The sequence below is a fragment of the Oryx dammah genome, unplaced genomic scaffold, assembly GCF_014754425.2.
Source record: "Oryx dammah isolate SB20612 unplaced genomic scaffold, SCBI_Odam_1.1 HiC_scaffold_17, whole genome shotgun sequence".
Lineage (NCBI taxonomy): Eukaryota > Metazoa > Chordata > Mammalia > Artiodactyla > Bovidae > Oryx > Oryx dammah.
In genome coordinates this window covers 77620765-77690339 of record NW_024070201.1, presented here as the reverse complement: position 1 = coordinate 77690339, position 69575 = coordinate 77620765, and the positions used below count along the sequence as shown (strand labels likewise).

Below are 69575 nucleotides of genomic sequence, written 5' to 3'. Positions count from 1 at the left end.
CTGGGGTCTCCCCCGCCCCCCGCCCCTCCCAGACAGCGCCCTGCCCTCACCCCCATCCCCCTGGCGACTGGAAAGTGCGGAGGCACCGGGAGCCAGAAGTTGCTGAGTCGGCGCTGCCCGGCCGCCTGGAGTCCTCAGCATCGCCCGGAGCACGTAGGGCCGGGACGGCGGGACTGGAGCGGCCCCCCCCCCACCCGCCCCCGGCCCGGGCGCCCCCTCGCTCAGGAGCCTCCCGCCCAGCCCGGCGGGCTCCGGGGGCGGGGCCCGGGGCTGCGTGCTGCCCCCACCCCGCCAGGCCGCCCCCCACCCGCACGGCGGCCCCACCCGCGCGCCCTGGGGGCCGGGGCGCCCGGCTCCCCTCCGCTCGCGTGGGTCCCTACCTGGCAGCAGGCTCCCGAGCCCGGGCAGCATCTTGTCGCGACGCTCGGAGGAGAGGGCGGCGGGGGTAGGGCGCCTCCACGGGCTCCCCGAGCCCGCCGGACGGACGGCGGGGGACCCCGCGGGGCTCCGGGAGGGCCCCGCGCGGCGTGGCCGGGCCGCGGCGGTCTACCCCGCGCCCCCCGGGCTGCGAGCCTCGGGAGCAGCCATCGGCCCCGACGGGGCGCGGCGGGGCGCGGCGGGGCGCGGAGGGCTAAGGCTGGCCGTCGACGCCCGGGGCCCGCGCCCCCAGGAGCGCAGGCTGCGCGCGGGCCCGTCCGTCAGTTCGTCGGTCCGCGCGCCCCGGCCACTCGCCGAGCGAGAGTGCGGACGGCGAGGCAGCTCTTCCCACCGCCTCCTCCCCGCGCTCACTGGCTCCGCCCTCGCCTCCCAGCTCGCCGGCTTAACCCTTGCCTGCCCGCCAAAGGCGGAGCGGCTCCCGGGCCCCGGCAGTTCGGCCCCCTCCCTTGTCTGGGGGGCCCGGAGGGCTGTGTTCGATCACCCCGCTGGTGGAGGAATCCCCGCCTGAGGGGGTGCGGTCGTGTTCGGGAAACCCGTGAACTCGCCCAGTTCCCCCCCGCACCCCAACTCCCCCGAAGGGCTCCTGAGTCAGCTCTCCCCGCCTTGCGCAGCCCGGGGTCCCTAAGCGCAGGCCTCGGACGCTCCTCCCTCTGGAAGAACTCCGAGATTCCCCCTTCGCTTCTGTTCCCAGACCCCTAGCCCTGTGTGTAAGAACAGTGTCAGCAAGAATTTGTGGGTGCAAGCTCCGGGCCACGTGAGCGCGCGCGAGCCAGGACGCTTGTGCAGGTGTGACAGGGCTGGCACGTGATCTTTCTTACGGGCCGGGGGGGGGGGGGGGGCCCGGGCACCTGAGTGGGCGAACCGATGAGCCGCCGGGTGTTCCCCCGCTCGCGGGTCCGCGCGAATGGGGAACCTGGGGCCGGCGAGCTTGCGGCCGGGGTGTGTGTGCCCTGGCGTGTGTACGCCCCTTGATGCCCTCGCAAGCGGGGGCAAATTTGGGTGCGCGCGGTCTCCTCCACGAGGGCGGTGGAACCCTCGCGCGGACTTCCTTCTCCAGAGGGGTGCATTCCGGCCTCTTCTGGACCCCTTCGCGCCCCTCATGGCCTCGTTCGGGGCGACCCCTGCGGGGCCGGCACCGAAGCGTTTTCTCATATAGCCGGCGGTGGGATTCACCCCGGCCTTCACCTGCTCCAGGGCGAAGGGCACCCGGAGCTCGGGAGCGCCCCGGCACGGGACGGGTGGGGGGCCCTCGGGGTCGCCGTTTCGGGGCCGCAGGTCGGGCTGGGGATGTGAGCGCGGCGCGTTCGACGACCGGGGCGGGCGGCGCAGGACCCGCAGGCGTCCCGGATGGCACCGCCCGCGAGCAAAGCGGCAGAGGCCCTCGGCGCTCCGTCGGGCTCCTCCTCTCCCTCCCGGGCCAGAACAAAGGCTTAGCGCCTGGCATGCAGTCGGCGCTCTATAAATGCTGATCTCATCTTTCCATTCACTGTCGGTCTGTCCGTGGTCTCACGCGTCCCTCGTTCGCGTCCGATTCCTCCCCTTTCTCCCCCGTCTCTTACTCACATTTCACGCCCCGGTCTCCGTCCCCTCCCACCCTCCCCGTCTCCTCTCCCTCTGGCTCCCTTTCCACGTCCGCCTTTTTGTCCGTGTATCTGTCGCTCGCCGCCGGTCCTCGTGACCCCCTGTCTCTCCATCTCTGGGTCTCGTGCCTCTCAGCTCCCTTTCCCCCCGGTTTCATCGCGGGCTCCCAGCCCTCTTGCCCCTCGGCGCTCGGGCCCCCCCCCCCCCCCCGTCGGCTTCATTGTCTGCCCTTCCCCGGCTCCCAGCATCTAAATGCGCTCTCCCCGCGACTCAGCCTTCGGGTGGGATGGGAATGCAGAGGGTCGGCCCCGGGGCCCCTGTCCCCCCTCCTCCATCTCTAGAAAGCAGGGTCCCTGCGCTTCCCGGGGCCCACTCCGCGGAGCGCCCGCTCCCGGGAGGGGGGCCCGCAGGGGGCGGCGGGGAGGGAGTGTTGGGGGAAGCAGGGTGGGATTTGGCGGCCTTCCCCGGAATGAGCCGCGGCACAATCTGTCGCTGGGTTTGTTTGCCGGGCTGCCTCCGGAGCGCAGTGGGGCTGGCTCCCGGGAGCGAAATATCACACGAGGCGGAGACAGACGCAGAGGGGCGGGTGGGCGGCGGGCTGACTCAGGTGTGCGCTGTCATCGGTCCCGGGGCTGGCGCTCTTGGAGAGGGGGTGGTTGGGGGGGGGAACCCCCGACACTGGTAGGTCCCAGAGCTGGGACGGGAGCTCCCATCCCAGGATGACTTGCAGGAAGGGGGGCGCCCCTGCCAATGATCCCGGCCTGGGAGCCCAAAGAGACACCTCGAGCTTGGGTGTGTCCCAGTCGGCGAACATTCCCTGTGCTCGCGTATCCCACTGCCCAGGCGTCGGTTGCCTATAATCATCTGCTGACTCACTACTTTCCCCCACTAGACCGCCAGCTATTTGAGGGCAGGAAGTTCGCCTCGTCTATCTCTGCGTCCCCAGCAGGCGCTCAATGAACAGGCCGGGCGGATGAATGGCGCGTGGGTGGGCGATGGGGTCTCAACTTACAGGAAATACCATCTTCCCGGGAGAGCTTTCCCACCTCTTGTTCCTCCGCTCCCTTGGGCCGTCCCCCCAACCCCCAGCCTGTCCTACAGACAGGCAGAAAATTGGAAACAGCTCTTCCGGAAGACCAGAGTCCTCTAGGTGACCCAAAGAGAATGCCTTCGTTTTTCTGGGGCCTCAGTTTCCTCATCTGTACAATGGGATTATACCACTCACAGTTATGCTTCAGCTTACCAATAAGTCTCCAGCAAGTCAAGGTATGAGAAAGGGCTTAGTGAAACGAGGTTCTGTGAGTGTCGGCGGTGGCAGCTGTTGTCATTACTGTTTGGGTGGTGATCCTTAAGTCTTTATCTCGGTAGAATCAGACACCCTGTCGGATGGAACTGAACTTCTGCAGTTAGAGGTTTGGGGATCTAAGGGATGGAAGCTGATGTGGGTACGCTTGCTTAGTTGCTCAGTGGTGTCTACCTCTTTGCGACCTTTTGGATGAGTAGCCCACCAGGATCCTCTGTCCATGGGATTTTTCAGGGAAGAATACTGGAGTGCGTTGCCATTTTCCTCCTCCAGGGGGTCTTCCCCACCCTGGGATGAGACCCGGGTCTCCCGCCTTGCAGGTGGACTCTTTGCTCACTGAGCCACTGGGGAAGCCAGGCTGATGGCCCTCGGGGCAAAGTGAAAGGGGTCATCTAATTCCTGCCTGGACACCTGGCAGGGCTCTGCGGGGTGCTGTGTCGCCGGGACTTGGCGCAGAGCTGGCCCGCCCTCTGGTGGCCGTAGGTGGATCTGCAGACCCAAGGGACACCGAGGAGCTCAAGCAAATTGGCTGATGGATGGATCCCCACTCCTACCGCCCGGCCCCAGAAGGAGGGTTCCCTGGGTGGAGACCTGGGAGGTCACGTGGAAGAAGCAGCAGGACACGGACACAGACTAGATGAGTCTTGACTTCATCAATCGGTGCCCTCCTTTCAACATCACCCCTACTCTGTGTGACCCCCGGGGCCCCATCCTCCTTCTGGGCAACTCCATCTGGTGAGTTCACAGAACCTTCCTGGTTCTTTTTCTCCACCTATATGGCAACAAGGTGGGGTGGCTCAGTGGTCCACAGCAGAGCTTTGCCGGGTGCTGTCCTGGCTCTGCTGCAGTCACAGCTAGATGACCTTGGGCTAGCAGTTAACATTTCCCAAGCTTCCGTTTCCTCCTCCGAACAATGAGGGTGGATGGAGAAGGACAGCAAGCAATAGTGGTTCCGGGAACTTCCCAGGTGGTCCAGTGGTTTGGAATCTGCCTGCCGGTGCCGGGGACACACAGGTTGAATCCTTGGTCAGGAGACATGTCACATGCCTCGTGGCAACTAAACCTGTGAGCCCGTGCTCTGCATCACGATCAGAAGCCCGCACACTGCAGCTAGAGGGTAGACTCCCGCTCACTGCGACTGGAGAAAGCTCAGGAGCAACAACAAATACCCAGCACGGCCAAAAATTTAAAAAAAGAAATTAATAAATTAACAGAATAAAAAATCAGGGAAACTTGGTGTGCTTCAATCTATGGGATCACCAAGAGTCAGACGTGACTTAGCACCTGAACAACAAGGAAAACAATAGCAGTTCCCAGCTCATCGGGTTGTTTAAGGATTAAATGAGACAAGGCATGAAAGAACCTAACAGAGAGCCTGATCCTATGCTCAGTAAATTCTAATAACATTTGTGTTAATTTTCTTGCTTGGCCTAACATCAACTGGAAGACATAGGGGCTGCATTTTAGGGGCAGACAGTAAAGTTATGACCTGAAATCTCAGAGGTCCCAAGTGGCAGAGCCGGGTCTGAGAGTCAGTTCTTAGTTCGAACGTCCCACCCCACGTGTCTGACCTCCGCCTCTCCACCTGCTCCAGCCACAGACCAGGGCTGTTTGCCCAGTGTGATGAGGGCAAACGGGACCCGCGTTAGAAGTCTTGGGTTCTAGCCCGGACCCTGCCTCTGAATGGCTGTGTAATGTGGGACAGACCGCTATTGTCCCTGGGCTCCCAGCTCCTTCTTTCAAAAGGTGCATCTTGGACTCAGAACTCTTGAGAAGTCTCCCAAAACCACGACTGGGTGACACCCCACCTCTGGGACCCTGAAAATGAAGCCTCTCAGCTAGATTCCGTGCTGCCCCGTCTTTCCCAGCCCTGGGGATGTGATGGAGGCCCCAGAGGAAGCTTAGCATTTCTAGGGGTCCCTCAGACCCCACTCCCCCCAGGCACCCCCACTGGCTGCCAGGCCTGTCGGTGACCGGCGGTTGGTGAGCGCGTACTCTGGAGGGAGGGAGAAACTGCTGCCCCTGCCCTTTGCACCCAGAACCCTTGCCAATGAGTCCCACGTCCTCCTCTGCCTGGCGTGCTGGGGACTGGGATCCTTTCTGAAACAGGAGACAAGGAGATTGCCCTGGTGGTCCGGAGGTTAAGAATCTGCTTTCAATGCAGGAGGTGTGGGCTCCATCCCTAATCCGGGAACCAAGTTCCCCCACGTTGATGCGCCTGTACTCGCTAGAGTCCGCACACCGAAACTGGGGAAGCCCTCACCCTCAGCGAAGACGCAGTGCCGCTAAATACATAAGACAAACAGGGGAGAACGCCTAGACTAGACGTGTTCAAGGGCGAGGGTGTCGGAGCGCCTTCTCGCCTGCTTGGCTTTTAGGTCTCTGCTCATCTACATCATTCGTGCAGATAACTGGCCTTTACAACTACTTGCTTCGTGTCGTGAATTCACGTGCGCTGGCTCATGTAAGACTCAGAGCAGCTCAGTGGAACGGGCGTCTACTGATATCCGCTTTATACAGATGGAGATGCAAACTCGGAGAGGTGCTGCTACTTTTACATCTGAGCGCGAGGGGTCTTGCCCTGGGTCTTGCGCATTAAAGGGTTTTGCTGTGGTCCTCCTCCAGCCAGCATCCTTCCATGGGGGAAAAAGGTCCAGAAACTAAGCGGCTGTGTCCTCAGAGAGTCTGCGTTCCCCTTTCACTTTTTAATTTATTTAGCTGTGCCGTGTGACTTACGGGATCTGAGTTCACTGACCAGGGGTGGAAGCCAGGCCATCGCAGTGAAAGCCTGGAATCCTGTCTGCGGAGCCACAAGAGAACCCCCTGGATTCCCCTTTGAGACCATGCTTTGGGAATCCAGAGCCCTGGCATCTCCTGATCAAATAACCCTAGCCTCCTTCCAGGACCTCTGTGGGCAGCTTCTCCCATCTACCTTTGCACCCCGTGTGTGTCCCTAGATTGGCTAGGAGGCAGCTGTTTGGAGGGGCTGTGGGTGGAGCTTGGACATGTAAGAGGAATATTCCGATACATCTGTGTGAGACCCCTGGCTTGGGATGGAGCTGTGTGTGGGAAGAAGAGGAGTTGTATTTCTGTAGAGAGCTCCGAGAAGTCAGTCATTCTAAACTTGAACTTAGCCGTCCGATGCCAGGTTCTTTTGAAGAACACGACAGAGTGAGACCGGTATGGTAGAAGGCTGGGGGTACCTCGTGGGCAGGGACTGCCTGGCGCGGACCCTGCCAGTCTATGGTACCAGAGCCTCTGTTTACAAAGATGAAGGGCTGCTGGACCAAAAGGTCATGTGGCTTCATCAGAGGTGTCATGACAAAGAAGCCTGGAGCCAGGCTCTGAATCCAGGTCTGTGTGAGTCTTTCTTTCCTTCATGACGCTCCATGCCAGTCCCGAGCAACAGTCAGGGTGTTGGCTCCCGGGGTTCTCTCGGTTAGAAAGCTGAGTCCCGGGCGTTCCTGCTGGCTCAGTGGAAAAGAATCTGCCTGCCAAGGCAAAAGACACGGGTTTGATCCCCGGTATGGGAAGATCGCACAGGCCTCAGAGCATCTAAGCCTGTGAACTACAACCACTGAGCCTGTGTTCCAGAGTCCGGGAGCCGTAACCACTGAGCCCACGTGCAGAAGCTGCTGGAACCCACGCGCCTGTTCTCCACAACAAGAGAAGCCGCCACGGTGAGATGCCCCTGTCCACCGCAGCGAGAGGAGACAGCGGGGCCCAGCACGGCCAAAAAGAAACAAAGTCATTTAAAGAAGAAGCAGGCTGTCCCACTGTCTGCCGGAGTGCCCTTCTCAGTGAAGAGCACCTCCCTTTCTCGCGAGACTGTGAGCTCCGTGTCATCTCTGACTTTGTCTGTTCCATGCACCTGGCCAGCTTGGCCCGGAGGAGGCCCTTGCCAAATGTGGCTGACCTGCTGGACCATCGACCAATGAGGAGGATGGTAGTAAGCCCTCGTGGCGCGCGGTGCTGCTGGGCTGGTAGTGAGCACTCGGGGTTGGAGGGTGGCTGTGGGGAAGGACAAGGAAGCCTTGCCTGGGGGGTGGCTATGGCCCAGCTGCCTTTGACCCCATCAGCCTGGGCACCGCACTGTAGACAGAAGAATCCCCCGACTCCGTTTACCGGTTGCCCTAACTCTGCAACTGCACCGCCCCCGCCTTGGGGACCCCAGGTGAGGGAGGTGCTCGTGTCATCCCCTCACCGTGTGTTCCCCTGCGGACCACACACTTCACTTACCTGCACAGCAAAAACAGTCCCTTTCCCCGGCAATTCTGTGGGCCGAAGCCACTAAGTATGCGAGGAAGCACGAAGGGCATCGTGGGGGACGATGCAGGGACCCACGAGCTCCAGGACGGGGCACACAGACCCTCGTGCCGTTCCCAGCCCCGTGGTGGCGTTCAGACCCCTACTCTGGGATCAAGCCCCGGCAGCCCACCTGTGGACAGCTTTCTCGGTCTCCCAGCCCACTTTCCTCAACTCATCTCAGAATGAATCTTCCCAAGGTGTTGTGTGATCACGCACCCCTGCTCAGAAGGCTCCAGTAGCTGAGTCTGGCTGGCAAATGATTACATTTATCGACTCTGAAATGCTCATTCAAATGGATAAGAAAAGCCTCCAACAGATAAGCAGGTGAAGGATATGGACCAGTACTCCACCCAAGAGGATAAGCAGAGAGTAAACAAATACTTGGAAAATAGTTCAGCTGGTTAGTGATCAAAGAGATGCAAATGAGAACAGTATGGAGATTGCATTTCATACTTATTAAATTAGCAGAATTTACAACCCGCATCCCCCGGTGCTGCCAGAGTTGGATGAAGTCTGTCTTCCTCCATTTCTGGAAGCAGCTTGCAAAACTCTGGCAAACCATCTAGTACAATGTAACAAGAGCGTTGAAAACATGATTACCTTTTGACCTGTTAATCTCACCCCTGGGAATTGATTTTAAGAGCACAATTCAACAGAAGAAAAAAACTCCAGGCATGCCATAGGCATTATTCTCCTGTATTTCTCCAGGCAGTGAGATGGTTAAGAAAACCGTGCCTAATGTAGCCAACGCAACATTATGCTGCCACAAAAATGATAATTATAAAGAATATGCCGAAGCATGGAAACCGCTCATAGCATCATGTTTGTTGAGAAAAAGGATACACAATTTGCATGAACACTGTGATTGCAACCACGAATAGTAAGTATTCATGTTGAGAAGGCTGGAGGAGAATATGCAAAAGGTTGGGGAAATGATGAGTGGTTTTCCTTTCTGTTTAAGAATCATTCTTTGTTAATGTTGTTGAAATGTTTTCACAACAGAATGAACACTATAAAAACAAAACCGTCTTTATTGCTTATAGAATAAAGCCAGAACTCTTTAGCCTTCACTCACTATAATGATTGCTTAAATATTAATAATGGATGTAAAAATGTTAATTAATAATGAAATAATTTTAAAAACAGTGATCACGGTTGTTAGTTGTCTACTACATCCCAGGCAGTGAAGTGAGTCATCCATGTGATTTCATTGGAGCTTCATGACAACCCTGTGAACAAAAGCTAGTATTCTTGTTTTACAGATTAGGGACCTGAGATCCTGGGACGTTAGGCCACCTGCATCGCTCCACAGCCAGGGCTGTGTGAGTCCACAGCTTGTGCTCAATCCCGTTGATTGGCTTTGTATGTCGCATCTTGAGGGACTTCAATCAGTAGTATTTCACCATCTTGATCTGGGAATAACTGTGGCTCATAGGGCTTTCCAGGTGCCACTAGCGGTAAAGAACTGTCCTGCTTAAGAGCAGGTTCGATCCCTGAGTTGGGAAGATCCCCTGGAGGAGGGCATGGCAACCCGCTCCAGGACTCTTAGCTGGAAAATCCCATGGACAGAGGAGCCTGGCGGGCTACAGCCCATGGGGTCTCACAAAGTCAGACACGCCTGGATTGACTTAGCACACACACACGTGGCTCCTGTACTGTGATGTACTTAATTTTAAAACTTAGGGGACTTTCCTGGCGGTCCAGCGGTTAAGACTCCATGTTCCCAGTGCAGGGGCTGCTGGTTCAATCCCTGGCTGAGGAGTGAAGATCCCACATGCCCTGCTGAGTGGCCAAAAAAACTAAAATGTAAATCAACTCAATTTTTAAACATTTGAATGCCTACTCTGGTATTCTCCTAAAGAAGAATCCCCTTGGAATCATCTGTTAGATGTATTGGTTGTATTTTCCAATGTGCAATAATACAAAAAAGTGCTAATAACATTAAAAAAAAAAAAATCACCTGAGATCATCTTGTAAACCTCTCTTGGGGGAAAAACATGAGCTGCCTTCTGCCACAGTCGGCCCCCGTCTCCCGGTCCAGTCTTACTCCCCCCACAGCTCCCGCTGTTTCCGCTTCGGCCATTCCTGAGGCCGGAGCCCCTCCTAGGGCTCTGCCAAGCTCCCCAGCTCCTCCCAGCCCTGCCGCGCATCCCCTCCCTGCTCCCAGCCTCAGGGCATCCTCAGGGCCTGCCTGAGCCAGATGCAGACGGAGCCCTTAGTGGGCAGAGAGGACACAGACCAGAAGGCTGCCCGTCACAATAATCGATTCCTGTTCCAGCCTCCCTGGTGGCTCCGACCGTAAAGAGTCTGCCTGCGACACAGGAGGCCGGGGTTCGATCCCTGGGTCTGGAAATCCCCTGGAGGAGGGCATGGCAACCCGCTCCAGGACTCTTGTCTGGGGAATCCCATGGACAGAGGAGCCTGGCGGGCTACAGTCCACGGGGTTGCAGAGTCGGACCCAACTGAGCGACTAACACTTTATTAAACTCCCACTGTGTGCCAGGCATTATACTAGAAACTGTATACTAGAAACATGGTCTAATCGGCTCTCTTCTTCTCCTTTACTTTCTTCCCTTTTCTGGGTCAGAGTTCTTTTTATTGTGTTGTGTTAAGGACACTTAACATGAGATCTGCCTTCTTAACAGATTTTTTAAGGGAACAATGCAAACTTATTATCCATAGGCATAGTGTTGCAAAGCACATCTCTAGAATTTACTCATCTTGACTAATTGAAACTTTACTGTTGGCTCCTAATAATGACCTTATAAAATGGATATAACTTTCAATTTCTGTTTTGTTAGGAAACCGAAGCCTGTAGGGTTTAAGGCGTTTGCTCAGGTCACACAATGGATGAGTAACAGCCCAGATCCGAGTCAAATACTGTTTGACCCCTGAGCCCCTTTCACCATTCGAGTCCTAGGTCTTATTAGTGATGAGGGTTATACAACAAACAGGCCAACAGCTCCCCCTTCTCTGCTCTCCAGAGTGGGTGCATTCATTATGGATGGGGTTCTTAATGAGCACAGCCACTTTGGAAGAGAATTTGACAACAGCTATTAAATGTAAAATGCTCATGGACTCCAAAATTCATTCAATTCAGGCTTAGGAAATCATCCTGCAGTTATTCGTGAAATGGACATGGAGATATCTGTAGCTTAATAGTCAAAGTAGCATTGTGTGTGGTAGTGCGTGATGCAGGAAACACAACCTAAGTATCATCAATAGGGAATTGTTCACATAAATTTTAGCACATCCGTCAAAAAGAATGAACAAAGTCTGTGAGTTCTTAGGCGCTTCCCTGGTGGCTCAGCAGCTCTATGGTGAAGAATCTCCCGGCCAAGGCAGGAGACGAGGATTTGATTCTTGCATTGGGAAGAGTTCCCTAGAGAAGTTCTTGTATTCTTGCCTGGGAAATCCCATGGACAGGGGAGTCTGGTAGGCTGCAGTCTGTGGGGTTGCAAAAGAGTCAGATGCTACTGAGCACGAGACGTGGCAACTACACAACAACAAATATGTTCTGGGACTTCCTTGGTGGTCCAGAGGTTAAGAATCTGGCTGTCAGTGCAGAAGACTTGGGTTCGATTCCAGGTCCTGGAAGATCACACTTGTCTTGGGGCAACTCAGCCTCTTCAGCACCACTACTGAGCCCGCAGGCAGCAATAAGACCCAGCACAGTAAAAAAAAAAAAAATATATATATATATATACACACACCCATATGTTCTTATACGGAACAATATCAAAGATACTAGCAAAGCAAAGTGCAGAACAGTATAATAGTATGTTACGATTTGTATCAAACTCCTGTGAGATGAAATATATAGAGAGTGATACACACATATACTGACACACACACAGACTCCCTCCGGAAGAACGGAAATAAAACAGGTAGGGGTGGCTGCCCAGAATTTGGTATTGGAAGGACTCTGGTTGAGCGGGAGTGAAGGGTCTGGCTGCAGGGTCTGTCTGGCCTGCAAACTGTGTGGAGTCTCAGAGTAATTTGAGGGGCTTGTGGATTAGAGTTCTAGAGATGGTCCCACCTCAGCTACCTCTCAGCCCTGCCCCGGGTCCCCCCCCCCCCCGCCCCCGCCCGGGAGACTTAGGTGTTACCATGTAACCTTTTGTGCTGCTTGTGTTTTAAAACCCTGTGTATGTATTACCTGTTTAATAATTTAAAATTTATAATTAAAAAAAGAAGAATGTCGGGCCTGAGGCAAGACCCACCTAAGCAGTGGTGCCTTTCCAGGCTGCAGGACGTAACTCTCACAGCACAGGCAGGACCCAGGCACCCTGTCTCTGTTATTTTTCCAGTTGACAGCCTTCGCCTGTCCCTTCTTTGGCCAGCAGCTGGGAGGCTTCAGAGGTGGATTTTTGGTCAAGACACAGTCCAGTGGCTTCTCTAAGTCTAAGGGCTTTATTCTAAGGTGGGGATCATGTATTCTTCACAGGATGGTTTGAGGGGACGGCAGCTGGTCCTGGGTGGTACCTGCCCTGGTCCGGGCATGAGTTGGAAAAGGATTTCCAGACATGAGACAGAATGAGAGGGAAGTAAAGTTAATTAGAGTGGGAGATGCTGTTAGAACAGCAGCCCAGCTCAAAGGAGAATGGACACTGAACAGGGTCCTTAATCCACTTTTATGCCCAGGGTCTTGTGGGCATTTGCTGATTGGATGAGACGTGTGCTGGGCGGGCAGAAAGTCAGGCAAATGCCTTCTCCCTACGGAGTAGGAGGGGAGACAGGTTATACTGCTCAGGAGGGCCTGATATCCACGGATAGTCACAACACGGGGAGGGAAGGACCATAAGGGCCTGGTTTTCCTTTCCTGTATGCCAGGACCTTCCTTGGTTTCATCTGCTCTTTCTCCTCGGTTAACCACGGTGCCCAGAGAGGAGACAGGCCAGTGGGGAGACCGCTTTCTGTACAACCTTGGGGAACTGTTTATGTTGAGTTGTGAGAGGGTCAAACCAGAACACAGTGCAAATGGGAAGCACGCCCCTCATCCGACAGGGTACTTTACAGAAAATCCAACCCAAACTGGCTTAACCGGGCCTCCTAGTCCTTTGGGAGGAGAAAGCAGGCTGTACCCCGCCACGCGATAAATGTCTTTCCCTTCTCTCTGGGATATTTTAGGTCAAAACCCCCTCGAGACAGCTGTCACCTGAAAGGTATTATACACTGATTGACTTGGGTTGGGGTTCCTGAATCAGTCCCTGGCAGGAGGCTGATACCACTGTGATTATCCTGGACGCATCAGGACGGACTTGCAGGTGGGATGAAACCCAGAGCCGTACCATTGCTGGACAATGCGCTGCACTCTTTTCTTTTTTGCCATCAATTCCAACATGCTACATAAATTGTTTATTTACTCGGTTTATTGTTCATTGTCTGTCTCTTCCTGAAAGGTGAAAGTGTTAGTCGCTCAGTCGTGTCTGACTCTGCGACCGCACAGACCATAGCTGCCAGGCTCCTCTGTCCATGGGATTCTCCAGGCAAGAATACTGGAGTGGGCTGCCATGCCCTCCTCCAGGTCGCAGATGAAAGTGGTGGGGCTCCGTGGCTGGCTGATCATCTCGTGGCAGGGAGAAAGGGCACAGAGAGAACACTTAGCGATGTTGGCTCTTCCGGAAGCCTTGGGCTTCCAATTGCAAAATGCAGGCTGGGTATTGCCACTCGACCCCTGCCTCTCTCATCTTCCTCAGGCAGGAGCTGGGGTCTGAGCCTAAACTTAATTTGTCAGTGGCACCTCTTGGTGTCACTTCTGCTGAGCCCAGATAGCCATTAGGTGAGGGCTGATGAGCAGCAGATAACATCTCTGTGTTATCTCTGGGAGGTAGCTGCTTCTCACTGGGGACTCTGAGCCCAAGGACCATGTGGATGGCGTCAGTCTCTCAGTTGTGTCCGACTCTTTGCGACCCCACAGACTGTAGCACGCCAGGCTTCTCTGTCCATGGGATTCTCCAGGGAAGAGTACTGGAGTGGGTTGCATGCCCTTCTCCAGGGGGTCTTCCCGACCCAGGGATTGAACCCTGGTCTCCTGCATCGCAGGCAGATTCTTTACCGTTTGAGCTTCAGGGAAGTCTAAATGCATCCGCAAACACTCTGCTGCGTCTCTTCTCACTGGTTGGGCAGATGCTTGGGAGTGAGGGTTGGTAGGGGGGCCTCTGATGAATTGTGGAGCACTGTGCAAATCTGAGTGACTGTTCTGTCTCTTCCCTTTCCGCCGGCGGAAAGTTCTGAAGAATGGAAGCTCAGGCTCGGGGAGGGGGTGCAGGGAGGACTGGGCAGGGACTCTCTGGAGCACTGGAGCACCTCCTCCACAGGAGGAGGCCCTAAATGTCGGGAAGAAGGGCTGTGTTCACTTTTGAATTTTACTGTATTATTTATTATTACTTGGCCATGCCATACAGCACGCGGGATCTTAGTTCCACAGTCGGGGGTCGAACCCTAGCCCCCTTCCCTTCCAGTGGAAGTGCCGAGTCTTAACCACTGGACCGCCAGGAAGTCTCAGATGATGCTCGTTTTGAACTGTGTGGATGCCTCCAGGACTGAGGGTTTTCTAGAGCTTTCCCCAGGGAGGATGTCCCTCCCCTCGGGGAATGAGACCTCTGGTCCCTAAAGCATGCAGCTTCTAGAGACAAAGGCAGCCATCCTGGGTCTGTTCACCCTGGGAGAGGGCGGCTGAGTTTGGGACGTGGGCAAGTGTAATAAGCACAGAGAGGCTCCGGTTCCCAGCAGTTCCCAAAGGAACGGTCTCTGAAAGTGGGGAACTATTAAGCTTCTTGGCATCTTAAAACCAAGAGCAGTTCAATTTCAGAGATTGTTCACACGCCTTCCGAGGCCGTTACCAGGAAGCTTTGTCTGCTTAAGTCCCACTCTCGGGGTGTTTTCTTGAACAGAAATTTGCTTTTTTTCAAATCCCAGAGATGTAGGATTAAAATTGGATATTCTCTCTCTTTGAAGAAGTTGGGTTTAGGATGAATTCAAGGATGACTGACTCTACAGAAAGGGGAGCACATTCAAGAGGAAATGAGGTACAGGGCAGAGATCTCCCCAGGGTGGTCCTTCAACTGCTCAGGAATCTGCGGGGAGGGGGAGGGCAGGACTCTGCATTCCATTCTAAATGACAGTTTATCATGAATGGGATAAAGAGCACAAACCCAAGTTCATAGCCCAGAAGCGTTTTATCTGTGAACAGAGCTCTGGGACACCTCTCAGATCCAGGCGCGGAGCCCTCAGTCACCTCAAGGTGCTCCCTCCCGGCTGCAAGCACTGAGCCCGCCTTCACCTGCGGCCGAACCAACCTCCACTCTGACCTTTCTCACCAGGAGTTCATTTTGACTGTTCTTGAATGTCACACAAATAGACTTATACATCATAAGCTCTTTTTTTAAGCTTTTTTTTTTTTAATGTATACCATTTTTAAAACCTTTATTGAAATCATACTTTGCCAACAAAGGTCCCTCTAGTCAAAGCCACGGTTTTCCCAGTGGTCATGTATGGATGTGAGAGTTGGACTATAAAGAAAGCTGAGCACCAAAGAATTGATGCTTTTGAACTGTGGTGTTGGAGAAGACTCTAGAGAGTCCGTTGGACTGCAAGGAGATCCAACCAGTCCATCCTAAAGGAGACCAGTCCTGGGTGTTAATTGGAGGGATTGATGCTGAAGCTGAAATTCCAATACTTTGGCCACCTCATGCGAAGAACTGACTCATATGAAAAGACCTTGTTGCTGGGAAAGATTGAAGGCAGGAGGAGAAGGGGATGACAGAGGATGAGATAGTTGGGTGGCATCACCGACTCAATGGACATGGGTTTGGGTGAACTCCGGGAGTTGGTGATGGACAGGGAGGCCTGGCGTGCTGCAGTCCTTGGGGTCACAGAGTCGGACATGACTGAGCGACTGAACTGAACTGAGCAGCCTTGCTTCTGTTTTATGTTTTGGCTTTTTGGCCTTGAGGCATGTGGGATCTTAGCTGCCCACCCCCTCCCAGGGATCAAGCCCACCCCCTGCATTGGCAGGCGAAGTCTTAGCCACTGGGCGGCCAGGGAGCCCCCATCATGCACCCTTCTGGGTCTGGTTCTCTGCTCACGCCATGTCTGTGAAGTTAATCTGAGTCCTGTGCACCCACGGTTTGCTCTGTATTGAAAAGCAGTGCTCCCCTGTATGACTATAGGACTGTTGCTCATTCATCTTCTTCCCAGTGGGCATTTGAGCTGTTTCCAGGCTATTTTGAAGAAGACTCCTAGAAGCACTCTTGTACATGCCTTTCGTGAACATATGCGCTGGCTGGATGGCATCACCGACTCGATGGACATGAGTTTGAGTAAGCTCCTGGAATTGGTGATGGACAGGGAGGCCTGGCGTGCTGCAGTCCATGGGGTTGCAAAGAGTCAGACACAACTGAGTGACTGAACTGAACTGAGCTGCGCTCATTTCTGTTGGGCAGATATCGAGGGATAGACGTGATGATTTTCTGACGTGAGGGCTTGGCTGAAGGTTACCTCCAGTGGGGAAGGATGTTGGCTCCTGCAAAATGCCCACAGCATCAGGGCCAGAGGCAGCAAAAACAGACATGAGTCTCAGGGACTTGGGCTGTCCTTCTGTGATTCTCTCACGAGCCCCAGCCTGCTTTTGTGATAATTCCATTTCTCTGTTTGGCGGTGCTGGGTCTTTCATTGCTATGAGAGCTTTTCTCTAGCCGAGGTGGTCAGAGGCTGCTCTAGTCGCTGTGCACGGGCTTCTCACTGAAGCAGCTTGCCTTGCTGCAGACCACAGTCTCCAGAGCGACAGGGCTCAGAAGTTGCGGCTCCCGGGCCCCAGAGCCCAAGCTCCGTGGCGGTGGCACGCGAGCTTCATCGTCCTGCCACATGCGAGATCTTCCTGGATCAGGGACTGAACCCTTATCTCCCGCATTGGTAGGTGGATTCCTTACCTCTGATTCACCAGTGAAGCCCCAGGTCCAGCCTGTTTTTGATCTTCACCACTTTCTATCTACCTCCTGTACCCAACTTTCTTACCTATGGAATTCCACCTCCGATGTGAGATGCGAAAACTACAGTCTTGCAAAACTCCTTAACCAGCTGCCACACTGGGTAAGTCGAAATCCCCAAGACAAATCCATAGACACAGGACGCCTGCTTCCCTGATTAAACCTGGCTGACAGTGTGGGTGTGTGTTTGTCTCGATTAGAAACTGCCAGACAGTTTTCAGAGTGGCCCTGCCTATTTCCACTTGTGCAGCAGACTCATCCTTCTGTGATCTTTTCACCCTTTCAAACTTCCCCCACCCTGGTAGGTGGCTATCTGCATTTTTAAAGCAGGCCTTCCTTGGGATTCTCATGGAGGATCAAGGATAAGAAACTGGTTTGGGGAGACTTTGGCAGCTGAAGGAAGCCAGTTAGATCTGGAATTCTGTCTTCACCACTTACTGACTGTATGATATTGGTTGACTTTTTATCTCTCTGGGCTCCAGTGTTTTCATCTATTGGATTAATTATTAATCATTGCTAACAAGTATTGAGTGCTTACCAGATGCCAGACACGGTTCGAAGCACTGGATGTGTATTAACTCATTCAACTCTCTCAACAAATGATGAGGAGGGTGTTGTTATTATTTTCAACCTAGAGATGGGGAAGCCGACACCAGGATCCACCCAGGCGGCCTGGCTCCGTGTTTTGTCCTCCACTGCAAGGCCACGTGGAAATGAGATGACAACAGGTAAGTGAAGGCTCTGCCGAGGACGACGCTGCCGGCACATATCGACGACTCTTCAGCGGGTCTCAACGGGAGACTGCCGAGCAGTTCTATCAGATATGCAGAATTTAATACAAGCAAACAAGCGAACAAAAAAGCCAGCCACGATCATGATACATGAAGCGGCCGTACAGGTAGGATTTTCGCAGAAGCCAGAAAAATCCAGCACTGCCCAGAGAAAAGGACACCCCTGTGGCCCCCTGCCTTGGATATTCTCGTCCCTTGGCAGGTAGGAGGCTCTAGAGGGGTGCGTCAGCCTTCTCCTAAGTGTCAACCCATCAGTTCCCTTCACTCTGACTTTGGATTGAACAAAGTATTGATTTCCTTTCCCAAAAGTCTGTCCTTCCTGAAGAGATTGTGCTGACCAGCCAACCTCAGGATTCCCGTCTCCTAGATGGTTTCATTTCTCAGTGTGAATTAATAAATTGCATTTCAGGTTTAAAAGTCAGCCTCCTGTGAGTTGGTTTAGTTTAGGTCATTCCCTGCTCCTTTACCCACCGACCCCCACCCCGACCCCATGACAACAATTAAGTTCCCAGGGAGAGGCTGGAGGGGAGACATCAACAAGGTAGTATAAGAAAGGTGTCCAAAGAATGGCATGAATATGTGCCCTTTGAGAGTGTAGAGGACGGAGAGGGGGCTCCTGGGGGCGGGGGCAGGGGGAAGGAGCTTCAAGGAAGACTTCCTGAAGGAGGAGGACATTGGCATAGGAAGAGGGATAATGCTTAGAGGCTGAAGCACAGGCTCTGGAGTCTGCTTGTACTGGCTGCTCGTACTGGCTGCATGACTCGGTATCTAGGCCTCAGGTTCTTCACCTTTAAAGTGGGCATAACAATAGTACCAACATTATGGGGTAGCTGTAAGGATAAAATGATTGTACATCACACGTGAGTAGCTCTTAGCGCAGTGCTGGGCCCACAGGCGGCACTCACAATGGCTGTCAAGGGTGTTCCTTTGTTAACATCCAAAATGATGCTTTCATTGAGGAGAATTCTATGAGAAGAAGGTGAAGACCTGCCGCGTCCCGAGAGGCAATTTTGTCTCAAAGGGCTGAGCTGAGTCTGTGTTTCCTTTAAGACCCACAGGGCAGAAGGCTCTTCGCAGTGCACAGCTCCTTCCGGGAGCGTGGGCACAGCCTGTCCTGCGGTTTCACAGAGCTGTCTGTGCGATCGGTAAGAACCCACTGGCCTTGAGAACTTCCGTGGTTTCTGAGTCACTGTCAGGCCGTTCCAACTTCCAAGCAGAAAGCCCCAGGGCGACTCACCGCCGAGGCCTTGTCTGGCCTCCAGCATGGGGGTGAAGGGTGCTTCCTGCTGCCCCCCAACAGATCCCCGAGCCCGTTCAGCCTCCGCACAGAATCCCAGCATCACCGCGGGTGGGGCTGAGCCAGGTTCAGCACAGGCCCCTAGGAGAAGACACTCCGATGAGCCAGCTTGGTTCCCAGGGCCGGGCCTGGCCCCAAGGCCTCCTGCTTCTCTGTCTCCTGTTCTGCCTGCAGATCCTGGGGGGCCTTCCCTGATCTCCCCACCAGCATGATTCTGGTGGGGCCCGGAGGAGAGACAGAGGAGAACAGGTTGGGGGGCGCCAGGGTTTCCTCGTGTTCTCCTGGGCAGCGGAAACCGCCCCCTCCAGGGTACTTCCTCACCCCCACCCCTCCAGCACCGTGGAAACTGCTCTGCTTCTGAGAGCTGACAGAGAACGATGTCCGATTCGTGATCTCTGAAGAAGAGGACTTAACTTCGTGACCAGGGACCAGGCTGGACCACTCAAGAGCTTTGGTGTAGCAGAGTTTTATCAAAGTGAATAAGGGACAGAGAGAGCTTCTGGCACAGACATCGGACGGGGGAAGGAGACTGCCCCCTCGCTAGTCCAAGCAAGGCCTTCTATATTTTCACCAGAGCCTCTCTCCCAAAGGACAGCTCAAATTAACAAGATTAGAATTTACAATAGAAAGGTCTTACAGTATACAAGTTTTAAGAGCTCGAGATTAGTCAGAAGGTTCCTGTTAAGGAGAAACATGTCCTCGAGCAAGATACATTGTTAGACACATTGATAAAGATAAATTGACTAAATTAAAGATACACTGACCAAGACAAAGCAATGTAGAAAAAAGTGATTGTCCCTTTCTGCTTCTCGAGAACCCCAGACCCCTATCTCCTCCTTGGGGAGACTCCTCCCAGACATCTTACTAACCTACCTAAGAACTGACTCTGCGTTTACTTCCCACTTCCCGTTGCCTTTCCACAAGTGTTTTCATCGGCCCCAGCTCTTCCCGGTTCTTTTTCTCCTGGTGGAGCTGGGCATCTGAAAAACCCTGCCGTTTTCGTCTGGGAATCCCGTCTCTCCCCTTGGGTTCATCTCCTCTTTTCAGCAGAATCCACGATGGTGGGTGCGGGTTGCCAGGTGAGTGAGGCTGGGAGACACAGATCTGCGGGTGAATGGAGAGACAACACTCTGCTCTCCTTTTAATCAAGGCTGCCTTCCGAAGCGGGTACCCACTCCCCTCCCTATTACTAATAATTGCTACCCACCCACCTCATTCCAGCGCATGCTCTGTCCAGCACTTGTGGGAGCCCCGGCAGAGGGGATGGGTGGGATACAGGATAAGGACGCCTGTCGCGGCTGGAGCAGCAGGGTGTACGGTCCAGTCCTGCCACGTACTGCAGGGGTGATTCCGGGGGACTTGCTTGGCCCCTGTGGGCCTCAGCTGGCCCAGATAATGGATGCTAATAACACCACCGATCCCCACAGGATTGTCGTGAGGTTCAGAGGGAACAAGCTCAGAGCAGTTAGAAGAATGCCCTACAGACGGTCAGCGCTCAGAGGGAACAAGCTCAGAGCAGTTAGAAGAATGTCCTACAGACGGTCAGCGCTCAGTGAAGAAACCTCCTGCCGCTTGTCATTCTTTCTCTCAGGGGTGGGGAGGCCTTGGTGTTGACAGCATCTCCCAGCCTGGTCCTTAGCTCTGGAGATTCAGGAGTCAACAGGGCACCCAGGGCCCTCTGTTCCAGCAGAGTCTGTGCAGGAGATCGAGTTACCAACAACCGGTGGCTTGATGAGCATCAGATGAGAGCTGAGTGGAGGCGGGTGGGTGGAGGTGGGGGTCTCCGGAGGCTGAGTGTGGTGGGGGCGTGACTCCCTTCTCTATCGCTGGCACCGGCTGAGCTGGTTTTAACATCTGTGGCCTCTAGCCTCCACGCCTCTTTGGGGGAGGGGTCCTCCCACATTCACTCTAGGATAAAGAGAAAGGTCTTCCCAGTGGGGCAGGGGGCCTCACCTTCACGCAGGGTTCTGGGGTGCCTGCCCACCCGCCTCAGACCGCTTTGAACACACCAGGGGACCTGCTCAAGGATCCAGCGGTGAGACTCGGCCCCTCCCCATCCTTTCAACAGACTTCCCCCACAGACTTCCTTCTGCAGCTCAGAGTTCAGTCCACTCGGCCCCTGCTTTGGACCAGTCCAGTCGGTGCTGTGAACCAGCCACCCTGGGTCACAGGCCTGTACAGCTGGAAGCAGCTAGAGCTCAGATCTCGGGGGCAGAGGTTCTGGAACAGAGCTCAGCCTTTAGACTGTTAGGAGCACTTTGCCACCCTTCTCAAATATGACTCTGTGATTTCCTTCCCGTTTTTTGGTAACTAAGTAAGTTTTCTTAACAACAACAGCTGCTGTTTATTAATTAGCTAGTGTACTAATTGACAGTTTCCTTACATCTTTATATAGCAACCTGATTCCAACTTTATATAAAAGGACACTGAAACCCAGAGGGGTCAGCAAGAGCAGTAATTGGCCCAAAAACAGTGTCTTTTTTTTTTCATCACCTCAAGATGATTAGTATTTTTCTCCCTGATTGAAATGAAACAGGAAATATGCGCGTTTACATTTTGCCTTCTGAAGGAGGGCCTCCAAACCTCATTCACGGCCATAGCCAGGGGAATCAGTTTGGTTTGCAGCAAGCCCAGATTACGAACAGACCAAAAGCTTCTGTTTTGTTCTGCTTGCGTTCAGCATGTCAGAAATCAGAGCCCTTTATAGGAATGGTTCACGCTTTATCCACACAAAAATATTTGGAGATTGTCTTTTCAAAAAACTTTTTGGCTGCACCCAGAGTGTGTGGACCTTAGTTCTCTGACCAGGGACTGAACCTGCGCCCCCTGCACGGGGAAGGTGGAGTCTCAACCACTGGACCCCACGGGAAGTCCCCACACATAAATATCTGGAAGGGAGGGAAAGGCAGGAGAAAGCATGTGGACGCTTTCCCAAGGTGGGGGTGGGGGTCGGTCCTGGCCAAGAGTACCCGGAGGAGGAGAGAGGTCGGCTGCACTGGGAGCTGATGCTGCTGAGGGCCAGTCACAGCTCGTGCCAGGGGATGACTGGGTGCAACTCATTCCCATCGCCTTGTTTGGCAAACCGTTCTTCCTTGACCTAAAGAAACATACTCGCCTCCCCACCCCTTTGTCATAACATCCATCCGGGTGGAGCCTGCGTATCCAGACACGCTCATAATGGGAAAGAAACCTGCCCCCCAGCACTAGTACTTGGGTGGGAAGCAAGAGGCCCAGTGCTTCTCCTCTGGGGGGGTTTGAACAGGTAAAGTGAAGTCGCTCAGTTGTGTCCGACTCTTTGTGACCCCATGGACTGTAGCCCACCAGGCTCCTCCATCCATGGGATTTTCCAGGCAAGAGTACTGGAGTGGGGTGCCATTTCCTTCTCCAGGGCTTCTTCCCGACCCAGGGATTGAACCCGGCTCTCCCGCATTGCAGGCAGACGCTGTACTGGCTGAGCCACCAGGGAAGGCCTTGAACAGGTAAGCAGGGTCATCAAATGGGAACCACGACCGTAACTCTTGCAGCAGAAGGGCGACGGTTTGGAAACAGGAAAAGTCCAGATCAGGGACGATGAGTGTCTGTAGGGGACAGTGCCTGAGGATGCAGAGGAGAGATATTACGGGGCACAGTCGATAGGACCTGATTGATTGATGCGGGCTGACATCCAAAGGCCGCACTTAGGCAGCCACTCCAGCCTCAAGCGTGCCGCCGCCTTGCTCTAGCTGGTTGCTGAGCGCTCTCGTTCTGCCCAGGCTCCATGCCGGCCTCGGCCTGCAAGACCGTCTGGGGGCCCCTCTGTCTGGCTCCCCAGCTAGAGCGTGAGCTCCTGGAGGGAAGGTGGTGAGTCTCTTGTCTCTGAATCCCAGAACTGGGCACAAAGCCTAGAGTGCCCCATGGATGTTTGTGGAGCGAATCAATCCATTAAAAAAAGAGGCAGCGTGAAGGGGAAGGAAGTGAAGAGGGAAGGAAGGAAGATCTCCGGGCGCACCACTGGATCTTACTGTAAGCATCCCACTCTCTGATGTTACGGGCTGATCCTCATCGGAGTCAGGCTCGAGAGTCATCTCAGTAGCATCTGCCTCTCCTGGCTTCTGAAACTCAAACTACAGAAAACAGGAAAGGGTCAAAGAATATCCTATTATTGCATCCCAGCGGGGTCAGTAAGAGGGACACGTGACCAGAAGGGTGCCTTTGGCAGACCGGGCTGGGGGGCGGGGGGGGGGGGGCCACTGAGAGCGGAGAGAGCGCCGGGCAAGTGGACAGAGCCTCGTCGGCCTGTCCGGTCCTAGCTCCAGGCCTGGATTTACATTCGAGAATCTCTCCTCTCTGCTTTGACTGTGTTCCCTCCCTTGCTGCTTCCACACTTGCTGATCCCTCAGGTCCCCCGGAGACCCACATGTAAGCCAGAGCAGGAGAAAGGGCTTGAATTAATTTCAGTGTCTTTGTATCTTGCCATCAAATGGAAAATCTTGCCTCTTAGCTCCTGGTTGTCCTGAGCTGCTATATTTTCTTTCTTTGTTTTCCTCCCATCGATCAATTTTTTTCTTTTTCTTTTTTTTTTTTTTTAGAAAAGACTTGTTTTCTTCAATGTCCCCGTCCCCAACTGTTTCCGGGGGTTTGCTTGAACTCCTGTCCGCCGAGTCAGTGAGGCAAGTGACTGACGTCCCATGTGCCAGTGTGAAGCCTGGGAGTGTTAAGAGTGACAAGTCAAAGCAAGTTCCTCTGAAGTCCCCTCCCAAGGCTGCTTCTGCAGGCCCTGGAAACCCCAGTACTATGGTGGACAGTCCGGCTACCGCCTGGCTGTACACCTTCATCAGCCCGTCTCCTGTTTCTTTCGTGACATGATTAGAACCTTAATTTAAGGCGCTACAGGCTCCATCTCACAGGTGGGGCCTTCAAAGGGCTGGCTTGCAGGTGTGCTAAGCTGCTTCTGTCGTGACTCTTTGCGACCCCACAGGCTGTAGCCCGCCAGGCTGCTCTGTCCACGGGATTCTGCAGGCAAGGATACTGGAGAGGGTTGCCCTGCCCTGCTCCAGGAGGTCTTCCTGAGCCAGCGTCTCCTGTGTCTCCTGCATCAACAGGCAGGCTTCTATCAGCAGCGCCGCCTGCCAGAGGGCTGGCTCGGCTCCATAATTCACGTGGCTCCTGAGTGCCTGGGTTTAGGGTCAGAGCCACCTCCGCCCTCTGCTTGGCTGGTCACACTTTCTCCTTTCTGTTTTGGTAGCGACCTGAAAATATTCCCTGGTTCTGACTTTCCACTGTCCTCCTAATCTTTTAATTTTTCCTCATTAAAAGGAAGGGTGGGCTTGGAATAGCTTGAGTCCCTGAGCCCCAGGAGGCTGGGCATGGGGGTTTGTAGAGTGCCTTGAATATGCAAGAAGCTCTCTCCCCCAATTCAGCTTTCTCCACGGGAAACAGGAAATGGTCCCTGCGGAAGCCAGCGGCTCCCTTGCTCTGGGCAGGAACCGGAGCAAGGCAGCTGGGTTGGCCGGCTCTCTCCTGCTGATCACAAGCTCCGGCGGGCAATTATATACGTCTTTGATTAATAAAAAATGGAGCAGTGAATGAATACTTAATCAGCAAGGTCTGGTGGGTTGACTCTTTCAGAACCTGGGCTGGGGGTGTGGCAGGAAGTAATCAAAGGGGTCCTGGGCAGTGAAAACGAAGAGCACCACTCTGGGTGGTGATCTCTGAAAAGGTGCTGTCCACTGAAAAGAAAAAAACGAACAACAACGACAAAAAACACAACAAAAACTAAAAGAGGCGAGTTATGTTTCATTCAGGGACCTTTCTGAGCCGACAGCCTGGGACACAGCCTCTCACATAGCTCCGAGGAACTGCTCCAAAGAGCTAAGGGAGGAGCCAGGATATCTAGGAGCTTTTACTGGAGAAAGAGAAAACACACACACACACACACACACACACACCCGACCCCCAGCACCCAAAAAAAAAAAAAAAGAAAAAGAAAACCCACTCCACACTGTCATACAGGAAAAGAGTACTGCCGATCACAAAGGCAGACAAGTAGGGGATCACGCAAGAATCTCCGCTTCTTGAAGTTATTCCTAGATAAGATGCTGACTGTCCAGGGCCAGCATCCTGAATCCCCTCTGAGAGCACTGTCTGCTTGCCTGCAGGTGCTGCAAGGAAATGGCAACCCACTCCAGCATTCTTGCCTGGAGAATCTACAGTCCAATAGACCGGGAAGGGGAAAAGGGTGCCTAGTGGGCTACAGTCCATAGGGTGGAAAAGAATCGGACATGACTGAGCACATTAGACAGCATATTAAAAAGCATACAAAAACTATGTGTCATTAACAAATTCAATAAAAAGTAAATATATGGGGAAAAAAAAAAGCAGAGACATTACTTTGGGAACACAGGTCTGTCTAGTCAGTCAGTTCAGTCGCTCAGTCGTGTCCGACTCTTTGTGACCCCATGGACCGCAGCACACCAGGCCTCCCTGTCCATAACCAACTCCCAGAGTTTACTCAAACTCATGTCCATTGAGTCGGTGATGCCATCCAACCATCTCATCTTCTGTCGTCCCCTTCTCCTCCAGCCTTCAATCTTTCCCAGCATCAGGGTCTTTTCCAGTGAGTCAGTTCTTTGCATCAGGAGGACAAAGTGTTAGAGTTTCAGCTTCAGCATCAGTCTTTCCAGTGAATATTCAGGACTGACCTCCTTCAGAATGTACTGGTTGGATCTCCTTGCAGTTCAAGGGACTCTCAAGAGTCTTCTCCAACACCACAGTTCAAAAGCATCAATTCTTCAGCACTCAGCTTTCTTTATAGTCCAACTCTCACATCCATACAAGACTACTGGAAAAACCATAGCCTTAACTAGATAGAGCTTTGTTGGTAAAGTAATGTCTCTGTTTTTTAATATGGTGTCTAGGTTGGTCATAACTTTTCTTCCAAGGGGCAAGCATCTTTTAATTTCATGGCTGCAATCACCATCTGCTGTGATTTTGGAGCCCCCCAAAATAAAGTAAGCCACTGTTTCCACTGTTTCCCCATCTATTTGCCATGAAGTGATTGGACCAGATGCCATGATCTTCGTTTTCTGAATGTTGAGTCTTTTTCACTCTTCTCTTTCACTTTCATCAAAAGGCTCTAGTTCTTCTTCACTTTCTGCCATAAGGGTGGTGTCATCTGCATATCTGAGGTTATTGATATTTCTCCCAGCAATCTTGATTCCAGCTTGTGCTCATCAAGCCCAGTATTTCTCATGATGTACTCTGCATATAAGTTAAATAAGCAGGGTGACAATATACAGCCTTGACGTACTCCTTTCCCAATTTGGAACCAGTCTGTTGTTTCATGTCCAGTTCTAACTGTCGCTTACTGACCCGCATACAGATTTCTCAAGAGGCAGGTCAGGTGGTCTGGTATTCCCATCTTTTTAAGAATTTTCCACAGTTTATTGTGATCCACACAGTTAAAGGCTTTGGCGTAGTCAATAAAGCAGAAGTAGATGTTTTTCTGGAACTCTCTTGGATTTTCGATGTCTATTGGATGGATTTGATGAATATTCGATGAATAGTGGATGTTGGCAATTTGATCTCTGGTTCCTCTGCCTTTTCTAAATCCAGCTTGAACATTTGGAAGTTCCCAGTTCATGTACTGTTGAAGCCTGGCTTGGAGAATTTTGAGCATTACTTCACTAGCTTGTGAGATGAGTGCAACTGTGTGGTAGTTTGAGCATTCCTTGGCATTGCCTTTCTTTGGGATTGGAATGAAAACTGACCTTTTCCAGCCCTGTGGCCACTGCTGAGTTTTCCAAATTTGCTGGCGTATTGTGTGCAGCACTTCCACAGCATCATCTTTCAGGATTTGAAAAAGCTCCCCTGGAATGCCATCACCTCCGCTAGCTTTGTTCACAGTGACGCTTCCAAAGGCCCACTTGAGCCCACAGGATGTCTGGCTCCAGGTGAGTGATCAGAGCATCGTGATTATCTGGGTCGTGATGATCTTTTTTGTACAGTTCGTCTGTGTATTCTTGCCACCTCTTCTTACTATCTTCTGCTTCTGCTACCTTTCCGTCGAGTCAAGGCTATGCTTTTTTCAGTAGTCATGTATGGATGTGAGAGTTGGACTGTGAAGAAAGCTGAGCAACAAAGAATTATGCTAAGGGAAATCAGTACTGAATATGCATTGGAAGGACTGATGCTGAAGCTCTAATACTTTGGCCACGTGATGCAAAGAACTGACTCCTTGGAAAAGGCCTTGATGCTGGGAAAGATTGAAGGCAGGAGGAGAAGGGGACGACAGAGGATGAGATGGTTGGATGGCATCATCGAATGGATGGTCATGAGTTTGAGCAAGCTCCGGGAGTTGGTTATGGACAGGGAGGCCTGGTGTGCTGCAGTCCACGGGGTCGCAAAGAGTCAGAACTGAGCGACTGAACTGGGCACGCAGGCACGGCCTGCAATGGGAGGCAACAGTTCCTGGAATAACTGACATACCGGGCACTTTTTTTCTATTTGGTCTTTTTTTTTCTCTCTAGTTCTTGTTTTCGGTTCTCTCACTCCGCTGGGATTTGACTCTGCTGGGATTTGCTGGCGGCTAGAGAAGCATAAACTCAGGAGAAAGGATCGAGTTGGTGGGTGAATGGGAAGAAATGCACCGTGTGCCCACCCACGTGGTCCAGGTGGAGCCCAAGGAAGCGGGTGTGTGTGTGTGTGTGTGTGTGTCCGTCCGTCTGTCTGCGGGTAAGCCCTCTGTGTGCTGGGAGTTTATGATCTTTTTCCGTGGGGCGGGGCGGGGGTTGCTGACCGTGTGCGCAACAGCATTAAAACTCTGTCGGTCACGGCAGCTGGGAGGGGGGAAGAGGATCAGAAAGGAAAACGGACGCCGCCGGGGTCGGAAGAGGCCAGGGAGCGAAGGCCCCCGGGCGTGGTCAAAGAGGCCGCGAGATCGCGAGGGCAGGGCAGAAGGAAGTGATGGAGAGCGCGGGGCCCGCGGCATCTCCGCCCGCCGCCCCGCCCCGGGCTTCCGGAGGCGCGCGCGGAGGGCGGGGAGGGGCGGGGCGGCGCGATGCAAACCTGGGCGGGCGCACGGTGGCGCGCCAGGGGACCGCGGCGAGTCGGCCGGTAGGGCGCGGGGCTGGGGGCCGGGGGCCGGGGGCCGGGGGCCGGGGGCCGGGGGTCGGGGGCCGGGGTCGCGGGGGGCGGAGCCGGGGGTCGGGGCCGGTGGGGCCGCGCGCTCTGGGGCTGCCCAAACCACTGGGCGCCCCTGTCCCGAGGGCGGCTGACCACGTGCTGGGGGCCGCGGGCAGCGAGGTGGGGGTGGGGAGCGGCTCCTGGGTGCTTTCCCGGCCGATGGTGATGGGAAGAGGGGCGCGGGGCGTGGGGGTGGAGGTTTTGGGGGTCCCAGACTTGGATCGCAGGGGATCTTGGAGCGGGGCGGGGGTGCTTGGGGGGATGTTTTTGCCATTAGCCCTGCCGGCTGCGTGACTCATCAGCCCACGTGACCTAGGGAAGCTGGCAAAATTCTCGGCGCTTTTGTCAGTGAACTGAAGATAGGAAAACACCCGCTTTACCAAGTTACTGGCAGGCTCAGGGAGGACTCGTGCGGGGTCCCCCAGCCTCTGTGCCTGGCCCAGAACTGCTTCTGTTCCTTAGCGGCTGGGGCTCAGCTCCAGCCTCCGCAGCTGTTGCCAGCTGTGGGATGGAGAAGGTTTGTAACTGTGTCTAACAGTTGGCCTCCGTCCCACCAAAAACCCCTGGTCCGCCCTATCCTGCCCACAGCACCCTGTGGAACGAGCTGCCTCCGCCTGACTTCACAGGATCCAGAGAAGCCGGGTGGATGACTCTTGCACAAGCCTGAAACAGCCAGAAACCAGAGGACCACCCAGACCCTAGGAATTTTCCAAGGGCTCGGACGCCAGGCCGGGTCAGCCTGGAGGCGCCAGTGGGATCGCGGCGTTGGCTCCCCTGGCGCCATGCAAGGCCGCGGCCTGCCCTTCCGTGTGGCCACGCTGCTGACAGGGCTCCTGGAGTGCCTTGGCTTCGCGGGCGTCCTCTTTGGCTGGACGTCTCTGGTGTTTGTCTTCAAAAAGCAGCATTACTTTGAGGAGCTTTGTGAACCGGATGCCGGGTTACTGGGCAATGCCACCGGGCTGGATGGTAAGGGAGCAGGACCTTCTCTTGAGTCTGGATCCCAGGCGGTGGGAAGAAGGGCTAGACAGGATTCCGGGCCCCCCCACCCCCACCCAGGCCAGGCTTTCTATGGTGAGAAGAAGGGGGCGTCAGCCTCCCCCATCCTCAACCTGGACCTAAGAGGTGCCTGGGGAGGGAGGTGCCCGCTCCCAAGGGCCGATTAGCGGCCGTCACGGCTTAGCTGTGAAAGGGGTAACGTTCCCCCCCGGCAGCCTGTCCGAAATGGAAGAGGTTGCCCTGGACAGGTAACAGGCCGGGTGCCTGCCTGCCAGGAAGGCTGGGACGGGTGGGGGGGTTGGCCTGTCTGCCTGGACTCCTGAGATGGGCCCGTCTCTCTTCCAGATTGCAGGGCCCAGGATGAGCAGCTCTCACTCATCTTCACCCTGGCCTCCTTCATGAACAACTTCATGACCTTCCCCATGGGTTACATCTTCGACCGTTTCAAGACCACTGTGGCCCGCCTCATCGCCATGTAGGTCTCGGGCACCGGGCCAGGGCTAGGCAAGAGGACTTCGGGCAGAGGCATTGTTTGCAGCCGGGCAGCGAGGCCCCTTTGCTCCAGTATCGCTGCCAGGAACATGCCTGGCTGTGGACACCCTGTCTCCACCTTGCCTGTTCCCTTAGCCCCTGCTTCCCTTTTTTCCCCTCCTCCCTCTGTTGCATGTGAAACTGGGCCGTCAGTCGTGCTGAACTGGGCAGAAGGTCAGGCCCGCTTCCCGTGGGGGGTGCTGGCCTGGGGCAGGGCTTGTGAAATCAGCAAAGCCTAGAGTTGCCACTGACACCCATGAGACTGCAGCTCCCACTGCAGGGGTGCAGGTTCAACACCTGGGCGGGGAACCGAGATCCCGAGTGGCATGGCCACAGAGAAAAACGGAACTGTCTCTGCCTTGGTGCAGGGGACTCCGTGTCTTCATCACACCCAAGTGGCTCCTCGCCACTCTCCTCCTGGCCTTCTCCCTACCCTGTCACTTCCCAGAAGTTAGGCAGGACGGCGCCCTGGGGTGTCTTCGGTGGCGGGGACTTCAGGTTCCCTCCCGCGGGGATGCCTGGGCCGAGGAGTCAAGGAGAAGGAGGGCCATGCTGGCTCACAGGGGTGCCGCTGAGCTGGCCAGCTTCTGTGATAAGTGGCGGCCTGCGGGTCGGTGATGAGGACCCAGCACGGGCGTCTCCCCGGAGGTCCGGGGCGTTCAGCTGTTGGAGGGACTGGAGGGTGGCCGGGCCAGGCCATGGCAGGATGGCGCAGCAGGTCCTTGGCTCTCTGAGCCCTTGGGTGACCGTCTCTGTCATTCTCGGACTCCAGTCTCCTGCCTCCTCCTCTTTCCTGTCCTGCCTTTGCCCTTTCCCTCTTCTCCAGCCTTGAGTGTGTGAAGCAAAACCCCGTCTTCCCACCTGTGTTTGCTCCTCCACTTTGACACGGAACATGCTGCTTCTGAGACACTTCTGGTCCGCAGGTGTGTCAGAGGGGAAGTGGCAGGCCGTCCTCTGGCATCAGCTGGGCATCTTAGGTGCGTGCCAAATGCTCAGTCATGTCCAACTCTCTGCGACCCCGTGGACTGGAGCCCAGGCTCCTGCATCCACAGGACTTCCCAGACAAGGGTACTGGAGCGGTTGCCGTGCCCTCCTCCCGGGGATCCTCCTGAGCCGGGGATCGAACCCATGTCTCCTCTGTCCCCTGCATTGCAGGCGGGTTCTTTATCCGCTGAGCCATCAGGGAATCCCTTGGGGGTCTTATAATTCAACTCAGCCCTGACACTCTGGAGGTCCTGCAGCAGACCCCACAGGTCAAGGGCTGGGTCCCACCAGACCGCCCCTGCCCCACTAAGATGCCGGTTGCAATGGCAGGTCCCCAGGTTCCCCACAATGTTTCTCTGAGTCAGCTACAACTCTTGAGATGCCCCTGACCTCCTCCTTGGATTCAGTGCTTTGCAAAAGGGCTCGCTGAATGCGGGGAGACGCATTGACCAGTTCCTGAAAGGGCATGATAAAGGATGCAGATAAACAGCCACGTGAAGAGACAGGGCCAGGTGGGCGGCGATTCCGAGCCCAAGAACTCTTGCGTCCGTGTGGGCTTGGGGTGCAGCATCCTCCTGGTCCGTGGAGGTGTTTGCCAACCTGGGAACTCTCCAAACTCCACACTTAGGGGATTTTATGGAGGCTTCCTCACATAGACACGATCCGTTATTAAGTCCACTTCCAGCCCTCTCCCCTCTCTGTAGAGAAGTGGATGCAGGGGTGGAAATTCCAGGCATCTCATTGTGGCTTTTCCACCTCTCCACAGTTATCTCATCAGGACAGTAGAACAAAAGACGCTCATAGTGTCTTCTCTGCAGGAACTTATAAAATTATTAGAACCCCTGTGGCAAGGCCTGGGGACAAGGACCAAATGTGTAGTTCTTGTCATAAATCAGAATATCACACATAAGCCCTGTTTTTATTACCCTCTGCCTTACAAGATGCCCAAACTTCTAAGAGATCCCAGTAACCTTGGGATCTTGGCCGTGAAATCATAGCATCCTAGAACTTTAAGCTCGGGGTCTGGATCAGTCCAGTCAATTCCTTTACAGAAAGAAGCTTCTAAGAGAGTGTAGTACCTTGCCCAGGGTCACACAGCAAGAGCGGTTTGAACTCAAGGTTTTGTAGACCAGGCACAAACATCTTTCTTTAAGGGCTTGGCTAATTGGGACTTCTAGGTTGGAGGACCTTGGCTCCACACATCCTTGCCCCTCCACGCGTCTCTCCTTCTTAAAGAAATGTTCGTTTGGATGCGTTGGGCCTTAGTTGCAGTACGTGGGGTCTAGTTCCCTGACCAGGAGTTGAACCTGGGCCCCGCGTTGGGAGCTCTGAGTCCTAGTCACCGGGTCACAAGGGGAGCCCCCAGGTATCTCTCTCCGTGACGACATTCTCCGTCTCCCCTTTGTTCCAGATCTCTCTACACCAGCGCCACGCTTACCATAGCCTTCACCTCTGCAGGTGAGCGCCGTCGGGGGGGACGTGACCTCGGGCACCTGGTGGACGGGGCGGGGGCAGAAGGGTCATGGGGGGCACCCTGGCCCCGCAGCTACTCAGACCCACAGACTCCGAGCTGGAAAGGGCCCTTGAGGGCGTTATTGCTGGTCTCTAAAAACAGCTTAGTGAGAAATGTGAGTAATAAGGACAGGGGAGAAATTGCTTCAGAGAGGAAGAATTGATTCAAGAGACTGCATCCTTCTGCTATATCTTAAAATGTCCTCTCTTTTTGAAAAATGAAATAATAGGGAATCCCTCGGCAGCCCTGTGTGCACTTCTGCTCGTGTTTGTGACCCTTGGTCGGAGGACTAAGATTTCACAAGCTGTGCAGCATGGCCAAAGAAAGATGAAAGAAAAGAAACGATAATATAAATGGTAGTTGTTGAAAATATCCTGACTTAGCAGGGTGCAGACCAACAACTCTATGGTAGTCCAAAAAATTTTCCTCCTCAAATCTTAATGGTCTGCGTGTGTGATGTGTTTAGTCGCTCAGTCGAGTCTGAATCTCTGTGACCCTGTGGACTGTAACCCACCAGGCTCCTCTGTCCATGGGATTCTCCGGGCAAGAACACTGGAGTGGGTAGCCTTTCCCTTCCTCCAGGGGATCTCCCCAACACAGGGATCGAACCCGGGTCTTTTGCTTTGCAGGCAGATTCTTTACCATCTGAGCCACCACTCAATGCCCAGTCTGGTTTATTCCCCACTTTCTTCATGGGGAGAAAGTGGGGAATGTGTAGAGGAGAAAACTGAGGTCAGAGACCCCCTTGCAAAGACTTAGAAAAGGCCCCGGAGCAAGTTAGTGGGGGGTGGGGCTGGGACCCTGGCTGTGCACTTTGCTGGCAGCATCTCATTACAGAGGCCAACAGTTGCCTTTCCGTGTTCTCCCTGGAGTCAGGTTGTAGGTCTCAGTTTTGGGCTTAGGAGGTGAGAGCACCTCGCTCTGCTGTGAGTGGCGCTCGCCCGACGCTGGTGGTCTGCACTGGTGTTCAGTGAACACGGGCCGACTGAGGTTTCTCTCTGGACAGACCTTGGGAGGTAGCCTGGCACCTCAAGCCAGTTATTTAAAACCCACTCTGCTCATCAGCACGGCTTCGTCCCTAAAAGCCTGAACGTGACTTTCAAGTGGCTGAGCGTGGAGGTAATGGCTGGCTACGTTTTGACTCCCATCTGTGAAACACTGGAGCCGCAATTTGCCCTTCCCCCAGAAAATGGAGCTTTTTGATTTTGGAAAAAGTGTTGAGACCACAGTGATGCTATTTTTGAAAGGAACCTCAGCCAACCTTCAGGGCATTTGGGGAGGCACCTTTTCCAGAGACAGAATCGAATGGTAAGGAGCGTGAATGCTCTAAAATGAGCGAGTTTACAGTGTGCCTCCAGGTAGGGAATAGGTACTAGAATGATCGTTACTTTGGAGAATATTATCAGGAAGCACACATATGCTATGTTAAGGTTGAATCACAGTGGTGGAAATGTTACTCTGTTTTTATTTCTCATTCAGGCCTCTGATTTCACTCAGGAAATCACATAGGGCTGGGGTAATTTTAACACTGGCAAGAGCAGAAATCAGGCTTTGAACATTCTAAGTGCAACTGCATTCAGTTACAATTTATTAACACTGTTTTCATTGTACTTATTTTTATAGTTAGGGCTTCCCTAGTAGCTCAGACTGTACAGCGTCTGCCTGCAATGCAGGAGACCTGGGTTTGATCCCTGGGTTGGAGAGATCCCCTGGAGAAGGAAATGGCAACCCAATCCAGTATTCTTGCCTGGAGAATTCCATGGACAGAAGAGCCTGGCAGGCTATGGTCCATAGGGTTGCAAAGAGTCAGACACGACTGAGTGACTAACACACACGCAGTCACAAGCAACACCAGTTTCATTTCATTGACACTCGGAATATAAAGTTTCCCTTTTTTTGGCTCCCTTGCTATTTCACTGTGAGATCTCAGTCCCCTAACCAGGGATTGAACCCTGGCCATGGCAGTGAAAGTTGGCATCCTAACCACAAGGCCACCAGGCAACTCGAAGCATAAAGTTTCCTTCAAAAATAATAGATTCCTTTTGGATAGTGAGTCACATTAAAAAAAATTTTTTTTTAGCAAATAAGACAGGCACGGCCTGTGGCCCAGGTCATGAAGGTGGACAGAAAGAAGGCAGTGACCCGAAAAGGCGCTGGCAGTGCAGGAGACGTGGGTTCGATCCCCGGGTCGGGAAGATGCCCTGGAGGAGGAAGGGGCAAGCCACTGCACTGTTCTTGCCTGGGAAAGCCCACGGGCAGAGGAGCCTGGTGGGGTGCCGTCCGCGGGGCTGCACAGCGTCGGGTGCGACGGGGTGGCTGGCACCAGCTCCAGCCCTTGTTTCTCAGTCCTGCTCTTCTCGCCCAACAGCTGCCAGAGCTATTGGAATGATTTTTTTTTTTTCGCATGTTGGTCTTTTCAGGGGAAAGAAATTCTTTTTATTCATCCTACATTTCTAACGCCAGGCAAACAAAAGGAAATGCTCAAAGTCTAATGAACAGAGGAAACGCAGTTCACGGGCATTTTCTGACTCGGATCTCACAGTGCCTTAGGAAGGCAGACTAGCAGGGACTGTTGTTCCCATTTATCAGATGAGATGACTGAGTTGCAGATTCAGAATCCAGCTCAGTACAGTGAGTTAGAGGCTGGGTGTGTGGGCTCAGTCCAGGCACCTCTCCCCTGCAGTGACAAGATGAAAAGGATTGCGTGTGATTTAGTAAAGGAAGCGGGCAGCGGGTCGAGTCCTGCCTGTCTCTCTCGACATCCAGCCTGTCGTCAACCAAGGGTCATCTTTGATGGGGAGGAGGTCCCTTTGCAGGAGCATGTGAGGCAGGCAGCCTTGACGGTCCCCTGAGACCCTTGGAGGGTGCTGGAAGGGCTGCCCAGAATCAGGGCCCTGAGCGCAGGCTTGTAGGGAGCAGGGGGGAGCCCCAGAGTGTGGGGCTCCGTGTTTGGGTTGCCAGGTGGCGTCACCCCGCCTCTGTCTCGGATCCTTGCAGACACAGCTGTGCTGCTCTTCCTGGCCATGCCCATGCTCGCCGTGGGGGGCATCCTGTTGCTGATCACCAACCTGCAGGTACGAGCCCACCCTGGCCGAGGGAGCCTGGCAGGACCTTGGGGTGGGTGGGGGAAGCGCAAGCCCCCGCTGCTTTGGTGGCCTCTGATGGGGTGGGCCCCAGCCGGAGTGGCAGCTCCTGGTGTGGAGGGGGTTCTGCGTGCGAGGGCCTGACGCTTGCTGGGTGCACAGGAAGTGTTTCCATAGGCGAGTGAGTGACTTGGGCTGGTCCTGTGTTCTCCAGATCGGGAACCTGTTTGGCAAACACCGCTCGACCATCATCACCATGTACAACGGAGCATTTGACTCCTCCTCAGCCGTCTTCCTCATCATCAAGGTAGAGGGTGGTGATCGCCCGTGTCCCCTGCCGCTGGTTGGGCCTTGGGGTAGGCCCCAGGCATCCATAATCAGCTTCTGGCGTAGAAGGCAGGAGCCTGGACCGAGACTCATTCTTAGAAATAAGTTTTGGCCCTGGATTCTTACCTGGACTCTTGGTATGGTCCAGTGTACAGTTTATGGCAACATAAGCCTTGGCACCTGCACCCTGTTTAAGCGCACAGCTCAGCAGCCCTGGGTGCATTCGTGTTGTACGACCATCACCAGCACTCTTCTCAACCCTGTGAAGCTGAAACTGTCCAGCAAGCAACAACTCCCCACCCCCCACTACCTCCCCCTAGACCCTGACAACCACTGTTATAACTTCTACTTCTGTGATTTTGGCTACTGCAGGTGCCTCTGAAGCAGAATCACATACTATTTTTTTTCTTTCTGTGACCATATTATTTCATTTAGCATCATATCCTCAAAGTCCAAAGTCTGTTTTAGCAGGTGTCCGGGTTTCCTTCCTTTTAAGACTGACTGCTGTTGTGCGTGCCGCGGTTGTGTATCTGTTCATCCATGAAGGGGCGTTGGTTTGCCTCCAGCTTTCAGACGTCGTGAGTAGTGCTGGTGTGAGCATGACTGTTACACAGACCTTTCCCCTCTTGTGTCTGCAGCTCCTTTATGACAGGGCATCAATCAAGGCTTCCTTCATCTTCATCTCTGTCTGCAGTGTCTGGCACGTCGGGCGCACTCTCCTCCTAATGCCCCGGGGGCACATCCCCTACCCGCTGCCTGCTGACTACCGCTACGGGTAAGGACTGTGAGCTGGGGACGGTGTGGCCAGAGCCCCTCCTCTGACCTGGAGTGGGAAGAGGGTTTGGGACAGACATGGTTACAGTAGAGCAGAGGAAACCTGTCTTTGGAGAAGAGGACTAGACCAAGGGTGTATTGGTTAGCTACTGCTGTGTAACGAACGATACCAAAACTTAAGGGCTTAAAACCTTAGGAGTTTATTATCTTCCCAAGTCCTAGGGGTAGCTGGCTAGTTCTACTGATCAGGGAGCTGCTTAGATGCTCTTGACCGGACTTCTCATGCCTGCGATTGTCTGGAGGGCTAGCCAGGGGCCGGCGGGCCTGATGGCCTTACTCACAGGGGATGTGTCTGCCTGTCTGGGGTGGCTCGCATATCTGGGTCAGGTGGCTCGCATCCTCCAGCAGGCCGGCTGGCGCTTCTTCACTTCGTGGTTTCAGGGTTCCAAGAGCGCGCAGCAGCACACGAGTTTTCTTCAGGTTTACGGCTGATTTGGCACACCGTGTACTTATTTACTTTTAATGAGTTTATGTGTTATTGTTAGCTTCTTCGTGGCCGCACGGCTCTTCTCCGGTTGCGGAGAGCGGGCTTCTCGCTGCCGTGGCTTTTGTTGTTGCGGAGCACAGTCTCGGGTGCACAGGTTTCAGTAACTGCCGGCCGAGGGCTCAGAGCTGTGGCTGCCAGGCTCCACAGTCGTGGCACACGGGCTTAGTTGCTCCGCGGCACATGGGATCTTCCCGGATCAGGGGTCGAGCCCGTGGCTCCTGCATCGGCAGGCGGATTCTCCACTGCTGAGTCCCCAGGGAGGCCTGGTGCATCACTTTTGATGGGTCGTCTTGGTTGAAGCCGCTCACAAGGCCAGCCTCGATTCAGGGGTTGGGGAAACAGAGCCGCCAATTTCCTTTGCAAAGGGTAGAGAAGAGAGCAGGTGAAGAAACCATCTCTGCGTCCACTCAGTACGAGCAGTGGCGTTGGGACGTTTGTTGGCGGCTCGCTTACTCTCTGGTTTCATTTCACGGTAGTCCTCGGACGCGTATCCGTATCTCCATCTTCCAGATCAGAAGAATGAGGCTCAGAAGAGTTAGGTCTGAGCCGCTGTTGCCACAGCCAGGAAGAGGCGGGACTGGAATTTGAACCCACGCCTATTCTACGCTTCCCACCCTTCTGTCGCTCTGTATGTGGCTGCAGATTAGAATTGGTGGGATTAATTGGAGATGTTTCTGAAAAAGATAACGGGAGCCTGCCTTCCACGCCCAGACCTTCTGACTCAGCTGGTCTGGGCCTGGACGCGGGCGCTGGGGCTGCGGAAAGGTGATTCCAGTGTGCAGTGAGAGGGACCATTTCCCTTCCCCGCATCCCACAGGCGTGTCAGGCTCAGCTCCCAGTCCTTGGCTTGGGCTGATAGAGCTTCTGTTTCCACAGTCTCTGCTCCGGGGACAGCCCCCAAGAGGAAGACGAGAAGGTTGTTGAGTCCAAAAAGCTGGAGCTGCAGTCAGAGGCGTTCCTTTCCCCAAAGAAAGGTGAACCCTGCTGGCCAACCCGTTTCTCCTCCCCAGGACCTGGCCTTCCCCCGCGGCCAGCGTGCTTCATCACCTCCAGAGCTTTGCCAGGGACTCAGGGCCAGAGAAGGTCAGGTGGCGAAAAGACCTATAGGACCTGCCTGACCCCCTCAGCCTACAGGGGACCCAGAGAGGGGCCACCAGTTTCGTTTCATCTCTCCTTTCTGTCCCCGGCTCCTTCCCTAGCGCACCATAGCCCTGCTCCCCAGAGCTCAGTCTTCCACCCTTCACCTTCCCTTGCCCGCCTGCTCCTAAGTGCGCCTTGTCTGTCCAGTATCTGCAGGTCCCGTGGGTCAGCCCTCTCTCCCTGCCCCGTCTCCATCGTGCCTCGCCTTTCTCTCCTCTGTTTTGGGTCCTGGGTTACAAACGTCACAGAGCACTGCTGGCTGAGGTAGAAACAAGAATAAGACCCTGGGAAGTTCACTGGATGAAGGAAGGAGTGAGCTTGCCAGGCCGCATCCAGGAGGAGCCGAAGCAGGATACCCCTGGGGACCCCGGGGTCAAATCCTCGCCACTCCGCCCCTCAAGGAGAATGGTCCCACTGGGCGGCCTGGTGTGAGGCGCAGGCCCGCTTAGTCCACGGGCTCACCCGGACCGTGAAGAACAGGGCGGGGAAGGTTTCCGTGGGAGACTCGGATGCTGGTGCTGAAAAGAGGAGGAGGGGGTGCTGAGCCGCTGAAATCCTCGCTGTCCCTGCCATCCCACGCGTCACCTCTGACTTTCTCCTCTCCTTGCCTGTCTTTTCCTCATCCTGCCTGAGAACAATCGGGAAGGTTGGTAGTGCGAGAAGCATCCCAGTGTGAAGGGTCAGATAGTGGACAGCAGAGCATGGGAGAGCCGTGGCCCCGTAGCAGTGGGGCTGGGATGTTGCTTGGAGGTGGGGGTGTTGCCCTCAGAGAGTCTGGGGAGGCAAGAGCGGGTGAGCTCAGAGCTCGGGTTCCCCGGTAAGACCTGTGCACCCAGTTCCCCCCCAATTTAATAGAAACTCTTGCCTGAATCTCCTTCCCCTCTCATCAGAGACCCCGGAACAGCAGCAGGCACCCAGCTCCTTCTGGAGCCATGCCTTGTCTCAGCGCTTTGCCTGGCATGTGGTTTGGCTGTCCGTGATCCAGCTGTGGCATTACCTCTTCATCGGCACCCTCAACTCCCTGCTGAACAACTTGGCCAACAAGGACAGCGCGCTAGGTAGGTGGGGGCACCAGGAGGCAGCCCCTCTGCGCATCGCCTCTGGGGACTTGGCACCTTGCGTGGTGGGGCGCTGAGCTCAGCAGGGCTCTGTGCTCTGAGGGAGGTCTGAGCCTGGGGTGCGGGCTGGAGGGTCAGGCAGGGGCAGGGGCGGGTGGGTGGCCTTCTCTGGAAGGCAGTCCTGAAGAGCTCTCGCCGCCCAACCCCTCTCTGCCCTCTGCAGTCAGCACCTACACAAACGCCTTTGCCGTGACTCAGTTCTTCGGAGTGCTCTGTGCGCCCTGGAACGGCCTGCTCATGGACCGGCTCAAACACAAGTACCAGGAGGAAGCGAAAAAGACAGGTGAGCCCTGCGCTCCAGAGGGTCAGGGAGCCAGCGTGTGGGAGGTTTTCGTTTACCTCCATGCCCATCGCCTTTCTCCGTAAATCCTTTTCTACCTGAATCTGTCCATTCATCCTTCCATCCATCGACCAGCATCTGTCCTTTTATCCATCCATCACCATCCGTCCATCACCCACCCATCCTTCCACCATCCATCCACCATCCATCACCCGTCCATCCATCATTCATCCTTCATGCATCATCTGTCCTTTTATCCATCCGTCACTCATCCATCCATCTACCATCCATCCACCATCCATCTATCCATCCACCCACTAGTCACTGAGTGCCAATTATGTGCCAACCATAGTTCCAGATTCGGTAACAGGCCTGACAGTTACCTTGTTCTCAGGCTGTTCTAGCCTAGAGAGAAATGCAAGTAATCGAGCTTTGCAGTCCCTGAAATAAACCTGCAGGGAGCTGTGTCAACATGAAGCAGGGCACCTATGCTGTGTGTTCCCGGAGGAAGCAGCCTCTGAGCTCCTAAAGGGAGAGTAAGAAGTGGCAAGATGAAGGCAGGGGCCTGGGGGAGTGGCCCAGGGGTGCAGCGGGGTCATTGTTCGTGGTGGTGAGAGAGAATGGAACCTTGAGGAAGCTGAGGAGCCCCAGCAGGTGGTTCAGGCACAGGGCGGGGCGGGGGCAGGGGGCGGTGGGGAGAAGGGGCAGCCGGCGTCCTGCCAGGGAGCTGGGGCCTGATCCTGGGACGAGAATGGACAGACAGGGCGGCCTGTTCATTTTGTTGTTTGAGCCTCAAGCCGCACGGCCTATGGGGTCTAGGTTCCCCAACCAGGGGAGCAGTGAGCACGCTGAGTCCTAACCGCTGGACCCTAGGGACTGCCGGTACCCCTAGAGTTTCATCTCCCCCTGCCCCGCTTCTCTGAGCCACTTCTAAAGCAAACCTCAGACATCAAATCGTTCTGTTTGTGAACACTTCAGTTTGTAGTGCCAACAAATAAGGCGTCTTTTGTTGAAGTGAAGCATCACTGGGAGGAATACCATTATGACGCCTGAGACAGCGTCCGATAATTTCTCAGTGTCATCTGTTCACTCGTGTAGTCCAGTTTGAATTTCGCTCACGGTCTCATCTGTGTCTTTTTGTCACTGGTTGGTTCAAATTCGGATGCATACAGGGGCCACGGTGCAGTCAGCTTCCTCCCCCCCGCCCCCTTTGGCCGCTTTGCTCACTTACTGACGGGACTGGCTTACTTGTCCGGTCAGGTTTCCCACGTTCCGCATTTGGCATCCTTTTCATGTCATTTTAAAACGTCCTTTTAAAAAAATAAAAATAAAAATAAAATAAAACGTCCTTTTGATTGGGCTCTGTCTGTAAACAGGCAGATCGGAGACTCAGTTTAGTATCTTTTGGCAAGAATAGCTTGAGAGGTGGAGCCGTGGGCTTCCTCCGAGGTCTTGTCTGCAGACCCTGGGTGCCCGTTGCCTTGTTTTACAATGTGAGGATTGATCCGTGCACTCAGACATTGTCAGTCTGATCCAGCCATTGTAAAAGTTTCTCATCGGCTGCAGGCCTTACAGCTACTGATGCTTGATGCCTAGACCCATTATTTTATTAGGGTTGCAAAACAGAGAATTTCTATTACTATCTTTTCCTTCTGCTTTTCATAGCTAAAACTTTCTCTAGAAAGACAAGCTTTATTAACTATTTTGTTTACCCTGAAATAAATGCATATTTTTTCCTCTGTTTGAGCCTCTCTGGTGGCTCAAATGGTGAAGAATCTATCTGCAGTGTTGGAGACCCAGATTCGATCCCTGGGTCGGGAAGATCCCCTGGAGAAAGGGCATGGCGACCCACTCCAGCATTCTTGCCTGGAGAATCTCATGGACAGAGGAGCCTGGCGGGCTACATCCGTGGGGTTGCAAAAGAGTCAGACATGAATGTGCAGTGGACACTTTTTCCTCTTCTTTACTAGTTTCAGAAAAATGAGTTGGTATCTAAGCAACTTCCTGGGGTAACACTCATGGTTTCTCTTTTGAAATCTTATTTTAAGTATATCTGACTGTTTTAGTCCATCTCTGTGACGATCCTTCTTGGGGTTCAGATTCCCTCATCCTTGACCCCTGGGAGTGTGACCAGTCCAGCATCTGTGTCCTTTACAGAGAGTTAGTTTTAGAGAGTGCTCGGGGTCCCTTTCACTGGGTGTGTTTCCTGGCGCAGACCTGAAATCCTAGGTCCCTTTGAATGAGAATCGGTGTTTAACGACGGCAGTCTGGATACTGAGGTTTCTAATTCTCCTGGGCACTCACGGGTTTTAGTCCTCAGAGGTAAGATACACATAATTTTTTGGATGAAAAGGAAATAAATCACGAATGCCTAATACTGATAATTTTAGTTCAAATTTTACTTGGCTTTTGCATTTGTATCTCTTTTCTTCTGAAAATCATGGTTCTTAAAATACTATACATATATACCATATATACGTATACTGTGTACTATATAGGTACTGCTGCTGCTGCTAAGTCGCTTCAGTCGTGTCCAACTCTGTGCGACCCCGTAGACGGCAGCCCACCAGGCTCCACCGTCCCTGGGATTCTCCAGGCAAGAACACTGGAGTGGGTTGCCATTTCCTTCTCCAGTGCATGAAAGTGGAAAGTCAAAGTGAAGTCGCTCAGTTGTGTCCAACTCTTCGCGACCCCATGGACTGCAGCCTACCAGGCTCCTCCGTCCATGGGATTTTCCAGGCAAGAGCACTGGAGTGGGGTGCCATTTCCTTCTCCAGCGGATCTTCCCAACTCAGGGATCGAGCCTGCGTCTCTTGCGTTGGCAGGCAGCTTCTTTACCCCTGAGCCCCCAGGCAAGCCCTCTGCCTGGCTGCTGCCTCGTTCTGTTACATTCTGCTGCAGTCACTCCCCTCCTGCTGCCGGTTTGGACACCTCCGGTCTTTCGCTGGAGCCCATGGAGTATCTGGCTGTGGGCTGTGATCATCTGTGAGTGGCTGACGCTGGCCTGTGATTAGGATGAGTCGCTGGGGATGGATGCATGGGTACATGTTTGAATGACGTTTTGGTTCAGTTCAGTTCAGTCGCTCAGTCGTGTCTGACTCTTTGCAACCCCATGAACCGCAGCACGCCAGGCCTCCCTGTCCATCACCAACTCCTGGAGCTCACCCAAACTCATGTCCTCTGAGTCACTGATGCCATCCAACCATCTCATCCTCTGTCGTCCCCTTTTCCTGCCTTCAGTCTTTCCCAGCATCAGGGTCTTTTCCAGTGAGTCAGTTCTTCGCATCAGGTGGCCAAAGTATTGGCGTTTCAGCTTCAGCATCAGTCCTTCCAAAGAATATTCAGGACTGATTTCCTTTAGGATGGACTGGTTGGATCTCTTCACAGTTTGAGGGATTCTAAAGAGTCTTCTCCGAATGTTTAGGAAGTGAGTTCTCCGCGTGTACTGATGGATTGGAGATGGGGTGTATGGCGAGAAGGGGTCAGCGTGGGCCCCCGCCCCGTGGGTGTCCCGTCAGCTTCCTGTCTCCCTTTCGGTACAGGGGCCCCGGCCAAGGCCGCGGCCCTGCGCTCGGCGGTGCCTTCGCTGGCCCTGACGTCCCTGCTGTGCCTGGGCTTTGCTGTCTGCGCCTCCATACCGGTGCTCCCCCTGCAGTACACCACCTTCATCCTGCAAGTGGTCAGCCGCTCCTTCCTGTATGGCTGCAACGCGGCCTTCCTCACGCTCGCGTAAGTGGGCTTGATGTGCGCTCCTGATGGGGGATCCCCCTGGGACAGAGGGAGGTGTGCTGGGGGTGGAGAAGTCAGGGGAGGAAACCCAGATGTGGTCGGGGAGGCGCACCGGAGGTTGTGGGAGGGGAGAGCCTTCACTTGCATGAACGCCCTTCATGTCTGCTCCCCTCTGCCTCTGTGATCTGCCTGGCGAACTCCTGTTCACCCTCCAAAGCCCTCTTCTGTTGTAGCTCTCCCAGGGAAGAGCAGAAAGAAAGCTTTTTCTTTGCTTCTGGCACTCTTCTTCCTTTTTTTTGGATATTTTCTTGGCCCTGCTGCACTGCTTGTGAAATCTTAGTTCCCTGACCAGGGGTCGAACCCACACCCCTTACATGGGAAGTGCAGCATCTTAACCCACTAGACCACCAGGGCAGTCATTCTTGCTTCTTCTGCTGGTGCAGGCATCATTTAGCAGATGGTGGATGTATCTGTGTCTTTTTCTGAGACCTCCCGGGGCCCAGCCTGTGTCTGGGGCTCTGCTGTTTTCCCCGGGTGGAGCGCGGGGCTGTTTCTGTGCTCCGTGGCTTGAAAGCCTGAGCAGAGGTGAAGGGGGGCCCCTCTGGGTGTGGATAAGTGCCGGCTGGCTTAGACTAGGGGAATGGGAGCAGGGGGCTGACCAAGGCCCACCAGAGCCAAGCCCCTCTGTGGACCGGAGCCTGCTGGAACCTCCTTTGCCCACCCCCGCGCAGGTTCCCTTCGGAGCATTTCGGGAAGCTGTTTGGACTCGTGATGGCCCTGTCGGCCGTTGTGTCTTTGCTGCAGTTTCCCCTCTTCACCCTCATCAAAGGCCCCCTCCAGAATGACCCATTATACGTGAGTACTGGGGGGCCAGGACCCTGGCCTTAGACTCAGATTGGGGTGACTTTGTCAGTCTCCAGCAGGGGTGGCCTGGGTGTGGTTCCCGCGGGAACGTTTCTGCGCATGGCTATGTCCTGGGTCTTGCTTTTCCAACGGGAGTCTGTGGGAGAACCCTCCTGTGTGCTGGGGACCCCCGAAGCCACAGGGTTAACGTGGATGGCCTCTCAGGTCACTGGGGACTCTGCAGGCCTCAGTTTCTCCACCTGTGAAATGGTCACAGCATTCCTCCTTGCCCTGCTCTAGGCAAGTGGAACGAAAAGTCACCCGGCGTCCATCCCATAGGGCACCGTCAGGTCTGAGTGGGACGCCGAGGAGAAACCCAGTGGGATTCTGGGCCCTTCCCGGCAGTGGACTTGGCCTCACTGCCCCTCACCCTCCAGGCGAGATTCTGGGCCCTTCCTGGCGGTGGACTAGGCCTCACTGTCCCCTCACCCTCCAGGTGAACTTGATGTTGGTGCTGCTGACTCTCCTGACGTTCATCCACCCCTTCCTGGTGGACCGGGAGTGCCGGCGGAAGGAAAGCCCTGGTGAGGTCACCTAGATCAGAAGCCCCGCCTTTGCTACCCCGAGGATGCGTCATCTTCCTTCCCCTCAGAGGACCCCACATCCAGGAAGACTTGGCCCACCCAGGCTGCTTGTATTAAGTAGCCATTATTCCTTCCATAAGACAAAAAGCCATACTCACCTGCCTGCCAAGACTGCTTATCCGCAAGACAGGAGCAAAGGCACAGAAAGGCTTTCAGTGTCAGAGGCAGGAGCAGCTGGCCCTGGCAGACACTTGGGCTGAGGCGGGCGATGGGGTGGTGAGCTGTGCTTCCTGCTTCTCCGGGTCTCTGTCCCTGAAGCCCGAGCCTGCCTGGACCCTGTGTGCCGGATATGCTTCCTGGTGAAGGCTGAGGCTGTCCCGCTACTCAGCGTTCAGCAGTGGCACTCAGCTCGCCCCCAGCGGCCCAGAGGATGAGCCCAGGGAGAAAGAGGCAGGTGGGTTGGGGTGGGGATCCCAGGTCTGCTGCTGATGCCGAGTGGCCTTGAGCGGACCCTCTCCCCGCAGAGCGCTGGCTTCCCATCTGTGAAAAGAGAGGGGGTTTGGAGTCGGCCTTCCCTCCAGCATTCGTGTTCCACTGGAAAAATTCAAAAGTTCATTTGAGTTTTTTGTAAGATGGTACGGGGGGCAGAGATAACTCGAACGAACTTTTGGGCTAGTAGATGGTTTTCGGAACAGTGTCAGCCCGGCCACCCTCAGAGCCGTGAGAACCACCTGGCCTGCTGGACCCAAGGGTCTCTGACGAAGCCTTTCGGGGGGGTTTTCTTCTTCAAGAAGGGAGATGATTATTTACTTCGGGTAGGATATAAAAACGTCCTCTGGGGAATGGTTTTTATAACACTGAGTTATGTCCTAAATCATTTCGTTAAAAGAAATAAAGCCTTTCTGTCTAAGACAACTGCTGCTCCCAGGCTTTGGGGCTGTGGTGGTGTGTGCGTGCGTGCTGTGTGTCCCAGCCCAGACCTGGCCCGGGGGCGTGGACGTGGGCAGTGTGGAGGCGGCTGGCCGCAGCCTCAGGTGTGGCAGCTGGACCCAGGGTCGGGGAGGAGCCTCAGACTGGGATCCAGCCACTTGGTCCCGAGGCCTGGGGGGGGTCCCCAGGAATCCCCTGCCTCGCCGCCTCTTGCTCTCCACCCTGCCCCCACCCCTGCTGCAATATGTGCCCCCCCACCCACCACCCCCGCTGGACTCAGAAGGCCTGACCCGAGTGTCAGTTCCACTCGCAGCAGCTGGGCAGGCCCCTGAGGTCCTTACTGCTGGCTGTGGCGAGTCCTTTCCACCCTGGAGGGCAACTGTGAGAACTGAAGGTGGTCTCCACTGCCTGGCGTGTGCTGGGTACCCTGGAGCGTTCGCTTTACTCAGACTGGAGAGGAGGTGGGTCGTTAAGGGAGGGGGGCTGAGGGACGGCCTGGGCGAGATGGGGGAAAGTCTGGAACATGCTCGGGGCTTGACTCATCCGGGAGAGCGCTGAGGACTGACTCCTACCTTGGGTCAGTCCCTGAGTCCTGAGCTGCTGCGGGGTCTGTTCTAGGCACTGGGGCGTTGAGAGAGGTGCCCGAGGGTCTGAAGCCAGCTCTTCTCTGAGCTGCTGAGGGCTAATTTTCCGGGGTCAGGCCTGGGTGTGCAGGTGACATGACTGCTGATGTTTTCATCCGGTTGTCTTGCTCCAAAGCTTGGCTCCCTGTGGCCCCTGGGGTGGGGCCTAGATTCCAGTGTGGTAGTGTAGATGGTCGGTCAGCAACGTGATTCCAGCTCCCCGCTCCGCCCCGCACCTCATGGGCCCAGCCCAGGTGTGCGCTCTAGCATCTGTTAGCCTACCCGTTCCTCCCGCCCAGCCCGTCTCTGCCAGGGAACTCTGCTGGGTCCAGTGGGGTCCAGCTCGAAACGCCATCTCCTCTGAAAGCCTTTCTGCAGCTTTCAGCAGCCCTGAGTTCCCGGGCCTTGGTCATACCCTTCTTGGAGACTGGCCCCTGCCTCCTCTTGTGGCCCCTTTTCCCATTTGGACAGAAAGGCCCGGGAGGCAGCCTCTGGGTCTCACTCCTGGCTCAGGGAATAGCGTCTGCTTGCCAGGTACGCGGTGCCAGTTACTGCCTGTTGGAAGACTGATCACTGAATGAGTGGAGTCTTGTTCTGGCTTCAGCTTTAACGAGGGACAGAACAGGGGTGTGGTGGTGAGGGCAACAATCGAGCTGGAGCCAAGGCAACCCTCTCGGCATCCCGGCTCGGTCACCAGTGTGACCTTGGAGGGACCGCTGCTCCACTTATCAGTGTGATTGGGGAAATAGACCTGCCTTTCTGGACTGGGTTAGAAGTTAGGTCAGCTGCCTAGACACGGTGGGTACCTAACGGATCAAAGCTATCATTACAGTTAATGTATTAGATTTTAAAACGGCTGCCTCGTGTCCGCCAACTGGTGAACGAATGAATAGAATGGTATGATCATACAGTGGACTCTTGCTTGGTGATACAGAGGAATCATGCAACCACACGCATGAACCTTGAAACATGCCAAGTGAGAGAAGACAGAGATCACGAAGGTAGTAAGATTTTCATTCAGATACGAAACATCCAGAACAGAAAAATCCACAGAGGCTTTCCCTGGTGGCTCGGCTGGTCAGGAATCCGCCTGCAACGTGGGAGACCTGGGTTTGGTCCCTGGGTTGGGAAGATCCCCTGGAGAAGGGAGTGGCTACCCGCTCCAGGATTCTGCGGTGGAGAAGTCCATGGACTCTATAGTCGAAAAGAGCCGGACACGACTGAGTGACTTTCACAGAAGGGAAATAGGAACTCAGGGCTGGGCACGTGAGCGGCTTCTCACTGACTCATCTTCCCCAGAAATCACCCCTGACTCTCTGGATAGAGGTGTTCTCTGCACTTCCTGAGAGATCCAGTCGCTTTAAGTTTTTAGCAGCAGCCTTATTGGGATAGGATGCACGTGCCATGCAAGCCGCCCATCTAAGGCGCGCGGCGCATCAGTTTTCAGTTGTACCTCTGTCTCCACTGTTAAGTTTAGAGCGTTTTTATCATCCTAGAAACCCTTCTGTGAGTTCCTCCTCGGATGCGATCAACCGCTCTTTGCAACAAGGAAGTGAGCTCGCTGGGGGGTGGGGGGGTGTTTGCCAGGGTTGGTTCCGCTCAGCAGCAGGCGGGCAGTGCCACCCTGCTCTCTGCTGCCAGCCTCAGCGGACAGGGAGTGCTGCAGGCGGTGCCAGGCGGGGTCCTCTCTGGGGCAGGGGAGAGTCCACCTGGAGGGAGAGGAGGGCGCCTGCTGCGCCCAGGACAGGGACAGTGAGTCAGCGGCTGTGTGTGACCGTCTGCTCTCACCACCAACTTGCGGCTGAGGACAGCAAGGCTGTGATGGCAAGCTTCACCAGGACCATCCAGCTAGCGCCTCGTGGAGCTGCTGCTTTCGCCCACGTCCCGGGACTCCCTGGGTGCTCCAGTGGCAGACTCTGTGCTTCCAGTGCAGGGGGCTAGGGTTCAACCCCTGACCAGGGAGCAGGGGTCCTACATGCTGCAACGAAGACCCTGCATGCCCCCACTGAGACCTGGTGTGGCCAAGGAAATAAAACAGATAAAAACCCTACATCTGTCTGACTCCTAAGGTCACATTCCTTTTAGGTGTGACCTTTTATTTACATTGTAAGTTTATTTACAAACCTATCTAGGATGAGTCTGACCCTTCTTTCCTTAGAGGTTGCGCCTCTTCATATGCTCCTCTTCATATCTGTCTCATGGATTATTCGTTAAGCAGTTGGTGTCTTACTATCAAGAAAGGGGCTGCGCATCCCAACTCACAGAACGCAGTCATCACAGCTAGTCACCTCCCCTTGCTCCCCACTGAACATGGTGTATTCTTCCCCAGACTCTCCTCGCGGTGGCTCCTGTGGACCACACAGGTTGAGAACCTCTGGCTGCCCTGTGCCCACCCAGCGCTGTCGGAAGCTCTGTGAAAGATGCACAGACCAAAGGTGGAGGGCAAGGCGGCTCATGCCACGCACGCCTCGGCCTTTCCTCTACACTCTTGGCATTCGTTCTTATGTCAGAAAGAAACGGCTGTTGTAAAGCAGGTCAGAGAATAAAGAGCCGCGTGATAAAGGGTTATCACCGTTCATTTCAGCACCCAGAAATACCCACGGTTAGCACGGGGGCCTGTGTGCCCCCCGAGGTGCACCTGTGTGTGCAATGACGGAAACCATCTCCCAAGCCCTTCTTTACAGCATCACGCCGCTGTCATAGTCGTGACTTTAAATGGCCACTTAGGCCCAGGTCTGATGGCCCTGGCACAGTGACCGCCCCGCTCCTCCCTGGGTCTTGGACGATGTGCCTCTCTCTCTCCTGTCCCCCCGGGGCTGCCTGGGCAGGGGTGCCAGATAGCAGAGACTCAGGAGAGGGGTGGAGGGCGGCAGGTCGGGGCTGTGAACAGTAAGAGCCGGAGGAGCCCCTTGGGAGTTTCTGGGGGAACCTCGTCATGGTGCTTAGTCCTCCTCTTCCCTTGGGCCTCCCTGGGGGCTCAGCTGGTCAAGAATCTGCCTGCAATGCGGGAGACCTGGGTTCAATCCCTGGGTTGGGAAGATCCCCTGGAGAAGGGAAAGGCTCCCCACTGCAGTATCCTGGCCCGGAGAATCCCATGGACTGGAGAGTCTGTGGGTCGCAAAGAGTCGGACACGACTGAGCGCCTTTCATTGGCCTAGGGCTACTGTTCTCCAGTCTGAAGGCGCTGGCTGCCTGCTTCACAGGGCGGTTGGTCCTCTGCTGATTTGAAACCCCGGGGTCCCCGCGGGGATGGCCTGGAGCTCCTTTCCCTGCCGGTCCCTCAGGGCCTAGATGACCCCTGAATGCATCGAGTGTGCCTCGGGCACAGCCCCAAGTCCCTCCTTGAATGTTCTGCGGGAAGAACGCTTGCATTCCAGCACCAAGTCCAGACTCCGGTCCTCTGCTGGTGATGAGGAGTCCTAGATGGACCACGTCTGACCACTCCTGGCCCATTGCTGCCCACTGCGGGGCCGACTCTCTGGGACTGTGCTCAGGGCCCTCTGCATTCCCTTTCCCGAGTCCAGGCTCACCTCCCAAGCCTGAAGGTGGACTCAAGCTGTAGGCTCTGAGTGTCCCAGACAGGGACCAGCTGTGTGACCTCAAGGCACCTCTTCATCCCCGGAGCCTCAGTTTCCTCACCTGCGATGGAGACTATAAACAGCACAGGCTGGTGGGAAAGACGAGAGAGGACTCGGGGAACAAAACGTGGAGGCAGCTGGAGGCTCCACGACCAGCTTCCGGCTCTCCCTCCAGAGCTCGGGACTCGGTTCAGGGAGCCTCTGCTTCTTCATCAGTACACTAAGAATATCAGTGGAATTGGATCTGGGGTTGGGAGGATGAAGGAAGTAATGACTTCAGAGCACTTGGAACATGACATAAAGTGCCTTGCTTCTGGCAGGCAAGCACCCACATGTTATTGGCAGCATCTGTGACTCCCTGGGGGGCAGACAGAGCAAGAACTCCAGGCCTGGGGGAGGCTGGAACGTCACTGCGTCACTGTGTTGGTTCAGGTCGGAAACCAGCCCGCAAGCATTTGCCGGAACTCCTTTCTGTCTGACAAAGCAGGGCAGATCCTCTTGAATTGTGTACAATGGGAAAGCTTCAAGACAAAAGAAAAAAAAAGACTTTCTAATTATCCCAAATCTTAAGCCAGTGAAAAATGTCAGCCTTCATATTCATTTCTAGCCCTACTCTTTGCTTCTGCAGTAGTCAGCGCAGGAAATCTGTGTGCACAGAGGGATTGGGTTGTGGATTCCTTCCGGGCCAGGGGTCAGGGATGGCTGGGGTCCAGGTAGGAGTGCACACAGCCAGCCCTGCGCCCTGCTCTCGTGTCCTCAGGCTGTGTGTTCTTGAATGGATCACAGCCTCTCCCTGCTGCTGAGGATGAAGAGGCTCCAGGTGCAAAGCACTTGGCCCTGGCTCATAGCAGGTCCCGGAGTAATTTTTATTGTTAATGTATGCACAATATCACCTTAAAGGTCAAGTGCACACTTTTGTTTGTTTTCTCTCTTAATATATGTATTCTATTGAAGTATAGTTGGCTTACAATGTTTCCGATGCATAGCAAGGTGAGTCAGTGATACTTACACACATATAGTATTTTTGAAATTATTTTCCATTAACGTGCATGCTTTAGAAGTGAAACGATTTTATTCTTCTTGCTTGGAACGCATCACACCCAACCCATGGTTAACGCCTGCAGTTCCTCCAGCTTTCAGCTCCTACCTCCCTTCTTTCCTTTCCAGCCTGTTACCCTGTACGGATTTTCATTGCACCAGGCACTAGTCTAGCATAGAGCTTGTTACAGTTGCAGTTTAATGTACAGATTAAAAAATAATAATAATGCAAGACTTCCATTAGTCTGGGAACTCCAGGTAGGCTGTAATTGTATCTTTTTTTTCCCCCTAATGATAAAGTTATCTTTTTAAAGTAATTTTTAAGAAATGTATTTGTTTTTGGCTGTGCTGGGTCTTCCTTACTGTGCTCCAGTAGCTGAGGTGAGTGGGCTCCGTGGTTGCAGCTTGTAGGCTCTAGAACTTGGGCTCAGGAGTGATGACCCTTGGGCTTGCTCGCTCTGTACCTTGTGGATCTTCCTGGATCAGGGATCACAGCTGTGTCTCCTGCATCAGCAGGCAGATGGTTAACTGCCGAGCCACCAGGGAGGCCCAATGACTGTGTCTTTTATTACCCCTTGTATCCTCAGGGCTTTGCTCCCTCTGTACCTAGCACAGAAGTCTTCCCTTCTGGTTCAGCCGGTAAAGAATCTGCCTGCAATGCAGGAGGCCTGAGTTTGATCCCTGGGTTGGGAAGACCCCCTGGAGAAGGGAACGGCTACCCACTCCAGTCTTCTGGCCTGGAGAATCCCATGGACTGCACAGCCCGTGGTGTTGCAAAGAGTCGGACACGACCGAGTGAATTTCATTACCTGGTGCAGGGCTGTTGTCCCTCAGTCATTCAGTCGTGTCTGACTCTTTGCGACCCCATGGACTGCAGCCCGCCAGGCCTCCCTGTCCTTCACCATCTCCCGGAGCTGGCTCAGACTCATGTCCATCGAGTCGGTGATGCCGGCCAGCCAGCTCATCCTCTGTTGTCCCCTTCTCCTTCCGCTCTCAATCTTTACCAGCATCAGGGTCTTTTCAAATGAGTTGGCACTTTGTATCAGATGGTCAAAGTTTGGAACTTCAGCATCAGTCCTTCCAATGAATATTCAGGGCTGATTTCCTCTAGGATGGACTGGTTGGATCTCCTTGCAGTCCACGGGATTCTCAAGAGTCTTCTCCAGAACCACAGTTTGAAGGCATCAGTTCTTCTGTGCTCAGCCTTCTTTATGGTCCAGCTCTCACGTCCATACATGACCACTGGGAAAACATAGCTTCGACTGGATGGGCCTTGGTTGGCAAAGTGATGGCTCTGCTTTTGAATATGCTGCCTAGGTTTGATGTGGCTTTTCTTCCCTGGAGAAGGAAGTGGCAGCCTCTCCAGCTCTGTTGCCTGGAGAACCCCACGGGCGGAGGAGCTTGACGGGCTACAGTCCATGGGTCACAAAGAGTAGGACACGACTGAGCAACGCTGTCACTTTCACCTTTCTTCCAAGGAGGTACACAATAGAGGTTCAAGAAATACTGGATGTAAGAGACACAGGAGGAGAGAGACAGAGAGATGGAGGGAAGGGAGGGAGGGAGGGGAAGGAAAGAGTCATGGAAGGAAGGAATGACTGTTTGAAGGCAGGGGGCACCTCTTTCACCTCCAGCACCCTGAGATCTCTGTTCGCCATTGGCAGGGACTTGCTTGAGGAAACTGCAGGATGGCTTGAACCGGGAGGCTCTGGAGAAGGTTGAGGGTATCACGTTGGGGAAATGGATGAAATCATTGTATATTTTATGACAAGACAAGAAAGACTGACACATAAAAACCAGAAGAATCTTCTCCTTGCGCTTGGCCTCCCCCCTCTGCTAGTGAAGATGTGTGTTGTGTGTAGGCATTAATCAGACTGCCTGAGGAGACAACATTCCTTCTTAATCTCACAAAGAGTCACAGCTCCTTAGGCGATAGCCTTCCTTCTTAAACTTGGAAGAGGTCCCAGGGACCTCTATACACGAAGATATGCTCACTATATGTGTAGATCTGGATTGGGCAAGCTGTCACTGAAAGTGAAAGTGTTCATCTCTCAGTCGTGTCTAACTCTCTGTGACGCCATGGACTGTAGCCCGCCAGGTTCCTCTGTCCGTGGGATTCTCCAGGCAAGAATACTGGAGTGGGTTGCCATTCCCTTCTCCAGGGAATCTTCTGAACCCAGGAAAATCCCCACAATTTGTGGTAATTTCTGCTGTGCAACAAAATGCATCAAGGAAAGGGCACTCTAGACAGATGAAATGGTGTCTGAGAGCTCATGGTATATTTGGGAAGTAGCAGGGCGCTCAATAGGATGGGAGCAGTGTGTGTGTGGGTTTGAGGAGATGAGGTTGTAGGGCAGTGACTCAACTAGCAGCTGGTTCTGCCCCCCAGGGCGACATTTGGTAATATCTGGAGACATTTTTGATTGTTCCAACTTGGGGGGGAAGGTACGACTGGCATCTGGAGGGTGAGGGCATTGCTGCTAAACCCCAACCGGCACAGGATAACACCTCACAACAGAGAAGAATCTGGTCCCCAGTGTCAAAAATGCTCAGGTTGAGGTCAGGAGGGGGCAGATCAGAAAGACTTGTCAGAAGTACTTGACAAGTGTTTGTGTGATGAGCTCCAGGTTTTAGGAGCTCATTTTAACAGCATCCAAACAATGTATCAGAGATGGGGGTAGGTTATAGGAAGAGGAGGAAGAGAAAGTGATTTGAGAGCCATTGAGGTGGTCCAGCTGACAGACGGCCAGCGGGTGGCTGGAAGATGAGACGGGGAGGTGGTCCGGGTGATGGATGGCCAGCGGTTGGTTGGGAGATGAGACAGGGAGGTGGTCCGGGTGACAGATGGCCGGTGGTTGGTTGGAAGATGAGTTGGGGAGGTGGTCCAAGTGAAAGACGGCCGGCGGGTGGCTAGAAGAGGGGCGGAGGAGGTGGGACGGTGCGGGGAGACAAGATGGTTAAGGTGCTGAGACTGTGGATGTGTGGGTGATGGAGAGGGTGGGTGGAGGACGGCCCCGGGGTCTTGACTTGGGGGTGTGAGTGCAAGGTGATGGCTTCTCCAGAGGAAGGGACCACACGAGGAGGAGCAGGTTTGTGTAGGGGTGTGTGTGTGCGTGTGTGAGATGAGTTAATCGGACGTGTGTTGAACTCATAACACACGTGGGACACCCAAGTTGGAAAGCTTATTGGGTTACCAGATATATGAGTCTGTAGTTGTGGACTAGACCTGGTGAGTGGCGGGTCCTGGGCTGGAGATGAAGATTTGGGAGTGATGAGAGTATATGTGTTACTGCCTGAGACACGAGGGTGGATGGGCTAACCCACAGAGCAGGTATGGAGTTAAGAATGAAGGGCACCAAGAAGCCAGTGGATAGCCAATATTTAACTTTCTGGAAGAGGAGGAGGAGCCCCTCAACAGAAGCTGGGAAGGAGTGGCTAGAAAGGTTGTTAAGAAAAGATGCTGTTTTTAAGGAGGAAGTAAAGAGATATCAGGCGCCACAGAGGTCAGGTAGGACAAGAACTGAAGAGTGTCTGTTGGGTTTGGCAATCAGGCAGTCAGTGGGGACCTTGGCAAGAATAGTTTCTGTGGAGCATTGCAGGGTGGGCAGGAACCAGAGTAGTTTGGTAATATAGTGTAAGGAATCGGGGGGTTGAGTTGCTGGCCAGTTAAGTCTACACTATGGCCTTCCCCGATAGCTCAGTTGGTAAAGAATCCGCCTGCAATGCAGGAGACCCCAGTTCTATACCTGGGTCAGGAAGATCCCCTGGAGAAGGGACAGGCTACCCACTCCACTATTCTTGGGCTTCCCTTGTGGCTCAGCTGGCAAAGAATCCACCTGCAATGCGGGAGACCTGGGTTCAATCCCTGGGTTGGGGAGATCCCCTGGAGAAGGGAAAGGATGCCCAGTGCTCTGGCCTGGAGAACTCCAGGGGCTACACAGTCCCTGGGGTCAGAGAGTCGGACACAGCTGAGACTTGCACTAAGTCTACACCGCTCATTGGAGGAGCTCGTTTCAGTGCAAAGAGAATTCACATCACTCTGACTGAACCTCCAGGAAACACCAAATCACCCACACGCTGGCTCAGATTCCAGCCGCGCTGTGGGTTGTTTCCTAGAAGCGCTTCTCCTCTTCTGCCTCTCCTATCCGGCCTGTCAATCTTCCAGAGCCAAGTCCAAGGAACACCTTTTCAAAGAAGCCCTCTCTGCCTGCCCTTGCCCTCAGTGCAACTCTGGTAGCGTTGTGAAAGCGGGCTCTGGCTGCTTACCGCTCAAACGCCAATAAACAGGCCAGGTTGGTGGGAAGGAAAGCTTGCTTTATTTCAGGTGCCGGCAACTAGAGCATAGGACAGACATCAGTCCAGAGGCTGACACCTCTGCCCCTCAACAGTCGGGGGGGGGGTGGCAAGAGCTTTTATAGACACAGGGAGGGGGCTACATGCAGAAGCAGGACAGCCAGCCCTGACGGTCACCTTGAAATTGGTCCTCGGTGGTCTGACCAGCATCATCTGGGGTGTTTCAGGTACAGTTAGCCTTCAGATCCAGGGTCAGCTTGTTTCCATTCTGAGGTCAGTTCTCAGAGTTGCGGCAGAGTTTTCACGGCTGTAGGCCAGTCATCATGTCTTACCTTCTCCACCCTGGGGAGGGGAGTGTCTCAGTCTCTACAAGACAGCTCCCAGGATATGGCTCAGAATGTTATCCACAGCCCCTGAGAAGGAACTAAAGGTCCTTGACGATGCTTAATGAGCGCAGTATTGTTCTTTGATTTCCTTTGTTTCTACCCACTTCTCTCACTAAACTTACTCTGTGGCTCAAGTTTTTTTCCAGAGACAAAAGGCAGGCTGAGGACATGGGGACAGGGACCCCAGGGCTCTGGTCTGTTTCAGTAACACAGAAAATCGGTGTCTTCCAGCACGTGCAAGCTTTATCCTTCTGTGTCGGCTCAGTGCAGGGCCTTGCTTTACTAAGAGATTCGTTTTGTTTGTCTTGCTTTATTAGCTACATTAAGCCTCCCTGAGATTAGAGACTCAGAATATTTATTGAATGTATGAATGTATGATTCAGTGCTCAGAACCTGGCCCACAATAGTGTTCATGGCAGTTGAGGCTCAGGACACCTGTGGAATTCAAATTAATGGACATATACTCTGATCTTAACTCAGCTGGACCTTCTCCAGGAAGTAAATTTCAAGATGGTAAATCAACTAATCGAAAAACTCCTTCTATGACCTGGGTAGAGTTCTAGGCGGTGAGTAAGAAAGACAAGGTCCCTGTTCTCTTGGAACTTTTTTCCTCCAGGGAGAGACAGATAATAAACAAGAAACCAGCAAAAGAGCAAGAGTGTATCTCTGAGTGTGAAGTGTTAGTTGCTCAGTCGTGCCCGACTCTGCGACCCCGTGGACTGTAGCCCACCAGGCTCAGGCTCCTCTGTCCATGGGATTCTCCAGGCAAGGATACTGGAGTGGGTTGCCATTTCGTTCTCCATATCTCTTTGGAGGAAATCAATGAATAATGTGCATCAAAGTAACTAGATACGGGAAGTGTGCTGGGTGGGCTTCTTTAGAAAGAGTTCTCTGAGAAGGCAACCTCTGAGCTGAGCCTGCTGGATGAGAAGGAGCGAGTATCAAAGCTTCAGCTTGGCCAAAGGAGCAGAAATCAGTATGACAAGGGTCACACACACCAGGGTGGTTGGACAAGTCGACGGATAGAGGGCCTTGCTGGCAGCGGTCATGAGTTTGAATTAATTGCTGGTGCAGAGGCAGCACATTGAGTGGGAAGCATTGGCATGATGGGCTTGAGTGTACATTGCCCAGTGTGGTGACTTGGGCTAGGGAGGTGGCCGCAGAGATGGAGAGAGACAGATGGCCTGGGGAGGCATTGAGGTGGAAGCTGGGGTAGGGGGATGGGCCCTGACTGCAAAGACATTCCTTCCAGGCTTGCTGTGTGCGCACAGTCCCTGGGAGAGGAGCTGCCTGGAGGGGAAGGGGGCGTTATCTCACCTTGGGGGCAGGAAGAGCACTGAACTTCTGAGTCCAGTCCAGGGAACTTTTCATATCTTAGGCATGGACACTAGACTCGGTCATTTCTAAAGATCCTTCAAACCCTAGCATTCTTGGTCTACGTAAGTTGCTGAAGCTTTCAAATAGGGAAGTGTCAAAGGAACTGTGAATCAAGGTTGATTTCGAAGGGCAACGGCCTGGATCGCTATCTCCTGGGCTGCTCACTCCTGGGGTGATGTTAATCCTTTCCCCACCTCTTACCTGCCCCAGGGGGATGTTGGCTGAGTCTAGGCAGCGGGCAGCTGATCAGCCCTGAAGTTTTGGTTCCTGCCCTTCATTGCTTCTCTGAGAGTGGGACTTTGAGCTAGAGGAGGCTAACCAGTTTCTTATGGTCTGAGGGGAAGGGAAGTGAGGCCTCTGGCTGGAATCAAACCTCTCTTCCTCCTTGTTCATATTTCCTGACTTCTCCCTGGGTTCTTTGGGAGGTCCACTAGCCAATTTGTTTGGGGTGCTCTCCTATGCATATCAACAGTGCCCCCCACCCCATCAATGGTACCAACTGTAAATTTCATCCTGAGAAGGAAAAGGGCCTTGAGGGTTGTATGTGCCATATAGCAATTGGCGCAAATTTAGTGACTTCAAACAACATATATTAGCTCACAGTTCTTAGGTCAGAGGTGTGGGCATGGCATTATTACCTAGTCCAAGCTCGCTTTGCTTGCCACATAACAGGCCAATGAATCTGAGAGACAAGGTGTGGAGGCAAGGAAGAGACTTTAATCTAATTGGGAAGCCAGCAGACGGAGGAGACGGCAGGCTAGTGCCTCAAAGCAACCATACTCTTGGAGTCTGGATGCCAGGTTCTTTTATAAAGATGAAGGGAGGTGAGGACGCAAAGTAAAAAGGCAGTGGATCTTGCGAACGTCTCCTACACTGGCAAGCCTCAGGCAGAGGTGTGTTAATTTCATCCATCCCGCCATCCACAGGTGGACAAGGTTCTGAACAACGGCACTTTAAAAGTCAGGCAGAAAGAGGACACTAATAGATGGAGAAATATACCATGTTCATGGATCAGAAGAATCAATATAGTGAAAATGAGTATACTACCCAAAGCAATTTACAAATTCAACGCAATCCCTATCAAGCTACCAGCGATATTTTTCACAGAACTAGAACAAATAATTTCAAGATTTGTATGGAAATACAAAAAACCTCGAATAGCCAAAGCAATCTTGAGAAAGAAGAACGGAACTGGAGAAATCAACTTGCCTGACTTCAGGCTCTACTGCAAAGCCACAGTCATCAAGACAGTATGGTATTGGCACAAAGACAGAAATATAGAACAATGGAACAAAATAGAAAGCCCAGAGATAAATCCACACACATATGGACACCTTATCTTTGACAAAGGAGGCAAGAATATACAATGGAGTAAAGACAATCTCTTTAACAAGTGGTGCTGGGAAAACTGGTCAAACACTTGTAAAAGAATGAAACTAGATCACTTTCTAACACCGCACACAAAGATAAACTCAAAATGGATTAAAGATCTAAATGTAAGACCAGAAACTATAAAACTCCTAGAGGAGAACATAGGCAAAAAACTCTCCGACATAAACCACAGCAGGATCCTCTATGATCCACCTCCCAGAATTCTGGAAATAAAAGCAAAAATAAACAAATGGGACCTAATTAAAATTAAAAGCTTCTGCACAACAAAGGAAAATATAAGCAAAGTGAAAAGACAGCCTTCTGAATGGGAGAAAATAATAGCAAATGAAGCAACTGACAAACAACTAATCTCAAAAATATACAAGCAACTCCTGCAGCTCAATTCCAGAAAAATTAACGACCCAATCAAAAAATGGGCCAAAGAACTAAATAGACATTTCTCCAAAGAAGACATATGGATAGCTAACAAACACATGAAAAGATGCTCAACATCACTCATTATTAGAGAAATGCAAATCAAAACCACAATGAGGTACCACTTCACACCAGTCAGAATGTCTGCGATCCAAAAATCTGCAAGCAGTAAATGCTGGAGAGGGTGTGGAGAGAAGGGAACCCTCCTACATTGTTGGTGGGAATGCAAACTAGTCCAGCCACTATGGAGAACAGTGTGGAGATTCCTTAAAAAATTGCAAATAGAACTGCCTTATGACCCAGCAATCCCACTGCTGGGCATACACACACTGAGGAAACCAGAATTGAAAGAGACACGTGTACCCCAATGTTCATTGCAGCACTGTTTATAATAGCCAGGACATGGAAACAACCTAGATGTCCATCAGCAGATGAATGGATAAGAAAGCTGTGGTACATATACACAATGGAATATTACTCAGCCGTTAAAAAGAATACATTTGAATCAGTTCTGATGAGATGGATGAAACTGGAGCCGATTATACAGAGTGAAGTAAGCCAGAAAGAAAAACACCAATACAGTATACTAACACATATATATGGAATTTAGAAAGATGGCAATGATGACCCTGTATGCAGGACAGCAAAAAAGACACAGATGTGTATAGCGGACTTTTGGACTCAGAGGGAGAGGGTGAGATGATTTGGGAGAATGGCATTGAAACATGTATAATATCATGTAAGAATCGAATTGCCAGTCTATGTCCAATGCAGGATATGGCACGCTTAGGGCTGGTACACAGGGATGACCCAGAGAGATGTTGTGGGGAGGGGGGTTCATGTTTGGGAACGCATGTACACCAGTGGTGGATTCATGTCAATGTATGGCAAAACCAATACAGAACTGTAAAGTAAAATTAAAAAATAAATAAATAAAAGTCAGGCAGAGGGGCAGGACTCTCTGAGGCAACTCATTCTATATGATTATAATAACAAAAGCAATGAAAAGCAAGTGAAAGGAGCAGTTCCAACCTGAAGTCAGAATTGGCTTCCTCTCTGCAATAGCATGGACTCATCCTAGAGGAAATCAGTCCTGAATATTCATTGGAAGAACTGATGCTGAAGCTGAAACTCCAATACTTTGTCCACCTGATGCGAAGAACTGACTCATTGGAAAAGACCCTGATGCTGGGAAAGATTGAAGGCAAGAGGAGAAGGGGACAACAGAGGATGAGATGGTTGGATGGCATCACCAACACAATGGACATGAGTTTGGGCAAACTCCGGGAGCTGGTGATGGACAGGGAGGCCTGGTGTGCTGCAGTCCATGGGGTCGCAAAGAGTCGGACACAACTGAGCGACTGTATGAACTGAACTAAATTGCAACATGGCTGTATATTTTCAGCTCCTGGGTGCCCCAAGGCTAGAATCAAGGTGTTGGCTGAGCTGTGTTCTTATCTAGAGTTCAGGGTCCTCCTCCAAGCTCATGAGGTTGTAGCAGAATTCTGTTCCTGGCTGGCTGTGAGATGGGGCTACTCCACATCCTTGCCCTCCCTTCCATCCTCAAAGCCAGCAATGGAGAACCTTCCTCGAGGTGAATTCCAATCGAGTTTGTAATCTCTGACTTTAGAAAGAGCCTACTCCCTTTAAAGGGCATGCCTCATTAGGTTAGACTCCTCCAGGTTGTTCTCCCTTTTATAAGATCTGTAAAACACAGCACAATCACAGGAGAAAAATACATCCTATAGATGGCCCCGGAGATTATTCAGCATGTGCGCCCAGGGGTGGGAGAAGGATCTTGGGGGACATCTTAGAATTTCAATCACAAGAGCCAAGAAGGACATTTTTTTGGTGGAGAAGTTTGGTGGTATAATTCCTGGCAATTTGAGGACAAACCATCCGGTAAAGTTAGCACTTCCTTTCCCTTTTGGGAGGACATGAAACAGTCTCAGGGAAGACGTGGAACATCACACCCTGTATTGTCACTGATGGCAGAGTTCAAGGCCCCTTAAACTCATTTGTAGTTTCCAGGTTGATACACCCTGGGGCAGGATGTGGGACAGTGCAAGTAGGAAGGCAGCTGAGCAGAGTGGGCTGGGTATACGCCACTGCAGGGCTTTCTATCTTCAAGCTGTTATGCGTTGGTCATGGGAGGGACATAAACCAGACTTGGTAGGTATTGGCTGCCGTGCCCAAGCTGACTGCTGCTCGGTGTGCCCTGTCGGCCCACGTGCACGCTGGTGGCAGTGAAGATCCCTGAGTACCAGGGCTGCCCCTGGGCAGGCTGTCCTAGGACTGTAGCAAGTTCTCCCACGAGCCCGAAACTGGGATGAGTCCTCGAGAATGAGACCAGGAAGCATGAAACGCAGGGGAGGGGAGAGGTTCTGCTAGGACCCCCCATGGCTGTCCTGTTATGGAAATGGATGACTGCTGGGGTCCAGCCCAGGTGGATCCAGGGTAATTTGAAGCGGGGACGGAGTCAGCATCCTAGGAATTAATTGCTTAGTTAAAGATATAGAGGGAGATTAGAAAGAAATAGTGTAGTAGGAAAATTAGTGGAGAAAAAGAGGCTAAATAACTTGGTTTACATGGGATACCAATAAAGTTTCGAGACAAGAAGCTTGCACCACCTACGTAGGCCACCGGTGCCCACTTGAATATCAGAGGGTGCCCCGCCTTGGGCTCCCTCCCGCGTGGAACTTAAAAGCCAGGGCAAAATTAGCAGGCTTGGCGAGCACCCGCGCTCCAGCTGGGAATTCAGCCAGAAAAATGGAGAACAAGAAAGAACGACACGGGGGAATCAGTCTTTCCAGAAACTGATCCGTTTTCTTTATTTTCAGGTTTGCTTATATACCTTTTGTTACACATAGAGACAAATGGAAATTTTAAAGTCATGCGGGGGTCAGCAGTCCTGACCTTTATCAAAATCAGGTGCTTCATATAAATGTATACAAAAAGGTCTTAGGGGTTTTACATCATCTTCTGGCCATGAGGCCTGCTGACATTTTATGATCCTTTCTTTCTGATAATGGTCATTCAACCAGAAAACTTATTTTCCAGGGGTGATTTTTCTTAAACCAGATACCCTCTGAAGGTACCAGATAAAGTTGCATTCCTATAGGGTGAGGGTGTAGTGGGTTACAATTAAGAAAGGAATTTACTTAGCTTAAGGTTTAACATGATTAGTCTTACAGGTTAATACTTATTTCTCCTATATACTAGTTATATATTCATTAACATGTATAAGGGCAGGGGATTTAGCAGCAAACATTGGCCCAATAAATGAAAAACCCTTCACCAACATGATTTTTATCTTTAGAAAAACCCAATGCTAACTAAGACTTTCAAAATACTCCAAACTCTCTGTGCTGTTTATGGTTGAGAGGTTTTAAACAATCATGTACATAGTAGCAAGAGTGTGGATAATCCTGTCACACAAGCTAGTCTGCCAGCAGAGAGGTTTGACCTGAGACACCCTTGTCACGCCCAGGAATTTTTATTAACTGGAGCTGTAGGTTAACTCCTTCTCCGAGAGAGGGGGCGGGGGACAGCCCCCTGAAAAGTCAGAGGTGTAGATGAGAGCATAAGGCAGTAAAGTAGGCAGACTCTGGTTTTGGGGGTAGATGCTCGGGAACAGGGGATTTCCTGGGGCTCCATCCCGCCTTTGCGTATGCCGAAGTCTCCTTACTCATGACCTTTGCCATGGGCAGAGTTCCTCACGCTGGCTCCCGGCAGATGACTGAGGCTCTTTAGGGCCATCCAAGCTCCGTAGTAACTTTGAGGCTGGAAAGGGGGATTCCTAAGACTCGGGACCTTGCAACATTGGCCTGACATTTCTTGGGAGAAGAGTGCAGGCCCAGGCTCAAAGGCACAGGGCCCCAAGACCTCTGGCTCTTTGCTCCCATGAAATCCAGGTGTGCTGAGCCATGCACCACAGCCAGAGAACAGCCCCACTCGCCACAACTAGAGAAAAGCCCCTCAAAGCAATGAAGACCCAGCACCACCAAAAGTAAATCAATTTAAAAAATATTTTAAAGAAAGGATCAGACAGTCAAATAAGTTAATAAATAAAAATAAACATAAAAAAAAGATGTCCCTTCCCCACCCCACTGCCCCTGCTGGCCCAAGAGCTGAAAGAAGTGGGATCCCAGAAAGCGGAAGGCAGGGTGGAGGCTCAGCAGCTCCCAGCATGTCTGCTACACATGCAGGGTCTTTCATTCTCAGCGAGCTAGATGCTGTTATCCCCAGTTTCTGAACAATGAAAATGAGGTACAGAGAAGTTACAAAAAGTGTCCAGGGTCACACAGCTTTTAACTGGCAGAGTTGGAAGTCAGACTTGGACTGTCTGACTCCAGAACGCACGCGCTCAGCCACTGCTTTGTACCTCCACTGGATGTCGAGGAAATGGACGTTCTATGGTCGTTAAGCTGTGTATTTCAGACTGTGGATAGTGTAACCTCAGGGCAGATGCCAAACCACCAGCTGGGCTCTAAGAGTCTGCTCCATCCTGTCCTTGTCTGACTGCAATAGCTCTCTCCATACATGTGCAAAGTGGTCCTGCAGGGGGCCTGGGATGGGGGTGAGCAGAGCACAGCTCAAAGCTCCTGTTTTGCCTGCAAAAAGGCTCTTCATGACCCAGATAACCACGATGGTGTGATCGCTCACCTAGAGCCAGACATCCTGGAATGTGAAGCCAAGTGGGCCTTCGGAAGCATCACTAAGAATGAAGCTAGTGGAGGTGATGGAATTCCAGTTGAGCTAATTCAAATCCTGAAAGACGATGCTGTGAAGGGGCTGCTCTCAATATGCCAGCAAATTTGGAAAACTCAGCAGTGGCCACAGGACTGGAAAAAGTTAGTTTTCATTCCAATCCCAAAGTAAAGCAATGCCAAAGAATGCTCAAACTACCACATAATTGCACTCATCTCACACGCTAGCAAAGTAATGCTCAAAATTCTCCAAGCCAGGCTTCAAGAGTACGTGAACTGTGAACTTCCAGATGTTCAAGCTAGATTTAGAAAAGACAGAGGAATCAGAGATCAAATTGCCCACATCCACTGGAACATTGAAAAAGCAAGATAGTTCCAGAAAAAATCTGCTTTATTGAATATACCAAAGCCTTTGACTGTGTGGATCACAGTAAACTGTGGAAAATTCTTAAAGAGATGGGAATATCAGACCACCTGACCTGCCTCTTGAAAAATCTGTATGCAGGTCAGGAAGCAACAGTTAGAACTGGATATGGAACAACAGACTGGTTCCAAATAGGAAAAGGAGTACGTCAAGGCTGTATATTGTCACTCTGCTTATTTAACTTATATGCAGAGTACATCATGTGAAATGCTGGGCTGGATGAAGCACAAGCTGGATAAAGATTGCCAGGAGAAATATCAGTAACCTCAGATATGCAGATGACACCACCCTTATGGCAGAAAGTGAAGAAATAAAGACCCTCTTGATGAAAGTGAAAGAGGAGAGTGAAAAACTTGGCTTAAAGCTCAACATTCAGAAAACAAAGATCATGGCATGCAGTCCCATGACTTCATGGCAAATAGATGGGGAAATAGTGGAAACAGTGAGAGACTTTATTTTGGGGGGCTCCAAAATCACTGCAGACGGTGACTGCAGCCATGAAATTAAAAGACGCTTGCTCCTTGGAAGAAAAGTTATGACCAACCTAGATAGCATATTAAAAAGCAGAGACATAACTTTGCTAACAAAGGTCTGTGTAGTCAAATCTATGGTTTTTCCAGTAGTCATGTATGGATGTGAGAGTTGGACTATAAAGAAAGCTGAGCCCCGAAGAATTGATGCTTTTGAAGTGTGGTGTTTGAGAAGACTCTTGAGAGTTCCTTGGACTGCAAGGAGATCCAACCAGTCCATCTTAAAGGAGATCAGTCCTGAATATTCATTGGAAGGACTCATCCTGAAGCTGAAACTCCAATTCTTTGGCTACCTGATGCAAAGAGCTGACTCATTGGAAAAGACCCTGATACTGTGAAAGATGGAAGGTGGGAGGAGACGGGGACGACAGAGGGTGAGATGGTTGGATGGCATCACCGACTCAATGGAGATGAGTCTGAGCAAGCTCTGGGAGATGGTGAAGGACAAGGAAAGCTGGTGTGCTGCAGTCCATGGGGTTGCAAAGAGTCAGACATGGCTGAGTGCCTGCACTGAGCTGAGGGCAGGGCTGCACTGGGTCTTTGTCGGCGTCTCGAGGTGTGGTGGGGGCTTCCCTCTAGTTGGAGCCCGCGGGCTCTCTGAGGCACATGGACTCAGCAGGTGCAGCTCGTAGGCTTAGGTGTGGTATGTGGGATCTTAGTTCCCCAATCAGGGATCGAACCCAGGCCCCCTGCATTGGGAGCACGGAGCCTTATCCACTGGACCACCAGGAAAGTCCCCTGTTTTGGCTCTTGCTGAGTCATCCTCTGATTCCTGCATCTGTCTCCTTAGTCAGTGGAAGCAGAGAAAGGATGCCTCCATCCTTGGCTCAAGGTGGGAGGTATGGGTCTCTGATTTTCCCACCCTTTCCAATGTGTACACTATTGACTTTCATTTGAATTGTGGTATTGGAGAAGTCCCTTGGACTGCAAGGAGATCAAACCAGTCAATCCTAAAGGAAATCATTCCTGAATATTCGTTAGAATGAATGATGCTGAAACTGAAGCTCCAATAATTTGGCCACCTGATGCAAAGAGCCGACTCATTAGAAATGACCCTGATGCTGGGAAAGATTGAAGGCAGGAGGAGAAGGGGACGACAGAGGATGAGATGGCTGGATGGCATCACCGAGTCAATGGAGATGAGTTTGGGCAAGCTCCGGGAGTTGGTGATGGACAGGGAGGCCTGGCGTGCTGCAGTCCATGGGGTCGCAAAGAGCCAGACACGACTGAACGAGTGAACAACAGCAGGGAAGGAAAGGGCCCTGTCCTCACATGTGCCAAGGTCGCCCCACCTGTACCTCTCGCTCGTGTCCTTTCTGCCTGGATCACGTGATCCCCCCGCTTCTGTTCACTGTTAATGCACCCAGATAAGTATCAACTCCTAATTTCCCTAGAGCCTTCCCCTTCCTCTTCCACTGTGGAATTTCTTCAGCATCAGCGGAGAGTGCTTCTTAGCTTGGGTCTTAATCTTTCTTCTCTTGTTTAACCTAGATGTCTTTCCTCTTACCAGCCAGACTGTAAACAAATTGAGGGCAAGGATTATACTTCGCTATGATTTTGTTTGCACCTGGATGGATGGCATGATAAAGCACGTGAAAGGGAACAGAAATTTGGTGAACTGAATTTGAATTCCAACCCCGCTATTTGCCTGAACAATGTATTTAACCATTCATTCACTGAACATTCTTTATTGAGGACCTACTATGTGCAGACACACACTATGAGACACCAAAGATACGAGCGTGAGTAAGCAGATGTGGTTTCTGCTATTCTGGAGCTTATAGCCTAGAAAGGAGATAGATGTTAACCCACTGACCAGACAATCTCTCAAAAAAGAGAACATGACTAACTCCAACAGGCACTCTAAGTTCAAGTGCATGGGGTTACAGGAGCGTGTGTAGAGGACCTAGTGTGGGGAGGGGGTGTGCAGAGTGGGTCAGGAGCCACACGGAGCCTCGGTTTCCTCACCTGGACGATCGAGATCAGCCACCTAGCTCTCTAGGGTGTTGTAAATGAGGTAATATTGGAGAAGGAAATTGCAACCCACTCCAGTATTCTTGCTTGGAGAATCCCATGGAAGGAGGAGCCTGGTGGGCTACAGTCCATGGGGTCGCAAAGAGTCAGACACGACTGAGCAACTTCACTTTCACTTTCGTGCAACGCACAGTGGTTTAAAATCAGCAGTGTATGTTACCACAATGAGGGCTGGTAGGTTGACCAACTCAGTCGTTAAGCTCTTTTTTTTTTTTTTTTAAGTTTTATTATTTTTAAATTAATTGTTGTCTATTGTTGTTTGCTTTTGGTTGCCCTGGGTCTTGGTTGCTGAGTACGGGCTTCCTCCAGTTGAGGGAGCGGGGACTGTTCCTCCCTGCTGTGTGTGGACTTCTCAATGTGGCGGCTTCTCTCGCTGCAGAGTGTCGGCTCTAGGCACGTGGGCCTCAGTACTGGTGGTGCGCGGCTTAGTTGCTCCGAGGCATGTGGAATCTTCCTGGACTACGGATCGACCTCATGTCTCCTGGCAATTGGATTCTTATCCACTGTACCACCAGCGATGTCCTAATTGAGTGGTTACATTCTCAAGGAAGTGGGGTCAGGCAGAGACGAACATTTCCTGTGCTCAGACATCCCCATGACTGTGATTCTCAGATACATTTCCCATCAGAAGAGTCAGCTGGGAAGCTTTCTGGAAGGGCACACATGCCCTCCACTCTAGATCTACCAGGCACTCGAAATGTCCCAGGGTGGGGTTTATGTATTTCACAAAGTCATTACTAAGGCCTCTTGCAAAATTTCAGAGGGAGCACACAGATCGCAACCACTGAGGCACGCACAGCTATAACAGGAAGGAAGGCAGCCAACCAGCTTCCCTCTCTTCCTTCTACTCCCAGAGGCCACCAAGGTCAACAGGCCAGTGTGGATCTGTTTAGCACGGCAGCTCCACTCTCTGTGGCTATATAAAGGAAACTCACAGACAGACACTTGCATACGGTTTTTCCTTTGTAAAAGCATTGAAATGGAGCAGGACCATATGACCCTTGCCCCCACCCACCCCCATCCCACCATGTCATCTGCCTGCCTTTTGCATGTGGAAACTTTTAGTAAAAAAATAACAGTTCAATCAGAAAAGTGAGAAATGTTGAGACAAAGGAAAAGAGTGTAAGGAGCGCAAATAACAATAATGTAGTCATTATGCATAGTCCAGGACTTTTAGTTCTTTCTCAAGGGCTGCAGGTCATATTCTGAGCCATATCCCGTGAGCTGTCTTATTGATACTGAAACACCAGGTGGAGAAGTTAACTACACCATGACCGGACTGTACCCAGGACGTGAGCGGCCACAATTCCGATAATTGGCCTCAAAGAAATGGGAACAAGTGCACCCCGGAACTGAAGATTAACTGTAGCTAATACAACCAAGATGACGCTGGTCAGACCACCGATGACCAACCTGAAGATGACTGTCGGAGCCGAAGGTGCTGTTTCTGCGTGTGGCCCCCCGCCCCGTCCCATGTCTATAAAGGCTCTCACGCCCCACTTGTCAGGAGCCGGAACCCACGCTGGCCTTTCGGCAACAGTGCTCTTATACTAGACGTTTTTCTTTGCAGTTTACTCTTCTCTTTTCGCCTCACAATACAGCATACACATCTCTTCAGGTTTACAGATAAAGGTCCAAACCTTCTTTTAAGAGTCATATTGGGAGTTCCCTTGTGGCAGTGGTTAGGACTCTGCCTTCCTGTGCAAGGGTGCAGATTAAATCCCTGGTCAAGGAGCTAAGATTCTAACTAGCTGTGTGGCCTTGGGCAAGGTACTTATGCTCTCTGACTAGAACGGCAGTTCCCAAGGCCCTCAGATGAATGGGAAGATTAAGTAAGCAGGATAAGGATGCAAAAGCCTTGATGAAGCACAGCGTTGGGTCGGTGGTGGAGCTTCAGAAATGTTATGTCCAGACTTCTAGCCCCTCGCTTAAGACTCTGAGCTTCCCCTGCAGGGCGTGTGGGTTCTGTACTTGGTTGGGGAGCTAAGATTCTGCCTGCCTCCTGGCAAGGCCTAGAAAGCTGTTTCCAGTTTCACATCGGACAGGCATCACCGTGATGACTGAGGATGTCCCTGAAATCACTGGGATGTCTTTGCCCAGGGTCAGATTAGGAGAGGGGCCCGCCAGAGGGATGGGATTCCAGGGACAGGAGGCCAAGGGTAGGCAGGCGGATAAGGAGCCAGAAGGCCTGTCTGACTTGTCCTGTGGTCTTTGGCAACTTATTTCAGCTCTCTGAGAGGCCGTTTCCTAATGTGTGAAACAGGGACGTTTACATGAAACAGCGATTGAAAAGCATATCATGGCGCTGGTTCGCAACACCAGCTGATGTTATTGGTCATCCCAACTGCCGCGTGAAATCGTGTCCTTGGCCTGGCCCAGGACTGGAAGAATAATGGAGGGATGCCTCCACTCCTCCTCCAAGGGAAATCTCCAGTTTGAAATCCAGGGACCAGGTTTTCCCTCTCTGGAAAGGACCAATCCCCCCCAACCCCAAGTCAGGTAGATAAGCTGGGGGTCGGGTCCGTTGGCCCCGGGAGATAACGGCTGAGACCGTTACTCTGCAATCAGCCCAGAAGTAGCCTCTCAGACACTTCTCCATCTGCAGGGCCCTGGGGAGAGCAGAGCAGGGGCAGGCATCCAGGTCGGTCAGCCTCGGGGCGCCCTGTCCCTGGTGCCCTGAGCACCGGACCGCTGGGCAGGAGTGCAGGAACAAAGAGGCACTGTCCCGCGAGGGTACCCCAGAGTGAGGCCCCACCCTGACGGGGCCACGGGCTCGGGCCCGTGACGTCTGGCAGGATCAAGCCTCAGCCCTTGCTGGCCTCTCCTTGCATTGCAGTCAATGCGGCTGGAACTTGATCAATATTTAGACATTTTGTTCATCACGGTACCTGGGCGTTTATTCTGCTATTTAAGGACAATTTCATGAAATATTTATTTATCTTGACTACTGCATACTTCTGTGTCCCCTGAACTTTTGCAGCTGAGGCCAGTGTCTCCCTCGCCGCCCCTCACTGCTCGCCACGGTGGTGACACAGAGCTGGTGGGAGACGGGGAGTCCGGGTGAGCAGGAGGGCGGCCCACGGAGCGTCCGAACGACCTTGTAGGAAGGTCTCCATTCCACCTGCTGTCTCCTTGCCAGCATATAGGGCTCAAGGCTGGACGAAATGGCCTGTTCTAGATCAGTGGTCCTGAAAGGGGCAATTTTACTTTCCATTGTTATTTGTAAATGTGTGGGGCATATCCTCGTGTATGACTGGGGGAGGCACGATTGACTTCCTGTGGGCAGAGATCCAAAGATGCTGTGAAGCTTTCTATGAGACACAGGACAGATCACGCCCCCAGCCTCCAACATAGAATCGTGCGACCTGCAAGCATTAAGATGCAAAGGTTGAGAACCTTCCACTAGAGTGGCAGCGTAAAGGAAAGAGCATCAATTTTTCATCTTAAAAATGAGAAAGAGATGGAGCGAGAGAGGGAGGGGGAGAGACAGGAAGAGTGTGAAGAAGGGAAGAAAGGGACAGACAGAGA

General features: G+C 52.9%; 2 protein-coding genes and 1 long non-coding RNA gene across 4 annotated transcripts in view; 2 read left to right on the top strand and 1 right to left on the bottom strand.

Moving 5' to 3' along the window:
- RTN4RL2 (reticulon 4 receptor like 2) overlaps nt 1–740 on the bottom strand; it is a 15551-nt gene extending 14811 nt beyond the window's left edge. The window contains exon 1 of the mRNA XM_040259375.1: nt 381–740. Coding sequence (XP_040115309.1) covers nt 381–411 — 31 coding nt within the window. The 5' untranslated portion in view covers nt 412–740. The remainder of the gene's footprint in view (nt 1–380) is intronic.
- An 18418-nt stretch (nt 741–19158) lies between these two features.
- Nucleotides 19159–24432, top strand: LOC120877069. The gene is made up of 3 exons (XR_005724260.1): nt 19159–19787; nt 20300–21970; nt 22097–24432. It is a non-coding gene; the product is annotated as an uncharacterized LOC120877069 (long non-coding RNA).
- A 2772-nt stretch (nt 24433–27204) lies between these two features.
- On the top strand, nt 27205–45234 carry SLC43A3 (solute carrier family 43 member 3). Of its 2 annotated transcripts, none has more exons than XM_040259374.1 (13): nt 27205–27378; nt 28459–28836; nt 29212–29341; nt 31793–31839; nt 34892–34968; nt 35192–35284; nt 35943–36079; nt 37502–37599; nt 38656–38823; nt 39047–39166; nt 42706–42892; nt 43624–43747; nt 44232–45234. In XM_040259374.1, exons 2-13 carry the CDS (start codon nt 28653–28655, stop codon nt 44331–44333), a joined length of 1467 nt encoding a protein of 488 aa, XP_040115308.1. In that variant the 5' UTR covers nt 27205–27378; nt 28459–28652; the 3' UTR covers nt 44334–45234. The 2 variants fall into 2 exon arrangements, with proteins under 2 accessions (XP_040115308.1, XP_040115307.1); XM_040259373.1 differs by having other exon boundaries at nt 27205–27420.
- Nucleotides 45235–69575: the final 24341 nt, after the last annotated feature.

Coding starts and splice junctions, on each gene's coding strand:
- SLC43A3 (XM_040259374.1), top strand. CDS start 28,653: ATGCAAGGCCGCGGCCTGCCCTTCCGTGTGGCCACGCTGCTGACAGGG. Junction 29,342..31,792: donor GTGGCCCGCCTCATCGCCAT/GTAGGTCTCGGG, acceptor CCTTTGTTCCAG/ATCTCTCTACACCAGCGCCA. Junction 31,840..34,891: donor CATAGCCTTCACCTCTGCAG/GTGAGCGCCGTC, acceptor GGATCCTTGCAG/ACACAGCTGTGCTGCTCTTC.